The sequence below is a fragment of the Haliotis cracherodii genome, unplaced genomic scaffold (genome assembly GCF_022045235.1).
Source record: "Haliotis cracherodii isolate W230 unplaced genomic scaffold, xgHalCrac1.p SCAF_3, whole genome shotgun sequence".
Taxonomy (NCBI): domain Eukaryota; kingdom Metazoa; phylum Mollusca; class Gastropoda; order Lepetellida; family Haliotidae; genus Haliotis; species Haliotis cracherodii.
Window position 1 is genome coordinate 58,762,962 of NW_027266286.1, and position 72,089 is coordinate 58,835,050.

General features: G+C 42.4%; 4 protein-coding genes across 4 annotated transcripts; 1 reads left to right on the plus strand and 3 right to left on the minus strand.

Moving 5' to 3' along the window:
- The first annotated feature begins 7,108 nt into the window (after positions 1–7,108).
- On the plus strand, positions 7,109–16,758 carry LOC139474973 (uncharacterized). Its single transcript, XM_071258175.1, has 6 exons — positions 7,109–7,248; positions 9,792–9,937; positions 10,432–10,488; positions 12,069–12,208; positions 13,228–13,378; positions 14,654–16,758. Exons 1-6 carry the CDS (start codon positions 7,191–7,193, stop codon positions 14,708–14,710), a joined length of 609 nt encoding a protein of 202 aa, XP_071114276.1. The 5' UTR covers positions 7,109–7,190; the 3' UTR covers positions 14,711–16,758.
- Positions 16,759–18,517: 1,759 nt separating this feature from the next.
- On the minus strand, positions 18,518–26,248 carry LOC139474723 (uncharacterized). Its single transcript, XM_071257828.1, has 7 exons — positions 26,037–26,248; positions 25,283–25,428; positions 24,823–24,879; positions 23,771–23,913; positions 22,711–22,861; positions 22,244–22,288; positions 18,518–19,541 (listed from the first exon to the last, which is right to left on the minus strand). The coding sequence occupies exons 1-7, from the start codon at positions 26,098–26,100 to the stop codon at positions 19,413–19,415; spliced, it is 735 nt and encodes a 244-aa protein (XP_071113929.1). The 5' UTR covers positions 26,101–26,248; the 3' UTR covers positions 18,518–19,412.
- Positions 26,249–32,940: 6,692 nt separating this feature from the next.
- On the minus strand, positions 32,941–35,684 carry LOC139475575 (uncharacterized). Its single transcript, XM_071258766.1, has 4 exons — positions 35,267–35,684; positions 34,114–34,434; positions 33,356–33,906; positions 32,941–33,057 (listed from the first exon to the last, which is right to left on the minus strand). Exons 1-4 carry the CDS (start codon positions 35,682–35,684, stop codon positions 32,941–32,943), a joined length of 1,407 nt encoding a protein of 468 aa, XP_071114867.1.
- Positions 35,685–35,960: 276 nt separating this feature from the next.
- Positions 35,961–53,161, minus strand: LOC139476059 (uncharacterized). The gene is made up of 6 exons (XM_071259295.1): positions 52,973–53,161; positions 44,701–44,840; positions 44,311–44,367; positions 41,387–41,526; positions 39,563–39,713; positions 35,961–38,958 (listed from the first exon to the last, which is right to left on the minus strand). The coding sequence occupies exons 1-6, from the start codon at positions 53,031–53,033 to the stop codon at positions 38,818–38,820; spliced, it is 690 nt and encodes a 229-aa protein (XP_071115396.1). The 5' UTR covers positions 53,034–53,161; the 3' UTR covers positions 35,961–38,817.
- Between the last annotated feature and the right edge of the window lie 18,928 nt (positions 53,162–72,089).

Consider the following 72,089-nt stretch of genomic DNA (forward strand, 5'->3'; position numbering starts at 1 on the left):
CCATTGGTTTGTTTGTTTGTTGTTAAACGCCGCACTCGGCAATATTCCAGCTATATGACGGTGGTCTGTAAATAATAGAGTCTGGACCAGACAATCCAGTGATTGATAACATGAGCATCGATGACACTCAATCAACCAAGTCCCCGAGCCTAACCACGATCTATTCTGACCCGTGCCATCACAACGGCTATTTTAATCGAGACACTCTAATAAGTTAAAACCTATGACTGATAAATTGCACTTGGTAACTTGGCGAAGCAGCTGCTCTTGACGATAAATCCATCTTCCCGAGGCAAGCGAGTTAACTGACTGTTATAGTCAGTTATCTCCCTTTGATCGGGAAGCTGGTATAAATGACGACGATGACGCGGTGATCAAACTGTGCTCTGTGGTCAGCACCGAAAGGCAGTTTGAATTCTCACCTCTAAAAAAATCATTGTTACAAATATTGAGTTAATTAATCTGAATGAAGGACACAAAAAATAAAGCGACAAAACCATTTCCAAAGCCACAAGAACTCTCTGCTAAAATCAGAGTCGATGGCTCGATTTCGAATGTATCATGTGTGTTTATGAATCACAATCAAATAGTGATGATACCAGGTGTTCGCGAAAAGGTGCGCGTATCCTGCCCCACCGGCGGCACCCGTCACAAACACATGCAAAGGCGGGTCAATTGTTCACCTGAAAAAAACACGGGGTATATACACGGGGGTAAGCGGGGTGATTGACATTTGGTTAGTTGGTCGATTGTTGTGGTTAGTTGGTTGACAAAATGGAGTCCATCACACTTTACACATGAAAGGGTACGTATATGAAAACAAATTAACAATTGTAAAATAAAATATAATGGGTCAATAACGAACTGATCGAGCTTCCAACTAATTCATCTCTGTGTTGACGTTTTGTAACCGTGTAACAATGATATTCAAGGTCATACATTTTATATGATCCAATTTTTTAAAAAAAAGTTTTGTTTTTGCAAATAATAATCAATATAAACATCAAATTATTACACATTAGACCGTGTTAACGAAAGCCCAATAAATCTGCTTTTCAAAATGCAAAGCTGAATGTTTTGTTGTATCAAATATGACCACCCTTCTTTCCTGTGGGAGCGGTTAGTTGCTACCCGTTTCATATTGGTGTAAGCAATATCTATGTGTCGCTAACTGGTTATAATTTGTACAAACGACAACAAAATAACATCTCATAACAGTGGAGCAAACATATATCTAAGGCGGTTCTTATGAATTGGTTTACGGATCTGCCGACCGTCAAAAATGGAAAAGTAGAAAGAAAGTAAGAAATTCTCAATTCAGTTTTTTTATTACCGCCAAGTCTAAAAGACTCATTTAGGGAATACAGTATATCACAAATTGTTTTCATGCATGTCCCGGCACTAAAATATTAAACTCACCACGACAGTATGTTTGTATAATTGTTCAGGATCTTGGTAATCACGACATACCCACCGACCATATGTTTACACAAAAGACAAGCAAAACGTGAAAGTTTTTGGGTTGCATGTCTGGGTTGTTTTTTCAAATACAACTGATAAAAAAGACCAAAATGTTTTAAGTTTATAAGAAGTCTATATTTTGATATTTTTACCAATTAAGAACAATACAATGTTTATATTTCGTATCTTTTGAATGAAGACACAGGCAAACTTAGGTATACATAAAAATAATATCTATCCTCATATTGATTCTAAACAATGACACACAAACAGTGCGTATCTTGATCTCAACATGCAGTAATTCTGCATCCAAGGTACAAGTCATATCAGACACGAGGACAATAGGTTCGTTTGTTTGTTGTTTGTAACGAGCATCGATCTTCGCAATTGGGATACGATGACATGCATCAACCAAATCACTGAGCCTGTGTACGAAAAGCGTGGGTTGCTGAAGACCAATTCTACCCCCAACGGATCTCCATAGGGAACAAGCGTGAGTTGCTGAAGACTTATTCTGATATTCACGGGGGAAGCACTTATAAGAGTGTGTTGTTTGACGAAATTGAAGATGAAAAAGAAGACACTGGCGACAAGGCTTATTAAACAGAAGAATGTGTCATCCTTAATGTTGATGTTAGTAGTGAGTGAGTTGGGTTTAACGCCGCTTTTAACATTATTCCAGTTATTTCGCGGCGTGTCAGCTTAATGTGGGAGGAAAGACCGAAATGATGCAGGTCTCAGACGTTTACCACTTCGGTGAAACCCACGAACACGGATATGGTGCTGACAAACCTAGAAACATAATCGGGGCGAACCGGGATTCGAACCCACAAACATTGGTTTCTGGTGTGCCGTAGGGACGAGTGGGCCACCCGTGCCCCCCTGATGTTAGTAACAAGGAAGAGCCTTAAGGTATGTGTATTGTGGAGGTTGTCTTTCTCACTTCATGAAATGTCTCGCTGCAGTTAATGACTGTATACAATCATCGTGGTAAGATATTTTGCTTTCATGGTATGTATTCAAACTAATCATTCGTAGAAACTGTTTTCCACTAAACTACAATATATGGAACCAGAGCCCGTGCAGTTATACTGTTTACTTGGACTTCCCCTAGAACTATCAGATACATTGAATAAGGAAAACATGGCAGTTCTGGGTCTTAGTTGCGGCATACACATCTGATTTAAATCCATATTAATGCAAACAAAATTCACAATCTATCAGCTATGTCATCACAATGATGCCATATCCACATTTTGTCGACCAACTAACCGGATATCACGCCCTCCACGAGTCTACCATCATACAAGAGTAGCACGACGCTCTTTGAATTCTTCGTAGGAAGAAAATACTCAGTTGTATGGCAAGAGTTGTGAAATGAAGACATCAAAGCCTGGAGCTGCAGGAATATTGGTCGACATAAAGGAAATGTAGACTTTTGTATTGGGGATGCCTACGGCTTGTCTAAATGTCTTACCTCCAATTTTTACATGGATGTTTTCAGTGAGCATTCTAGCATTCCACACATTGTTTTCTCAATAAATCTCAGATTGCATTCGCTTTCATTTTGACAAATTGTCCAGAACAAATCTGTAACAGTGTCTGTGGTCACTATTGTTTGATAGGCATTACTTAGAAGTTGACAAAGTAGATACATTTTATGGAGAACAACTTCTTTAATATCTATTAAAGAAGCTGTTATCTATAAATTGTGTTTACTTTGACATCCGTCAACTTCTAAGTAATGCCTATCAAACGATAGATACTAAAAAAGTTGTTATGCATAAAATGTGTCTACTTTGACCTCCATCAACTTCTAAGTAATACCTATCAAACAATTCATCTGTCGTCTACAGGGAGACGTGGCAATCAACACCATTTACAGCCTTGCTCGACTAGAGAAGAAACACATTCTAGCCAGCAACCACCTCACCTCCCTATTAAAGAAGTGTTTATCCATAAAATGTGTCTACTTTGACCTCCATCAACTTCTCAGTAATGCCTATCAAACAATTCATCTGTCGTCTACAGGGAGACGTGGCAATCAACACCATTTACAGCCTTGCTCGACTAGAGAAGAAACACATTCTAGTCAGCAACCATCTCACCTCCCTATTAAAGAAGTGTTTATCCATAAAATGTGTCTACTTTGACCTCCATCAACTTCTCAGTAATGCCTATCAAACAATTCATCTGTCGTCTACATGGAGACGTGGCAATCAACACCATTTACATCCTTGCTCGACTAGAGAAGAAACACATTCTAGTCAGCAACCACCTCACCTCCCTATTAAAGAAGTGTTTATCCATAAAATGTGTCTACTTTGACCTCCATCAACTTCTCAGTAATGCCTATCAAACAATTCATCTGTCGTCTACATGGAGACGTGGCAATCAACACCATTTACAGCCTTGCTCGACTAGAGAAGAAACACATTCTAGTCAGCAACCACCTCACCTCCCTATTAAAGAAGTGTTTATCCATAAAATGTGTCTACTTTGACCTCCATCAACTTCTCAGTAATGCCTATCAAACAATTCATCTGTCGTCTACATGGAGACGTGGCAATCAACACCATTTACAGCCTTGCTCGACTAGAGAAGAAACACATTCTAGTCAGCAACCACCTCACCTCCCTATTAAAGAAGTGTTTATCCATAAAATGTGTCTACTTTGACCTCCATCAACTTCTCAGTAATGCCTATCAAACAATTCATCTGTCGTCTACATGGAGACGTGGCAATCAACACCATTTACAGCCTTGCTCGACTAGAGAAGAAACACATTCTAGTCAGCAACCACCTCACCTCCCTATTAAAGAAGTGTTTATCCATAAAATGTGTCTACTTTGACCTCCATCAACTTCTCAGTAATGCCTATCAAACAATTCATCTGTCGTCTACATGGAGACGTGGCAATCAACACCATTTACAGCCTTGCTCGACTAGAGAAGAAACACATTCTAGTCAGCAACCACCTCACCTCCCTATTAAAGAAGTGTTTATCCATAAAATGTGTCTACTTTGACCTCCATCAACTTCTAAGTAATGCCTATCAAACAATTCATCTGTCGTCTACAGGGAGACGTGGCAATCAACACCATTTACAGCCTTGCTCGACTAGAGAAGAAACACATTCTAGTCAGCAACCATCTCACCTCCCTATTAAAGAAGTGTTTATCCATAAAATGTGTCTACTTTGACCTCCATCAACTTCTCAGTAATGCCTATCAAACAATTCATCTGTCGTCTACATGGAGACGTGGCAATCAACACCATTTACAGCCTTGCTCGACTAGAGAAGAAACACATTCTAGTCAGCAACCACCTCACCTCCCTATTAAAGAAGTGTTTATCCATAAAATGTGTCTACTTTGACCTCCATCAACTTCTCAGTAATGCCTATCAAACAATTCATCTGTCGTCTACATGGAGACGTGGCAATCAACACCATTTACAGCCTTGCTCGACTAGAGAAGAAACACATTCTAGTCAGCAACCACCTCACCTCCCTATTAAAGAAGTGTTTATCCATAAAATGTGTCTACTTTGACCTCCATCAACTTCTCAGTAATGCCTATCAAACAATTCATCTGTCGTCTACATGGAGACGTGGCAATCAACACCATTTACAGCCTTGCTCGACTAGAGAAGAAACACATTCTAGTCAGCAACCACCTCACCTCCCTATTAAAGAAGTGTTTATCCATAAAATGTGTCTACTTTGACCTCCATCAACTTCTCAGTAATGCCTATCAAACAATTCATCTGTCGTCTACATGGAGACGTGGCAATCAACACCATTTACAGCCTTGCTCGACTAGAGAAGAAACACATTCTAGTCAGCAACCACCTCACCTCCCTATTAAAGAAGTGTTTATCCATAAAATGTGTCTACTTTGACCTCCATCAACTTCTCAGTAATGCCTATCAAACAATTCATCTGTCGTCTACATGGAGACGTGGCAATCAACACCATTTACAGCCTTGCTCGACTAGAGAAGAAACACATTCTAGTCAGCAACCACCTCACCTCCCTATTAAAGAAGTGTTTATCCATAAAATGTGTCTACTTTGACCTCCATCAACTTCTCAGTAATGCCTATCAAACAATTCATCTGTCGTCTACATGGAGACGTGGCAATCAACACCATTTACAGCCTTGCTCGACTAGAGAAGAAACACATTCTAGTCAGCAACCACCTCACCTCCCTATTAAAGAAGTTTTTATCCATAAAATGTGTCTACTTTGACCTCCATCAACTTCTCAGTAATGCCTATCAAACAATTCATCTGCCGTCTACATGGAGACGTGGCAATCAACACCACCAACAGCCTTACTCGACTAGAGAAGAAACACATTCAAGCCAGCAACCACCTCACCTCCCTATCAAATAAGTGTTTATCTATAAAATGTGTCTACTTTGCTATGGTCACTACTTTCTGATTGATGGCTTCCATTCATTTTCATACGTAAGTTCTGTTGACAGGTTCACAAATTAAATTTTCGACGCTTGCTTATAAATAACAGCGACACGCACATTACTCACTGCAGCTTGACACTTCTCCACTTTGGAATGAAGCGTCAAGGTTTTACGACCATGATATGTGATGAGGTTCGGATGAGCTCTCTATCTGAGAGTTGTGACAGTTTCACAAATTAAATTGTTCGACGCATGCTTATAAATAACAGCGACATTCACATTACTCACTGCAGCTTGACACTTCTCCACTTTGGAATGAAGCGTGAAGGTATTACGACCATGGTGTGTGATGAGGTTCGGATGAGTTCTCTGTGCGGTGAATGTAAATGAGTGACTGAGTGAGTTGATATTAATTCATATCCGCAATATTTCCGCCATATAGCAGAGAGGAATGTAAACGACAGAAGATGAGCTGTTTCGTTTTTAGGTTCATATCACGCTGTTATTATTTGACCTTCGTGTCATTCTCAAAATGCAAAAACCATCAATGCAACTTTGTATCCAAGAATCAGTTTCAAATTTAGATGTGATAAACTTTTATTTGACTTCACAGGTGATGCTAAAAAAGAGAGAGCTAGAAGACGTTTCATTGGTTTTAAGTGAAAGAGAGAGGGTTTTACGCTTAGCTGCGATTAAAATGTTTACAATGAGATAACCTATGCATATGTGACATATTTCCAACCCCGAGGGGGTACGAATATAAGACCCCATCAACCCGTGCTTGTTGTAAGAGGCGACTAGAGGGATCGAGTAGTCAGCTCGTGCCGCAAATGCTTGGATCAATGCTCATGAAGTCAAACACTGGATTGTCTGGTCCAGACTCGATTATTTACAGACTCCACCATAAAGCCTGAATATTGTTGTGTGCGGCGTTATACAACAAATACACTAACTACGGTATACTTGTAAGGGACTTTGTCTGCTATAGCCATGTGTTCACAAACGTATTATTTTGTACATTTGCAAAGAAACATCATGTTAAAGATGTACAAAGTTTGCGCTATGTTGTCAGCATCTTACAAAAACAGGCAGAACACAATTTCAAACAGTCACTGCATATCGTGTCAACACAACGCTTTGCCATGGTCTGATGCTTTTCATACGTGACCTCATTTCTGTGGAATGAAGAATTGATAGTCACGTGACATGCTGTGTGTGAAAGGCGCGGTGTACGACAGAGAAGGCCTGGCGTTCCTTGACGTTGTCACATTATTCAGGATAGCATAGACACGCAGTGTCACCATCATGTCGACTGGAGCGAGGATAGCACATTGGGTCGTCTCGGGACTTGCAATAGTATCGGGTGAGTCAATGTCAGCATCTTGTTTGAATGTATCAACGTTAAAATTGTGTCACTCTTTTGAAACACCTGCCTGTCCCTCGGTCCTTCATCCATATGCACGATCTATTGATTCACTGTACAGGCTCGCGTGACGCCAGGACCTACGCTTCACCTCCGGTGAACATGTCTGTCGAACACGTTCTTGTTGGCTGGTCAGGACAATGATATGTCTGTTCCTTAAGCGAGGCACAAAAGCTGTATTTCGGGTTTCTGTCGGTGTTATTTCCAATTCAGTGCTTTAGGGACTAGGTTATATGTAGTTTTCAAAAAGGGCGACAAACGTTATTGTACTTACTATATGGTCCCTGTATTTGTCATACTAACGCAAATAGGCTTACTTGTCTTCCCGTGCTCGGCCTTAATCCTGCCCGTATTCATTACATGAGGTAGTTGTCTGTTGAATTCAAAATGTATTGAGTTTCTATTACTTGTAAATATAGAAGATCTTTACATGGCAATTTGTCAGCAGAAGGTAAACTTTTGGGAGCATTTAACAGATACATGGGCCATGTTAACAAGCCTGTTATGTTATGTGTTACATTCGCCACGGTTTATAACCCTTGACGTACAGTCACATAAATATTGTTTGTATTTGCATGCGAGTTCATTCCTGTCATTTTGCAGTACATCACACAGGGTAGTATTTACCAAAGGTTTAGATTGGACGCCGCTTACACTCAAATTGCCTGGAGTGTTTTAAGTTTGCTTTTAGATATCGCAAAGACGACGTTGTCAACGTCTTTTTTGTGAAACTAACCCGCGAGGATTCCGAATAAGAATATAGGTCCCCAGCAACCTATGCTTGTCGTGAAAGACGACAAAATGAATGTGATCAAACTCAGTGACATGGTTGTCATCTATCCAAATTGCATGGACCGATGCTCATGATGTCAACCACTGGATTCTGGTCCAGGCTCGATTATTTATAGACCGCAGACATATGACTGGAATATTGCTAGATTGTGGCATTAAAAGAAAAAAATCCATATAAACCAATGGAAAATGTTGCTGTAGCGTAAGATTAAGTCTAGCGAGTGAGCATTCGAGTTGTATTCACACGCTCCCTTGGCCGGTATATGAGCGTGTCACCTTATGGGTGGGGTGTCATTCGTGTGCCAGTGTGGTCAAACACAAAGCAGGAGCATGGCTCTGTTAACCAAGGATGCTAATCAGGGGGATCTGGGATCCAAACCTAAGATTACCGGAATCTGGCACGATTAAGGGACGCAACTCTATGTAGCGGATATCAGTGTCTTAGACGACTATACTACCCGTGGCACCCAAAATACTCGAGTGGCGACGTCATGCAATTTATATTTAAAGGTTACACAAACAAACATGGCGCCCTTGTCAATCGGCAATCAAGTCACAATTAACCATCGCGAATGTGGAGAAACTACAGCGATAATTGTTATCATTATCCAAACAATACTCTTCATCTAGTGTAGTGTTCATCTGCGCTTCGTAACGTTATGACAGGGCAGGACTCTAAACAAACGTGGCGTCTCATAGGCTAGGGTTAGATTCCCTTTGATAAAGGGAGGTTACTCTAACAGGCGAACCGATGGATTGCCGCGAAAGGCAACCAGAAACACAATGTCTAACCAATTGTTAATTTGTCTCCTTTAGTTACGCCACTGAAACAGGTTCAGGTGGAGCTCCATTTGACTGTTGTCACTCTCCGACTGACAAATCACCTACCTTCTGACGTAGTGTTAAGGCAATGTTTGTGAGAGATGAGAACAGGCATTTTCGCTTGTGTGTTTTGGGATACAATGTTTATTCCTAATGCAGAATATTTGCCATCCCAAAACACACAAGCGTCATAACCTCTATGAAACACTCCATATATCCGGGTATTATCACAAGACGCATCTGAATTGAACGTGGCGATGGAGGCCAGGGTAATAAGATTTACTCTGTGTGTAGTAGGGGTGTGATACATGTATATACATGGGATGTAAAGATTAACAGAATTGCCCTGCAAATGGCCTATGGCATTACGTCAATAAAACATAGACCGGATATGGCGGATTTATTGGCAATATGTCGTAAAAGTCAAGCTTTTCTACATACTAACGCAGAACTATTTGTTTGCAATAGAGGTACAACCTGTGCAATAGCATGGTGATAGTGTTTTAGCTACGGGAGTACTGTTACAATACGACAATAGTTCAACAAAACAGACCCGTGAAGATCCGGGTTAGAATAGGTCTTCAGCAACCCGTGCTTGCTGTAAAAGGCGACTATGCTTGTCGTAAAAGGCGACTAGCGGGATCGGGTGGTCAGGCTCGCTGACTTGGTTGATACATGTCATCGTATCCCAATTGCGTAGATCGATGCTCATGATGTCAATCACTGGATTGTCTAGTCCAGACTCGATTATTTACAGACCGCCGTCATATAGCTGGAATATTGCTGAGTGCGGCGTTAAACAACAAACAAACAAACAAACTACAAAACAGCTTATTGTCCACGTTTCTATGTTGACACTGTTGCTGCAGGTATTGTCCTGGCTCTCATTATCTACTTCTTCAATGACATGATCGAACGGGCGAACTATCAGGCCCGTGAACACAAAGTCACACCGTACAGCTTCAATGGGTATGCTGGGTATGCTGACGACCCTGTCTACATCCTGGGCGTGGTGGTAGGTGCTGGGGCAGTGAATCCCCACTTTGCTTCCTCCACTGATATAAATTGTCAATGCAAGTGAATAACTAGATATTCTCCCGAAACAGATTCCACTTGGCGTAAAGGGCAAATAGCTTTGGAAATTATATGAATGGTCCCCTGAAAATCAGTATTGTCATATTATATTTAAAACTTTTGACATTAAATATGCCATTTTTCTTAGAAAACATAATTATTTACCCTCTTCCATGACAATCTGGTGTTGTCTCGTGGTTAATTCCCTCGCTCGTCACAAACTTTGATTCTCACATCAGTACACCGTTAAACTCATTCTTCTTGTTTCCCTTCGTGATCTGGCTGGGAAATTGTAAAAACAAGTTTAGGACACACCTACTATTAAACCATGATATATATAAGTATTTTTTTTCAAATTGCGATAGTCAGATTAAGTATGATAATATGAAATTTTTTAGGATGCAAAACATTTGCACCTTTTTCTTGTACTTTCAGTACCTCATTTCCGGTGTGATTGGTGTCATATCAGCATTTATAAATGCGAAGACGTTTGTAAGTAGCAATGTTGGCGTGATGTCACCGGGCATTTCATTAATATAGATATCGTTGCCGCTAGACCGTCCCTTGACGATCCGGGTTAGAATAGGTCTTCAGCAACCCATGCTTCCCGTAAGAGCCGACAAATCTTGCCGTAAGAGGCGACTAACGGGATTCGGGTTAGAATATGTCTTCAGAAACCCATGCTTGCCGTAAGAGCCGACAATTCTTGCCGTAAGAGGCGACTAACGGGATTCGGGTTAGAATAGGTCTTCAGAAACCCATGCTTGCCGTAAGAGCCGACAATGCTTGCCGTAAGAGGCGACTAACGGGATTCGGGTGTTCAGACTCGCTGACTTGGTTGATGCTTGTCATCGTGTCCTGATTGCGTAGATCGATGCTCATGATGTCAACCACTGGATTGTCTGGTCCAGACTCGATTGTTTTCAGAGTGCCGACATATAGATAGCTGGAATACTGCTGAGTGCGGCGTTAAACAGTAAACAACAAACAACAACGCTAGACAAAGATCTGAGGACATCCCATTAGGGGTCACGTCAGGACGACCTTGATGTCAGGACGAGGTCAATACCTGTTTTTAATTACCCGTAAAAGGCCATCGGACATCGGAGTTCGTCCTCGGTCAATATTTGTTTTAAAGTTTGTTATATGACAAAGAGGAAAAAGCAGATTCAACAATACAAGGTATGTTATGTTAGCACCGAGACATCTGATTGGCTTAGATGATGGAGCTACCACTTCCTGGTAATTCCCATTCTAAATTTAGTAACAAAAGTAACTCTCGTAAATTATCAGACCTGACTAGAGGTCAATATGCGTTCCTGTCGACTGACATGTGACACGTATTCTTGCCAAATGAATATGGCTGAAAGCTTCGCATAATATAATATTACAGACTGTACTATATTGAGTGAGTGAGTGAGTTGGGTTTAACGCCGCTTTTAACAGTATTCCAGATATATCACGGCGTGTCAGCTTAATGTGGGAGGAAAGCCCGAAGTGATGCAGGTCTAAGACGTTTAAAAACTCGATGAAACCCACGAGCACAGTGCTGACAAACCTAGAAACATAATTGGGGTGAACCGGTATTCGAACCCACAAATCATAGGTTTCTGGCGTGCCCAAGGGACGCAACTCTGCACAGCGAATCGCGGCGCCTTAGACGACGGGGCCACCTGTGCCCCCTGTACTATATTGACATACAGTATATGTGGTATATGTGGTTCTGTCTTTCAGTTCCTGGTTGAGTGAGTGAGTTTAGTTGAACGCCGCTTTTAACAGTATTCCAGTTATATCGCGGCGTGTCAGCTTAATGTGGGAGGAAAGCCCGAAGTGATGCAGGTCTCGGACGTTTACCACTTCGGTGAAACCCACGAGCACGGGTATGGTGCTGACAAACCTAGAAACATAATTGGGGTGAACCGGGATTCGAACCCACAATCATAGGTTTCTGGCGTGCCCAAGGGACGCAACTCTGCACAGCGAATCCCGGCGCCTTGGACGACGGGGCCACCTGTGCCCCCTGTACTACATTGACATACAGGATATGTGGTATATGTGGTTCTGTCTTTCAGTTCATGGTTGAAATGATGGTGGGCATCATCACGCTGCTTGTCATGGGGGGGATATTCATCGCCAGTATGATCGTCATCAAAGCATTCAGACCAATAAACATGAGTTTCTGTCAAAGCTTTGGGCGCTCATGTGTATGCAGGTTTGTGAACTACCACGTTTGTGATTGTCATGTTGTGAATATACTAACGAATATTGTCATATGGTGAATATACTAACGAATATTGTCATATGGCGAATATACCAACGAATATTGTCATATGGTGAATATACTAACGAATATTGTCATATGGTGAATATACCAACGAATATTGTCATATGGTGAATATACTAACGAATATTGTCATATGGTGAATATACCAACGAATATTGTTATATGGTGAATATACTTACGAATATTGTCATATGGTGAATATACTAACGAATATTGTCATATGGTGAATATACTAACGAATATTGTCATATGGTGAATATACCAACGAATATTGTCATATGGTGAATATACTAACGAATATTGTCATATGGTGAATATACCAACGAATATTGTCATATGGTGAATATACTAACGAATATTGTCATATGGTGAATATACCAACGAATATTGTCATGTGGTGAATATACTAACGAATATTAGCATGTGGTGAATATACCAACGAATATTGTCATATGGTGAATATACTAACGAATATTGTCACATGGTGAATTATACTGAATATACTAACGGATATTGTCACATGGTGAATATACTAACGAATATTGTCATATGGTGAATATACCAACGAATATTGTCAAATGGGGAATATACTAACGAATATTGTCAAATGGTGAATATACTAACGAATATTGTCATATGGTGAACATACTAACGAATATTGTCATATGGTGCATATACCAACGAATTTATATTTTAGAATGCTTATGGAAACATGTAAGCGATGCTTTTTTAGGTGTATTTGTCAGTGTAATATTTCTCTTGATGACAATGAGTGATGTAAATTGAAGTTTTCATACTGGTGCACCCACAGTGTCAAGTTCTGGCCATCTCACCCATTGCAGGAAAATATTGACGAGAGTGATCTGATGTAAATTACAAACAGTTGCTTATCATCTTTTGAAGGTAATCATAATATAATTTTTGAATGACCCATTGTTTTTTTACAGCCAAGTTATTCCTAACAACTGGCATTATCCTTGCGAGGACTTGAACGTGTTGTACGACATGGCTGTCAGCATTGTGGCTATGATTGTTCTTGGATGGGTCTGTACCTTAGTGGCCACCATCATCAGCGGGAGGGAGGCCTTTGGGAAAAAGGTGAGACGGTTCGGTCAAACATTCTGGGGAGAGCACATTTTATTTTTTGGTTTACAAATTATGTATTTTTTAAATCCCGGTCGGTATATGTGAATAAAAATTAGAGCGTGTATCTGATTGGATTGTTGGTATGCATTGTCCGCCAGTCAGGATGTTTAGGGTAATGTATGCTCATTATTCTTGCTGCAAGCAGGTAGCCTGAATATTAGAAAACGGCGCTTCGTTTCATTCACCTCTCTGAAGAAGAGTGAGTGAGTGAGAATGTGAGGTTTTACGCCGCTTTTAGCAATATTCCAGCAATATCACGGCGGGGGACACCAGAAATGGGCTTCACACATTGTACCCATGTCGGGAATAGAACCCGGGTCTTCGGCGTGACGAGCGAACGCTTTAACCACTAGGCTACCCGACCGCCCCTCTCTGAAGAAGAGCCATTGGCTGTTTGCAGACCAAATAGGCGTCCCTTAAACCTCCTGTTTTTATGTGTGTGTCAAATATACAGCAGTGTAGAAATACATATTAAAAGTTTTTAGAACCCTGTCATGCATTTGTCACCAGATAATACGCCCATTCGGACATTTGGCGCAATCGTGTTTTTGAATTTTGATGTTACTGCTTTCAAATTGTAGTGGTACAATGACATGATAGGATACAGATTGTCGTCATAAAGTTTAACGCCTCCTGTGGAAACATTCCAACTATTTCATTTCGCGGTGATACGTTTCACTGATGTTGGACGCGAAGTCGGGTTTCGACAAGCGAGAGCTTTCACCACTAAGCTACTCGACCATCCAAAACGGTCAAGCTTTTACAGTTGGTACGTAGATGCAAAGTGTGGTTATGGTTTTACACAGTGTATACAATAATGTTGCGGCGGCAGGGACACAGAACATGGCTTTGACAAATGTGCTGTCAATGTAAGATAAATCACTGAATATGTCACGTGTCAAGCAAACTCTTAATACATGATCAGCTGTGACGTGATTGTGACACTTTACGTCATATTTACCTGTTTTGTGAGCATAACAATACCACAGCAACCTGGGTCGTGCGAGGCGACTTATTGGACCAGTGGGTCATGACTCGGTGACCTGATTGATTGCGTGTCATCGTTCCCCCTCGGCGTTGATCGTTGCTAACAATATCAGTCATTGAATTGTCTGGCCGAGACTTGATTATTTACAGACCGCCGCCGGTACTTCAGCTAGAGTAGTGCTGAGTGCGGCGTTAAACAGCAAACATGCATGATAATCATCTCTTTTTGTTTGTATACAGGATGCCGGGGAATCTTCAGATATGCAGATGACAAGGAGTAGGTCGAACAAAATATGATGTGCGTCACCTTGAGAAATGTCATGTTGTTGGAGTGGCACCTTGAGAAATGTCTTACAGTCGGAGAGTCACCTTGAGAAATGTCATGTTGTTGGAGTGCCATCTTCAGAACAGTCCTATAGTTGGAGTATCACCTTGACAACACCCATGCAGTTGGATATCTACGAGTCTTGTGTGGTCAAAAGAAAATTTCCAGCGAATGTTCACGGTTTGAACACAAACTGACTGAGACAGTATGAAACATTGCCCATGATATGTTCTGACAACCTACTGTTGTTACACGAGACTTGAATGTCAAACACTTAGACGTACATAATATATATATTTCTAAGATGCTTTGCTAAAAGAAAGGCACCGATTGTACGTTATCCTGCGATAAAGTACACTTTTTTTAGTTATATATACGTTCATTTAACCTTCTTTTCTCTTCGACTTTTATAATATTGTCTATTTCATTTAAATTTATTTTCTTCTTTTCTACTTTTATAATATTTACTAGGGGGTCCCTACCACTACAGTAGAACCAAGTCATATTTTTGTAGGATGAGCAGTATACGGAACAAGTAAGGCTCGAACCTATGTATGCGATTGACTGGATGGAGTCAAACTGTGTTTATCTCCATTTAACCCCTACAACAAGTGGGGCAGTAGAGCAGCCTAGAGGCTGGTCACACCCCGCACACGGGTTTGATTCCCCAATGGGTAGACTCGGTACCAATAATGGAGTCCGTTATATGGCTGGACTATTTCTTAAAGCATCCAAGAACCCAGCTCACAAACACTCATACCACAATAGTTATTTAGTTGGGTTTTTTTCAAAATGAAGCACAGTCTGAACACTGCTCGTTTCATTACACGAGATAAGAGCAGTTGACATGTTTTTGTAGATAAAGACGTTTATTAACATATATATGGAAGTATGTATGCATGTGAAAAAGCAATCAATTTTATCCTATGTAGGAATGAGGCTTTGCTTATTTTGAAATGGGCAGACATTTGAGAAATAATAGTTTAGTTACTATTTAAAATAATAATTGAATCGGCAAAGACATAAACTGCATATTTATATGAAACGTATTCACGTATCTTGAAATCTAAAACAGCAGTAGGATCCCCAAAATCAACTGGTGAGTTCTTTGAACAGTAATATGTTATAGAGTTGTGACAATGTATGCATCATCATCCTTGTGAACACTCACTTAAGGGAGTATTGTATTCTGGGAGGGTGGGGGGAGCGGTATACGGCACTATCAATCCCTAACTGACCAATGGTCAGTCCCTAACAAGCCACGTCAGATCACGGAGGACATCACTGCAAACGCCTGCATCGTCGGGATATTGCTGCGTGATTGAGGAGTATCTGTCACCTTAGAGCGTTCAAGGGGAATGAGTGAGAACGTCAAATACAGGTGATGTGGTGACGCACTAACACCAGGTTTCACCCGGGGGAATTCCGGTTAGACTATTGGTCCCCCATGTTGGTCGTAAGAGACGACTTTGGGTCTTGCTCGGTGACTTTGCATGTCGGTGGCTCCGACATGTGTGCATCGATGCTCGTGTTGTCAACCACCGGGTTGTCTGGTCCAAGTTCGATTACTTCCTGACCGCCGTCATATGTAGAATGTTGCTGAGTACGGCGTCAAACAATAAACACAACCGATTTCACTGCCCTTACTTGACCACTCAACATACAGAGGTCTTCAACAAAATATTAATTTGAACTCGCTCACTTCTGGTCTACATATCTATTTACAAACACACCGGACCCCAAGTTGGAATGTGTCTATTTTGTGAAATAACTGAAGTATTATTAACCACAGCTGTTACTGTTTACTAAAAATTGCCTACAACTGTGTCTATCAAAGCTTAACGACGCATTCAGCAATATCCCAGTGACATGTGGAAGCCTGTATTTCGCGGAGAAGGTTGTCAGTCAGCATACAAATGTTAGTGCCAAGTATGGATTGTTGCTGACGTGTAGGTGCTACTTGTTGACATGTTTGTATATTTGTATACTTGATTCTTGTACTATAAACTTGTTGAAAAAATAAACTTGTTGCTACATGTACTCGCGATAGACTAACGCTTAGTCTTTGAAAATATATAATTTTGATAGAAACCAATCACTCCAATTAAATTGAAAAGGGGTCCCAGACGGGAGAACCTGAGTCTTGAGTGTCAGCCAAAGTGTGATCAGCAGGGCATGGAATCGATACCAGACATTTGTATCAGCAACCGAGCGACATGCATGTGGTCGACAGCGTTCCACCACACAGCGGTTAGAGACAGTTCTCCTGGTTGCTGCAAGACGTCACAAGTTCGTGACTGCCACCACACTCATAAATGACCTGCGGAACGCCAGAGGCGCTATGTTTCTTCTCAGACAGTGCGTAATAATCTCCGTGAGGTTGGTCTCCGGTCACGGAGGGCAAACATTCGCATTCCACTAACCCGACATTACAGGCCGGCAAGTTTGGATTGGGTTGAAGATCACGTCAATCGGACATACGAGGACAGGGCTCCAGTACTTTACACTGATGAATCGAGATACTGTCCAGACTTCACGGGTGAAGTGTGGCGTAGACAAGGTAACATTTTTCAGGATTGCAACTTAGACCGCTATGGTGTAGGGTCAGTCAGGATTTGGGGTGGGATCAGTAGAGCTGGAAGAACCGATCTCCATGTCTTGCAGTGGGGCACGATAACAGATGTGCGAAACAGGGATGACATTCTGGATGTGAACGTGAGACCGTATACTGGTCTATCGAATCGGACTTGATCCCGATGAATGATAACGCACCACCTCATCGTACCAGGGTCGTTGGTGCCTACTTAGAGCAGGAGACCACTGTCCGCACGGAGTGGCCAGCCCGGTCACCAGACCTCAACCTTATCGAACACATCTGGAACGAGCTGCAGATCACCCTCTCACGACGCCCTGTTCTTCCGGCAAGTCTACAGGAACACAGCAATGGTCTTACTGAAGAGTGGAACAACCTTCCCTTGGCAACCATCCAGACACTTATTGGGAGCATGAGATGACGGTGCTAGGCTGTGATCGCCTCACGTGATTCACATACGACAGTTGGTGTTTTTTTTCTACAATGAATTTGTTTTCGTGCAAAGCAATTTCAACAGATGCACACAATAGAACGTATTGCCCTTTCAAGTGGTGATCTTTAGCAAACTAAGAGTAGTATATTATACAATTTCATCTCGGGTCGCTGTACCGTATGTAACAAAGATACAGTCTAAACAAACAAGTCAGGTCGACACATGTGACTGCCAGTGACCGGTGCAAGCGAGGCCGACTCATATAGCACTGCCATTGACCGGGACAAGCCAGGCCGACTCATATAGCACTACCAGTGACAGGTTCAAGCCAGGCCGACTCATATAGAACTGCCAGTGACAGGTGCAAGCCAGGCCGACTCATATAGCACTGCCAGTGACAGGGGCAAGCCAGGCCGACTAATATAGCACCACCAGTGGGTAATTTATCACAGACAGTGTGGGAGTCATAAACCCTTTAAAACAAAAAACCTACTTTTGAAAAAATGATTTTAATGGAGGAGTAAATACAATGAAATAAAAAAAGATCACAGCATTTTGAGTGTTAGTATTCCAGGTTTGTAGTTTGTGGTGTGGACGATGTCATTTCGAAAGTATTTCTCAGGAACAAGAACACTCTTGTAAACTCCATTTCTACGCATTATTTACACATTCGGACTCTATTCAGGAAGTCATCATTATCAATATTGAGGTAAATACACATTTTATCAACATCCTTAAAGAGGCTGTACATGATGTTGATATCTCATTTTAGAAATAAACGACTCATGGTCGTTGGTTACCGTACGATAAAACACTGCAGGGAGAATGAACACGCGTTGTTTATCGTACAATAAAACACTGCAGGGAGAATGAACACGCGTTGTTTATCGTACAATAAAACAATGCAGTGATTGATTGTACGAAACCACCGACCACGAATCGTTTATTTCTTAATTCGACGGTTGTTTGTCCTCAGGCTGCCAAGCGATGGAGTTTGGTGTAAAGGTATTGCGGTTACCTTCAACTTTTAGCTTTGGGGTTAGTCAAGGTAAGGTCAATAAGGTATTAGGGGCATATTCGCGTGAGAACCGTTCATTTTGCTTCGATCCAAGTTAGCCGAATAACAAATGTGTGGATATGAAAATGTGGCAGCCAGATTTCGATTGACATGATAGGTGGGATGCTTATTATCTAAAACCATGACATTACAAACAAATGACATCATTAATCTCTCAGCCACTGAAACTTGTCAGCTATACTTTTACACTAAAGAAACTGGTTGTTACAGTTTACAAAATGAAAAAGTTGGAAGAATGATTTTAGATGATAAATAGAATTTTACCCTCACGTCAAACTGTCAATAAAAGGTTACAATTCCTTCGCAGGCCTCGCAGTTTCAAACTGTTAGTGACTCATGTTGATATATTGGTTATGAAAAGACACTCGGGTGACATTCTCTATGTCTGCACTATGAAGTGTTGCATCTATGCCCCACTCATAACCAGCTGTATCCAATTACGTCCGTTCCTTGTACAGGAGCTGGGGACCTATTCTACCATAGATGTTCCAGTGACAGACAAGTACAATGTATGGTGATACCGGGATCTTCAACAGTATTCCAACAATAACGCAAATCGTGCGTTTTGGGCTAAGCTTTTGAATGATATCGACGGGAATATGGCTCTTGTTGAGAATACCGATCTTCATCGTAGGCCAGGTTGGTCATGTATACCTCTGGGCTTCGAGATTTGGATATGCTGGAACTTGATTTGAAGTCCTGGAAACAGGGAGGAATGTTGTTTATATTGATTTTCATCAAAGCTGTACTGTCAAATTGGCATCATGATTCAATTGAATTTTTCACATTTACCCAAATACTAGGATATGTATACAGCTGTGTATCTGAACCCCAGTACAAGTAGGCATGCAGCTGTATATTCGAACGCAAGGCTCATACCAGGTGCACGCCCCGCCGACACATATAGCACCGTCAGTGGCCCATGCAAGCCAGGCCGACACATTTAGCACAGCCAGTGGCCCATGCAAGCCAGGCCGACACATATAGCACCGCCAGTGGCCAATGTAAGCCAGGCCGACACATATAGCACCGTCAAAGGCCCATGCAAGCTAGGCCGACACATGTAGCACCACAAGTGGCCCATGCAAGCCAGGCCGACACATATAGCACCGACAGTGGCCCATGTAAGCTAGGCCGACACATATCGCACCGCCATTGGCCCATGTAAGCCAGGCCTAGACATATAGCACCGTCAAAGGCCAAGACAGACAGACAAATGTATCACTGCCAGCGGCCCATGCAAGACATGCCGACACATATAGCACCGTCAGTAGCCAATGTAAGCCAGGCCGACACATGTAACACCGACAGTAGCCCATGTAAGTCAGGCCGACACATGTAACACCGACAGTAGCCCATGTAAGTCAGGCCGACACATGTAACACCGACAGTGGCCCATGTAAGTCAGGCCGACACATGTAACACCGACAGTGGCCCATGTAAGCCAGGCCCACACATGTAACACCGACAGTGGCCCATGTAAGTCAGGCCGACACATGTAACACCGACAGTAGCCCATGTAAGTCAGGCCGACACATGTAACACCGACAGTGGCCCATGTAAGCCAGGCCGACACATGTAACACCGACAGTGGCCCATGTAAGTCAGGCCGACACATGTAACACCGACAGTAGCCCATGTAAGTCAGGCCGACACATGTAACACCGACAGTGGCCCATGTAAGTCAGGCTGACACATGTAACACCGACAGTAGCCCATGTAAGTCAGGCCGACACATGTAACACCGACAGTGGCCCATGTAAGTCAGGCCGACACATGTAACACCGACAGTAGCCCATGTAAGTCAGGCCGACACATGTAACACCGACAGTGGCCCATGTAAGTCAGGCCGTCACATGTAACACCGACAGTGGCCCATGTAAGTCAGGCCGACACATGTAACACCGACAGTAGCCCATGTAAGTCAGGCCGACACATGTAACACCGACAGTGGCCCATGTAAGTCAGGCCGTCACATGTAACACTGCCCGTGGCTGATGCAACACAGGCAGTGTGGAGGTCATAAACTCTTGAAAACACATTTCTACTTTTGAAAAAATGATTTTAATGGATGAGTTAATACAATGAAACAAAGTCAGACCACGGCATTTTTGTGTGTTAGTGTTCCAGATTTGTAGTTTGTGGTGTGGACGATGTCATATTTGAAAACATATATTAATAATGTCAGAACATCTGGTAACCTCAATTGCAGACGTTTCAATGTAATATTTTCAAAGCAATTATTAAAATACAACATGAAAGGGTAAAGCCAATGGGTACAAAAGTACCATGATGTTACAAACAATAGGTATATGGGTCGTCTTCGATACCTATAAAAAAAACACCTTTAAACAAATCGTGAGATTAGAATAGGTCCCCGCAACCTATGCTTGTCGTTAGAGCCGACTAAATGGATCAGGTGGAAACGATCAGTGACTTGGTTCATTGTGTGTCAGTGTACCCCATCGGCGTGGATCGTTAATTCTCACAATATCAATTGCTGAAATGTCTAATCCAGACTCGATATATTTTCAGGCCGACGACATACAGCTGGAATATTGCGTCGTTAAACGACAGAGCCACCGTTCTCAAACTACCAAGCAATGGAGTTGTTTGTGAAGGTATTGTGGTTACCTCCATAATCAAGTATTCCGGATAGTCAAGTTGAGGACAATAACAAAACAGGGCACTAGTGGGGATATTCGCGTGAGAATCGTTCATTTTGCTTCGATCCAAATAACTTGTATAACAATGTGTATAAGAAACTTTGGCAACCAGAGTTTGACTGACATAATAGGTAGGCTGCTTATCATTAAAAACTAGCTTCCACGGTAGCAAAGTGATATCTCCCAGGATATACCATTGCAATGAACTTGCATCAAAATGCGTTGTTGACTGTGATGTCATCGGTCCCATGACGTCACAAGCTGGCTAGCTGTACTTTTACACTCAAGAAACTGGTTGTTACTGTTTACAAACTGAAAACGTCGGAAGAATGATTTAAGATGATAAATAGAATTTTACCCTCACGTCAAACTGTCAATAAAAGCTTATACTTCCTTGGCAAGCCTCGCAGTTTAAACTGTTATTGACTCATTGTTGAAATATTGGACATGTAACGACACTGGGGTGACATATGTCTGCACTATGAAGTGTTGTCTTCATGCCCTTACAAGCTGTGTCCAATTACGTCCGTTCCTACTACAAGCAGGGGATACTGGGGACCTATTCTGTCATGGATTCTCCAATGACAGACATGTGTGAGATACCACGATCTTCAATAGTATGGAACAATAACGCAAATCGTGCGTTTTGAGCTAAGCTCTTGAATCATATCGACGGGAATATGGCTCTTGTTGAGAGTGCTTGTCTTCGTCATAGACCGAGTTGCTCATTTTTACCTCTTTACTCCGGGATTTGGATATGCTGGAACTTGATTTGAAGTCCTGGAAACAGGGAGGAATGTTGTTATATTTCGATTTCAATCTCAACTGTATCGTGAAAATGACACCGTGATACAATTAAATTTTCACATTTACCCAAATTCAAGGAGATAAATATCTGTGTAAGTGAACCCCATACAAGGATGCATACAGCTGTATCTGAACCCCAATACAAGGATGTGTGTAGCTGTATTGGAACCCCAATACAAGGATGTGTGTAGCTGTATCGGAACCCGAATACAAGGATGTATGTAGCTATATCTGACCCCAATACAAGGATGTGTGTAGCTGTATCTGACCCCAATACAAGGATGTATGAAGCTGTGTCTGAACCCCAATACAAGGATGTGTGTAGCTGTATCTGACCCCAATACAAGAATGTTAACAGCTGTATCTAACCCCAATTCAGATGTCTGTTGACTCACCTCAAGGAAGAAGGAAAGCATCCCACCCAAGATAGTGGCCGCCAGCGTACACAGCCAGCCAAAGACTATCATCACCACGCTGCCGATTGCGGTAGAGCGTATGATGTCAATGTCCAGACACGTATAGTTCAGGCTGCTGTAGAGGACTGTACTGTAAAACAAGGAAGTGAATCAGTGTACTGTACTTCAATCTAACGCCACTTTGAAATGTGTATCAGTTATCAAAGTAGACACAATTAATGGATAACTTCTCCAATTACTACTCTAAAGGCGACGTTGTCAAGCAAGACTGTTCCGCAGTCAGTCATGCTTGACAATGGTATAAGGATCTATAGAAACGTCGCCTTTAGAGTAATTAAAGACGTTGTTATCCATAAATTGTGTCTACTGTGTCATCCGTCAACTTCTAAGCAAAAGCTATCAAACAATTGATATATAAAGTTATATTGCGCGTGTCGGCTTCATGTGAGGAAAACCTGAAGTGATGCAGAGCTGAGACTTTGGCCGTTTCGGCGAACTCACGAACTCACGGGTATGATACGCACAAATATCATCACCAGGTGGGATCTAGGATACGAAGTCAACACAATATGTCTAACCATGTAACATCATGGACATGTCGGTGTTCCCCCAGGTTCTGATAAAACGGCAAATAATTAACATTCCTCCTGCGCGATGAATCAGGGACAGAAAAGTCAGGAACTGAACTGAAATCGGAGCCCACGATCAACTACCGAATATAAAAGAAGGTACATGCAGAAACATATTTTATAACTGTTTCCTCGTTTCATAATTTCTTAACGACGTATCTGGGCTCCATCAACCCATAAAGTTGTCAAACAAAAGGAAGCATGCTTTCGTCATGGTAAATGCACGTGACGTATGCACATGATTATAGAGCAAGCATTTTACAACGTCCTTGTTTCATTACGTACAGTAACTGGTGCCATAATAGAGGACAAAACACAACCCTTAATATAAGACAAAAGTGTCTAAATAGCAGTTTTCGAAACAACAAACAAAATGCCACGTCACTTGAAGAGGCCACGTGATTACCCACCTGCACACACACGTGCCGTAAATGGTCTGGCATCCTGTCGTATCATACTCAGCTGTGTAGTAATGCACCAGAATGACACTGGCGATGAATACTCCAGTCATGGCGAGAAGAGTCAGGACACAGAGTACCAGCTGGATGATATACTGAAACAAACGCCAAGCATGTGTATACACGAATATAACATATGGGTGGGGTGTGAATGGTCGATTAAAAAAACCGTAACGTCCCATCGGCGATCCACAATCAAATCCATATATCGGATATCAATGTATTTATATTTTGACTGAAGTTTATATATATAACATTGATGAAAACATCTACGTAAAGTTTGGGGGTAACACATTTACGTAACATTTGGGGTTAACACATTTAGGCAAGAGGTAGGCACCCCCATGGGCACAAATTGTGCTCCCTTCTTGCGGATCTGTTTCTTTGTGAACATGAATTGAATTTCTGTTCGGACTGGCAAAGTCAAAACAAGGTAATTTGGCCAAGAAGTTTAATTTAAGCTTCAGGTATATCGATGATCTGACATCGTTCAATTACAATCAAATAGCCAAATTCCTTCCACTAATTTACCTACTCGAACTAGAAATAATGGAGACCAGTGAGATCGCCTCAACTATTTCATGTTTAGATCTATGCATTCAGGGTGACAAAACACTCTCCACAAGACTGTATGAAAATAGGGGTGACTTCAACTTTCCAATGGTCAACTTTCGCTTCATGTCGAGCAATATTCCAGCAGCTCCAGGCTTTCAACTTCTGAGATACAATCGAGCATGCTCTTTCTAACAAAATTTTCAAAGAGCGTCATACGATTCTTGCTCAGAAGATGTTTGATGAAGGTTACAACATTCAAGGTCCAATGATATGTATCTTAATGATAAAGTAAAAGAAAAACGATAAGGTCATTCAAAAAGACAAGATTGGTAGCTTGTTTAAACGTAAACATTATAACATATATGCGTTAATGTCATGAAAGGAATAGTCGTTAATCAAATATTATCTTAAAGCGTGAGTCGGACCTTACTTCCGGGTTTGATACTTACAAGCCATTTGAACCGGAGGACTGTGGATACGACGCCCACCACTCCCGGGATCATGTACTGCAATAGTACGTTGACAATAGTATATGTCATCATCAAGAAATCGATACAAAATGTCAGACAAATACAAATTATTTTTTGGATTAATTGACTATAGTATTATTATATATATGCATTTTTCAAACGTGTTATTTTTCAAATACTGTTATCTAAAGGCAAATGCGAAAATTGCATGCTGAAAGATTTTTGTCTTGGATTAAAACTGGTTTATCTTGTGAATATACACAATTTCAGGTAAATATCTGTTTTTATTCAATTAAAATAATATTTTGTACGCAATAATGTACTATTATTTAGTAACTTTTGACACCATCACAAATACCTCTATCTAAAGTTACACGCAAGCTCTCGATTTTAAATGTATTGTCTTCGATTAAGCTAGTTATCCACAAGCCATACTTACAATAAAACCAATGGCCCACAGGGATGAAGATGCAAGGTAGGCATGACCTCTAAAGTTGGCGGTTCGAACCTGGAGCCCCGTGTAGTCGAAAGTCGACAGCGATATGGTGTGAAAGAGGAAATAGACGAGCAGGGCGAACGCGATACCTACAACAAGGGGGCATGTCAACACTTTCCTGGCGAATAAAGGTAGATGGATGGATGGATGTACTTTCAAATGAGACGGTGACGTCAATGACAATACTGTCATATCGGAATATGATTAAATGAAGAGATTAAACCATCACGGCGTTTTCAGCTTGAAGAGAGACATGGTTTCCAAGCCGCCATTGCCAGTGCTATTATTAGCGACATCCTGACAGTCGACAACAATAAATGAGCTCAGGTGAGCTCGCACAGTTCCTGTTTGATGCGACACATTATATGTGAGTCGTACTTCACATTAACATCTGAGTAGAAAAATCAAAGTGAAATATGGTATCGACCTAACTCTATTTCAGGTACACAGTCGACCAATACTACATAGTGCGTGTGTACAGGTCAGTGGTCACCCTCTATAATTACCTCACTCTTCATTGTGTAAATACATGCTGAAATAGGTCACCCTGTCCTGGAATAGCATTACACATTATGTAAATAGGCCGACTATGCCGTGACTGGAATTTTCACGACAGGTAGGCTTTGTAAACAGGACTAGCCTGTGTGTTGGGAGTTGTTCATACAGCACACAAAGACAGATCGTTGACTGAACTCACCAAAAAATATCATCAGTCCGGAGAAGACGCCATTAGAGATGTTGGTCCGTGATCTGGACGCCATAGTGAAGCTACCTTGAAACAACCACCATGTATTCACTCTGTACGTAACGTTTCACTTCTCACAAACGCCAGCTTTTCACTGACGCACGCCCCGCCTTTGAATCATTGGAATGTCACGTGACCGTCAACTGTCGTCTGCTCATATGGACAGGAAGGCTGACGTGAATGACTTCACGGGGTCATGTATAGTGGAACTCATGGAGCGTGACGCGTCTTACCATGAGGGCATGTTTGCAGTGTGCAGGCACAGTGGCAATTGATTGGGTCGGTGTGCAGGCCGTTTGGGCAATCATTAAGAATCTTGTGTCTTAAATATGTCGTGTATGCAAACTGAAAAATAACATTAAAAAAGTTATATATATATTGCTTCTCCCTCGATTTTTTATAGAAAACAGTTTTATTTGAATCAAGTTGGGGACAAGTGATACTTGTACAAATATTTGTATATGACCCTTCTCACGTTTTATATAAAGATCATTCGGTTCTACAATGCGGCTTCATCAACATTGTTTTGTTGAGTGAGTGGGTGAGTTTGGGTTAACGCTGTTCTGAACAGTATTTCAGTAAAATTAAGGTGTTTCAGCTTGATGTGGGAGGAAAGCCCGAAATGACGCTTTATCACTGTGGTGAAACCCACGAGCAGGGTGTGGTGCTGACAAACCTAATTCCACAATCAGGGTATAGCGACGTGTGTGTGTCTGTGTTGTCTGTGTGTCTGTGTCTGTGTCTGTGTCTGCTTATACTAGTCAGGACTAATGCCGAGTTCATAGTGCCAGCCCACTGAGATACCATGCCGCAGTTTTACATGAATACCCCACTCAGACACAGTATACCCACTCCGAGCTGACCAGCCACTAATGCCGATGGCCAGACAGGGTAGCAAAGTACCATCTGACGCGGCTGGAGATCGAACCCCCGACCTTCCGCTCTCCGGGCAGACGCTCTACCACTAGACCACGGAGGCGGTCTTTAGAAAAGGAGGGAATTGAGTAAGCTCCTAACTGTTTCCCAATCCTTGATTGTTAATGAAAAATGTTTGAATCAGTGTAGCACCATCAAATAATCAAACAGCACGAGCACTACTGCTCAAACTAACACTGATGGCGGGTGACTGCGCCCGACTGATATCCTCTCCACCCCTGTAACGGAACATCCAGTCCCTCCAGTTATACAGTCACGACATATTCTAAGTAACGATGAATTGGAAAAAAATATCTAATATTTGTGAGAGACACTACTTTATTCACATTTAAATAGACGACAATACTCAATTTTGGTTTCTTATATAATCTCATTTTGTTAAGGCTTATCTAGGCAACACAATATTTACATATGTAGTCAAAACCTCTCCTCATTCGGAGTCACCCACAGAGAGACAAGCATGAGGTACTATGTGGGACTTATTCCGAACGGGGATCTTTCCACATGGAGAGACAAGCATGAGGTACTAGGGACCCTTTCTGACACGGAGTTACACACAGAGAGACAATCATGGGGTACTTGGGACCCTTTCTGACACGGAGTTACACACAGAGAGACAATCATGAGGTACTAGGGACCCTTTCTGACACGGAGTTACACACAGAGAGACAATCATGGGGTACTTGGGACCCTTTCTGACACGGAGTTACACACAGAGAGACAATCATTGGGTACTAGGGACCCTTTCTGACATAGAGTTACACACAGAGAGACAATCATTGGGTACTGGGGACCCTTTCTGACACGGAGTTACACACAGAGAGACAATCATGGGGTACTAGGGACCTAATCTGACACGGAGTTACACACAGAGAGACAATCATTGGGTACTAGGGACCCTTTCTGACACGGAGTTACACACAGAGAGACAATCATGGGGTACTAGGGACCTAATCTGACACGGAGTTACACACAGAGAGACAATCATGGGATACTAGGGACCCTTTCTGACACGGAGTTACACACAGAGAGACAATCATTGGGTACTAGGGACCTAATCTGACACGGAGTTACACACAGAGAGACAATCATTGGGTACTAGGGACCCTTTCTGACACGGAGTTACACACAGAGAGACAATCATTGGGTACTAGGGACCTAATCTGACACGGAATTACACACAGAGAAATTCATGGGGTACTGGGGACCTTTTCTGACACGGAATTACACACAGAGAGACAATCATGGGATACTAGGGACCCTTTCTGACACGGAGTTACACACAGAGAGACAATCATTGGGTACTAGGGACCTAATCTGACACGGAGTTACACACAGAGAGACAATCATTGGGTACTAGAGACCCTTTCTGACACGGAGTTACACACAGAGAGACAATCATTGGGTACTAGGGACCCTTTCTGACACGGAGTTACACACAGAGAGACAATCATTGGGTACTAGGGACCCTTTCTGACACGGAGTTACACACAGAGAGACAATCATTGGGTACTAGGGACCTAATCTGACACGGAATTACACACAGAGAAATTCATGGGGTACTGGGGACCTTTTCTGACACGGAGTTACACACAGAGAGACAATCATGGGATACTAGGGACCCTTTCTGACACGGAGTTACACACAGAGAGACAATCATGGGATACTAGGGACCCTTTCTGACACGGAGTTACACACAGAGAGACAATCATTGGGTACTAGGGACCCTTTCTGACACGGAGTTACACACAGAGAGACAATCATTGGGTACTGGGGACCCTTTCTGACACGGAGTTACACACAGAGAGACAATCATTGGGTACTGGGGACCCTTTCTGACACAGAGTTACACACAGAGAGACAATCATTGGGTACTAGGGACCCTTTCTGACACGGAGTTACACACAGAGAGACAATCATTGGGTACTAGGGACCCTTTCTGACACGGAGTTACACACAGAGAGACAATCATGGGATACTAGGGACCCTTTCTGACACGGAGTTACACACAGAGAGACAATCATTGGGTACTAGGGACCTTTTCTGACACGGAGTTACACACAGAGAGACAATCATGGGATACTAGGGACCCTTTCTGACACGGAGTTACACACAGAGAGACAATCATTGGGTACTAGGGACCCTTTCTGACACGGAGTTACACACAGAGAGACAATCATTGGGTACTGGGGACCCTTTCTGACACGGAGTTACACACAGAGAGACAAGCATGAGGTACTAGGGACCCTTTCTGACACGGAGTTACACACAGAGAGACAATCACTGGGTACTAGGGACCCTTTCTGACACGGAGTTACACACAGAGAGACAATCATTGGGTACTAGGGACCCTTTCTGACACGGTGTTACACACAGAGAGACAATCATTGGGTACTAGGGACCCTTTCTGACACGGAGTTACACACAGAGAGACAATCATGGGATACTAGGGACCCTTTCTGACACGGAGTTACACACAGAGAGACAATCATTGGGTACTAGGGACCCTTTCTGACACGGAGTTACACACAGAGAGACAATCATTGGGTACTAGGGACCCTTTCTGACACGGAGTTACACACAGAGAGACAATCATTGGGTACTAGGGACCCTTTCTGACACGGAGTTACACACAGAGAGACAATCATTGGGTACTGGGGACCCTTTCTGACACGGAGTTACACACAGAGAGACAATCATTGGGTACTGGGGACCCTTTCTGACACGGAGTTACACACAGAGAGACAATCATTGGGTACTAGGGACCCTTTCTGACACGGAGTTACACACAGAGAGACAATCATTGGGTACTAGGGACCCTTTCTGACACGGAGTTACACACAGAGAGACAATCATTGGGTACTGGGGACCCTTTCTGACACGGAGTTACACACAGAGAGACAAGCATGAGGTACTAGGGACCCTTTCTGACATGGAGTTACACACAGAGAGACAATCATGAGGTACTACGGACCCTTTCTGACACGGAGTTACACACAGAGAGACAATCATGGGGTACTGGGGACCCTTTCTGACACGGAGTTACACACAGAGAGACAATCATGGGATACTAGGGACCCTTTCTGACACGGAGTTACACACAGAGAGACAATCATTGGGTACTAGGGACCCTTTCTGACACGGAGTTACACACAGAGAGACAATCATTGGGTACTAGGGACCCTTTCTGACACGGAGTTACACACAGAGAGACAATCATTGGGTACTAGGGACCCTTTCTGACACGGAGTTACACACAGAGAGACAATCATTGGGTACTAGGGACCCTTTCTGACACGGAGTTACACACAGAGAGACAATCACTGGGTACTAGGGACCCTTTCTGACACGGAGTTACACACAGAGAGACAATCATTGGGTACTAGGGACCCTTTCTGACACGGAGTTACACACAGAGAGACAATCATTGGGTACTAGGGACCCTTTCTGACACGGAGTTACACACAGAGAGACAATCACCTAGTGTACTAGGGACATATTCTATTATTTTTTTTAGTGTACTCATAAACATTAATTCACTTCAATAACCTTCATACCATCTGAATGACCAGATAGTAATCTGAAGGGTGAGGAGTGATGTAAGGGAGATAACTCCCATTCCCAGACGTGCATACTCGTGAATCAGGTCGATGTTGTACGTACACAGTAGGCCTAGTGTTATTTGTGGTAGCTATGTATTGTTATGGTAAAGTGTGAAAGTGATTAGAATTATGTGTGTCAGTTATATTAATGAATGCTCGCGACTAACAACATTTACTTAAAGTAGCGAGTTCTATTGTTTATCATAAGGGACCAAATAAACTCACAGAGAGACAAGCATGAAGTACTGGGGACCTATTCTGACCAAGAAATCCAACAGAGAGACAATCACGAGATACCAGGGACATATTTTGACCTGAAGTCACCCACAGAGAGACAATCAGGAGGTACTGGGGACCTATTCTGACCCGGGGTCACCCACAGAGAGACAATCAGGAGGTACTGGGGACATATTCTGACCCGTAGGACCCAAGTACCTACAGAGAGACAAGCATGATGTACTGGGGACCTATTCTGACCCGGGGTCACCCACAGAGAGACAATCAGGAGGTACTGGGGACCTATTCTGACCCGTAGGACCCAAGTATCTACAGAGAGACAATCAGGGGGTACTGGGGACCTATTCTGACCCGGGGTCACCCACAGAGAGACAATCAGGAGGTACTGGGGACATATTCTGACCCGTAGGACCCAAGTACCTACAGATAGACAAGCATGATGTACTGGGGACCTATTCTGACCCAGGGTCACCCACAGAGAGACAATCAGGAGGTACTGGGGACCTATTCTGACCCGGGGTCACCCACAGAGAGACAATCAGGAGGTACTGGGGACCTATTCTGACCCGTAGGACCCAAGTATCTACAGAGAGACAATCAGGGGGTACTGGGGACCTATTCTGACCCGGGGTCACCCACAGAGAGACAATCAGGAGGCACTGGGGACCTATTCTGACCTGAAGTCACCCACAGAGAGACAATCAGGAGGTACTGGGGACCTATTCTGACCCGTAGGACCCAAGTATCTACAGAGAGACAAGCATGATGTACTGGGGACCTATTCTGACCCGGGGTCACCCACAGAGAGACAATCAGGAGGCACTGGGGACCTATTCTGACCTGAAGTCACCCACAGAGAGACAATCAGGAGGTACTGGGGACCTATTCTGACCCGTAGTACCCAAGTACCTACAGAGAGACAAGCATGAGGTACTGAGGACCTCTTCTGACCTGAAGTCACCCACAGAGAGACAAGCATGAGGTACTGGGGACCTCTTCTGATCCGGACCCATAATTCCCAAAGACATTATGCATTACTTGTGTCACTGGATACTTCTGCAGCACATACTTGATGACAGATACACACTGTCAATAATACCAGGGTATTATACGCGTATACATGTTTGCAGGATTAGAAGAAAAGTGTGACATCAGCGTGACTACTTTTTATGTTGAGATCCATAGTAAGATGTTAATGTATTGTGCTTCAGGAAAACGAACCTGCCACAATACCAAGCGACAGGAACATCGCATTACACGTACGTGTTTAATATATGAGGGACCGATCACATGATATTCTGAGTGATGCCTGGGATTTTATCCCCCAAAAATACATTGTCCCAGAAAATGCTTGAAAAAAACACTTATGCTTCAGAGTGTTTGCTTGAAGCACCCCATATAAAACTTCAGAATACTCAGAGACATTTTACATCATTGTACTACATATTAAATCTAATAGCGACCATATAAGTTAGAGATCAAGTCAAACTTATTGAAGCGCACTTAAAATATGGTACACAATCACACGCACAGACTGTATCTCTCTATTAAAAGTTGCATCAGGCATGCACATTTCAACAATGCAGTGACCAGTATATTATGAATTGTGTTTGCGTGAGTTGGATTTATCGCTGGTTTGTACAGCCTTGCACCGCGTGGTCGCTTGGTACGGGAGGCTAAGACGTTTGCTACCTTTGTGAATTCCACTAGCAAGGCCGAAAGGTTTTCACCCTGCGGATCCTGGGATGTAATATCCAACTGCGGATCTGGAATGTCATATCCAAGTGCGGATTCTTGGATGTAATATCCAACTGCGGATCCTGGAATGTAATATCCAACTGCGGATCCTGGAATATAATATCCAACTGCGGATCCTGGGATGTAATATCCAACTGCGGATCCTATAATGTAATATCCAACTGCGGATGAAGGAATATAATATCCAACTGCGGATCCTGGAATGTAATATCCAACTGCGGATCCTTGGATGTAATATACAACTGTTGATCCTGGAATATAATATCCAACTGCAGATCCTTGAATGTAATATCCAACGGCGGATCCTGGAACGTTATATCCAACTACGGATCCTGTAATGTGATATCCAACTGCGGATCCTGAAATGTAATATCCAACTGCAGATCCTGGGATGTAAAATCCAACTGCGGATCCTGGAATGTAATATCCAACTGCGGATCCTGGAATGTAATATCCAACTGCAGATCCTATAATGTAATATCCAACTGCGGATCCTGGAATGTAATATCCAACTGCGGATCCTGGAATGTAATATCCAACTGCGGATCTTAAAATTTAATATCCAATTGCGGATCCTTGGATGTAATATCCAATTGCGGATCCTTGAATGAAATATCCATCTGCGGATCCTCGAATGTAATATCCAACAGCGTGCGTGGGTAAGCGTGTGTGGCCAGGTGTCACAAATAACAAGTTGTACTTTTGTGAGTACTCATTATTACAGGTATGTGTGGGTACTGTGTCAGCTGACCCTGTGGGATTACAAGGGTAGAACTGGTCCCAGTACCCCATACTTGATGCATCAGCTCTCCCTGTGGGATTACAAGGGTAGAACTGGCCCCAGTACCCCATACTTGAAGCATCAGCTGGCCCTGTGGGATTACAAGGGTAGGACAGGTCCCCAGTACCCCATACTTGAAGCAACAGCTGGCCCTGTGGGATTACAAGAAGTGGCCCCCAGTACCCCATACTTGAAGCATCAGCTGGCCCTGTGGGATTACAAGGGGAGAACTGGCCCCAGTACCCCATACTTGATGCATCAGCTGGCCCTGTGGGATTACAAGGGTAGAACTGGTCCCAGTACCCTATACTTGATGCATCAGCTGGACCTGTGGGATTACAAGGGTAGAACTGGTCCCAGTACCCCATACTTGATGCATCAGCTGGCCCTGTGGGATTACAAGGGTAGAACTGGTCCCCGTACCCCATACTTGATGCATCAGCTCTCCCTGTGGGATTACAAGGGTAGAACTGGCCCCAGTACCCCATACTTGAAGCATCAGCTTGCCCTGTGGGATTACAAGAAGTGACCCCCAGTACCCCATACTTGAAGCATCAGCTGGTCCTGTGAGATTACAAGGGTAGAACTGGCTCCCGTATACAATACTTGATGCATCAGCTGTCCCTGTGGGATTACAAGAGTAGAACTGGTCCCAGCACCCCATACTTGAAGCATCAGCTGGCCATGTGGGATTACAAGAAGTGGCCCCCAGTACCCCATACTTGAAGCATCAGCTGGCCCTGTGGGCTTACAAGAAGTGGCCCCCAGTACCCCATACTTGAAGCATCAGCTGGCCCTGTGGGATTACAAGGGTAGAACTGGCCCCAGTACCCTATACTTGATGCATCCGCTGGCCCTGTGGGATTACAATGGTAGAACTGGCCCCAGTACCCTATACTTGATGCATCAGCTGGCCCTGTGGGATTACAATGGTAGAACTGGTCCCAGTACCCTATACTTGATGCATCAGCTGGCCCTGTGGGATTACAAGGGTAGAACTGGTCCCAGTACCCTATACTTGATGCATCAGCTGGCCCTGTGGGATTACAAGGGTAGAACTGTTCCCCAGTACCCCATACTTGATGCATCAGCTGGCCCTGTGGGATTACAAGGGTAGAACTGTTCCCCAGTACCCCATACTTGATGCATCAGCTGGCCCTGTGGGATTACAAGGGTAGAACTGGTCCCAGTACCCTATACTTGATGCATCCGCTGGCCCTGTGGGATTACAAGGGTAGAACTGGTCCCAGTACCCTATACTTGATGCATCAGCTGGCCCTGTGGGATTACAAGGGTAGAACTGTTCCCCAGTACCCCAAATTTGATGCATCAGCTAGCCCTGTGGGATTACAAGGATAGAACTGGTCCCAGTACCCCATACTTGATGCATCAGCTGGCCCTGTGGGATTACAAGGGTAAGACAGGTCCCCAGTACCCCATACTTGATGCATCAGCTGGCCCTGTGGGATTACAAGGGTAGAACTGGTCCCAGTACCCCATACTTAAAGCATCAGCTGGACCTGTGGGATTACAAGGGTAAGATAGGTCCCCAGTACCACATACTTGAAGCATCAGCTGGCCCTGTGGGATTACAAGGGTAAGACAGGTCCCTAGTACCCCATACTTGATGCATCAGCTGGCCCTGTGGGATTACAAGGGTAAGATAGGTCCCCAGTACCACATACTTGAAGCATCAGCTGGCCCTGTGGGATTACAAGGGTAAGACAGGTCCCCAGTACCCCATACTTGATGCATCAGCTGGCCCTGTGGGATTACAAGGGTAAGATAGGTCCCCAGTACCCCATACTTGAAGCATCAGCTGGCCCTGTGGGATTACAAGGGTAGAACTGGTCCCCAGTACCCCATACTTGATGCATCAGCTGGCCCTGTGGGATTACAAGGGTAGAACTGGCCCCAGTACCCCATACTTGATGCATCAGCTGGCCCTGTGGGATTACAAGGGGAGAACTGGCCCCCGTACCCCATACTTGAAGCATCAGCTGGCCCTTTGGGATTACAAGGGTAGGACTGGCCCCAATACCCCATACTTGATGCATCAGCTGGCCCTGTGGGATTACAAGGGTAGAACTGGCCCCAGTACCCCATACTTGATGCATCAGCTGGCCCTGTGGGATTACAAGGGGAGAACTGGCCCCCGTACCCCATACTTGAAGCATCAGCTGGCCCTTTGGGATTACAAGGGTAGGACTGGCCCCAATACCCCATACTTGAAGCATCAGCTGGCCCTGTGGGATTACAAGGGTAGAACTGGCCCCAGTACCCCATACTTGAAGCATCAGCTGGCCCTGTGGGATAACAAGGGTAGAACTGGTCCCCAGTAGCCCATACATGATGCACGACCCGTCCCCGTGCGGGTTCCAGGGTAGAACAGGTCTCCAGCTGACAACGCTTCAACCACTAGGTTAATCCTCCTATATTGCAGGAATAGTGCGGCCTAAAACAACACCTACTTAATCATTATTGATGTCGGTTATCACTGACGGCATTTGCTTAATGAAAGTACAGTCGCCTTTAATAAGAAAAAATAACCTCAAGAACGTGAAGAATACCAAAAAAAATGTTTTATTTTCAATAATAAACAAGACAGAATAAACCGCTGAGATGCATAGTCTTATATTATGCGTTCTGACCACGAGAACACTAAACTGATGGACGCTATAAGAATATAGACGTTTGGGGAACAGCGCTGTAACAGTTCAGTTGCAAATAATACTTGAACTTGCTCATGGTAAGACATGGAAAAGAATTATTGCATTAACTTCATCTGATGTGGGTGATGAGACATACATGGTGCCCTACGCCGTCCGACAGCAGTGGGGAAAAGGCACTGGATCAGGTTTCAATATATTCCAACAACAAAATTACACATGTTAGGCATTTGAAAACGCCGTTCCTTTTAAGCCTTTGAAAGGCATAAGGAAGAGAATTTATGGATGTCAACTTTTGTCGTAAGAGGCGACTAACGGGATCGGGTGGTCAGGCTCACTCACTTGGTTGATGCATGTCATTGATCCCAATTGCGGGGATCGATGCTCATGATGTCAATCACTGGATTGTCTGGTCCACACTCGATTATTTGCAGACCGCTGTCATTAAGCTGGAATATTGCTGAGTGCGGCGTTAAACAACAAACAAAACAAACAAATACTTATTATGAGGAACGCAATATTTCGGAGGTACCGTCACTTCTCGCTACTCACCTGATGAAGGAGTAGAAATATACTCTGAAACGTTCCGTTCCTCATAATAAAAAAAGTTGAAGTCAATAAATTCTCTTCCTTGTTGTTTCTATTATCTATAGGATTCTACATATGCAATAATCACAGTCCAAAGAGTAATAAACTTGGGCTTAAGTACTAAACAGACAGATGATACGAGAATGTGACACTATTCCGCTAGATATGTATAGAAAATAATATTTCAGTTAGTAACATGTTATCAAGTGCGTTTTGGTTTTACACCAATACAGTCTGATAAAAAAAATGTTTAGGAAAATATATAAGATCCATCAATGAAATAGCAAAGCACTGTAAATCAATTATGAACATACATTTTACGCTTTGTGTACAGAAAACACTAAACGAAACAAGACGTCGACACGTGTCAAAGGTTGAGTATGAAGTCCGTGCGGACCATTCCTACTCACACCAACAAACTGTCATAAACCCATAAAACTTCAAAAACAACATCTTTGTATAAAATAAATATCAGAAAATATATCTGAAACGTTTAGCAGCCTGTAGAGCTGATTGTAATCGGCGGAAGCCATTTTATTTTTTTATGTTATTTTTGTAACCAACTGTTTAAGGCATGAATGTACATCGAGTGTGGGTCACGTGAAGCATGGGTGTTGTAGGACTACGTGTATTTCATCAGGTTAAGCACGACAGGAAGACACATAAAGACAGTCTTCATCTGTTGGTACTTGGCGACAATACACTGATGAGAGTGAGTGAGTGAGTTGGGTTTTAACGCCGCTTTTAACAGTATTCCAGTTCTATCACGGTGTGTCAGTTTAATGTGGGAGGAAAGCCCGAAATGATGCAGGTCTCAGAGGTTTTCCACTTCGGTGAAACCCATGAGCACGGGTATGGTGCTGACAAACCTAGAAACATAATTGGGGCGAACCCGGATACGAACCCACAATCATAGGTTCTGGCGTGTCCAAGGGACGCAACTCTACACAGCGAATCGCGGCGCCTTAGACGACTGGGCCACCCGTGCCCACTACACTGATGAGAGGCGGACGGGGATGAAAAGATACAGTTACATGTAGTGCATTATGGGGGATCAGAGTAGGGTGCAGGGATTGCGCACCCCGCTATTTCAGACAACTTTGTGACTTCCTTTTCACGACCCTGGATCTGCCTGTTTCCTGAAAGTATGTAGAGTTTCCACGTCATCAGTTATTGGTTACGGACACCCTTCCTTGTGTATTAATATATAAACCTCCTAACCGTTCCTAATCTGGAAATATAACGCTTAAAATATAATAAAAGTCACGTGGTATGTTAAAGTTTGGGAGTTTCAGCAGGGACAAAACCTCATCGGTATGAAAATGTATACGTCAATAACAAATATACATTGCCACCATCGTAAACAGTGGTCACTTCGTGTTCCCTGTACAAACAGATGGGGTTTATATAACATAAACCATGCCAAAAAACGTCAAAGACTATAACATGAACATTCAATGTATAAACTAAAATAATATGAAAATGATAACAGTGATAGAGCGATCTTAACGATACTGTCAGTAGATCTGTATCAAATGAAAGAATGTCTCGCTTGTCTTGATATTTACAACAATGATCATCGGTGCCATTGAGTCATGTCAAAGCTTACAACCCTCCTGCATCTTCTCGAGGCAAGGGCGTTAACTGACTGTCTAGTTTCCACTCTTACCGAACTAGGCTGGAATTTCAGGCTCGATCGTAGCGCCACCAGTGTCTAGTACGAGTTTTGTCCCTTCTATGTCCCTCTTATAGACCAATCAGATTCCATTTCTCATATCACTTGCTTCTGCTTCAAACAAAATGGCGGTGCCAAGTGAAGACGATAATCAAGATCTATATTGTAATAAAACGGGACTTACCCTGCGAGGTGCATCAAATCACTTAAGCACCTGGATTAAAAACATGAAATGATATGCAAAATATCTGTCTATACCTAGTCTGCACGTTAAAATGTCTACTTCGTCACTCGATTTTGATTGGACTGTGCAAAGACTCGTTCGTCCAGCCAAAATGTAACTCCGGAATTCCAGCCTAATTCGGCAAGGGTTGAACCTGGACTTGTATAGTCAGTTAACGCCCTTGCCTCGGGAAGATTTTGAAACAGGACTTGTAAAGTCAGGTAACGCCCTTGCCTCGGGAAGATGTCATCCTATGGTGGAAGGTTACATTTTTTGCCCATACTGTTGGCCGTAGTAAGGCTGTTGCGGGCTGTACGCCTGTTGCCCGTATTGCTGTGGCGGCATGTTCCCCATCTGGACCGTGACGCCTGGATTGGGTTGAATTACAAAACCTGGCTGGGTCTCCTGAAACGAAACATGCTATATTAATTTACAGTTTTACATTTAACTTTAAAATATACAGAAAACATAATGATTATAATAGGTGAGGTGAGGTGAGGTGAGGTGAGGTGAAATTGGGTTTAACGTTGCGTCCAAGATTTTGGCGATTATATAGCGACGTGCATGCACGTGTGTGTGTGTCTGATTGTACTAGTCCGGACTGATGCCGATTTATAGTGCTAGCCCACTGAGATACCATGCCGCAGTTTAACATGAATACCCCACTCAGACACAGTATACTGACTCCGAGCCGACCAGTCCTTGTTTTAGCCCCTTAGTGCCGAGCACCAGACAGGGTCAAAACAAGTACCATATTCTAACGTCTTTTGATATGACGCGGCCGGGGATCGTACCCCGGACCTTCGGCTCTCCGGGCGGACGCTCTACCACAAGTGCACGGAGGCGGTCTCGATTATAATAAATAATTATAAAAAAATATTATAATAAAATAACAAGAAACAACTACACCTCATTTCCGATTATGCTGTTACTGGTTTAGTGAGCTCGCCGTGGTTTGATGCCTGCATCTTCAAACAACATTCACTCACTGAATCACACTTTTTAGTACCTCTCGTGCGCATGCAAGCATCCCGCCTAGGATGGTGGCGACGAGCGTCATTATCCAGCCAACCACAACCATCACAACGATGCCGATTGCCATGCCGTTGATAGAGTTGAGGTCTTCACAGGAGAAGTTGAGGTTCGTGGTGGCGAAAGCCCTGTTAAAGAAAGAACAAAACCCGACATAAGGATATGATCAGACAAATTGTTTCGGCAATTACGGATATTGTACAATTATTAGAGAGTGAGTTTGATATTACGCCGCTTTTAGCGATATTCCAGCAATATCACGGCGGGGGACACCAGAAATGGGCTTCACACATTGTACCCAGTACAATTATTAAGTCAATAGTAATATTTAGTTCAGGGGTTGTGGGAAGAGAGAAAGTGCCATGCTCATGTCCAATATTATCTATGGTACAGGGGTGGGGGGTGGGGGGGGTGGGGGGTGGGGGGGGGGGGGGGTAGCCTAGTGGTTGAAGCGTTCGCTCGTCACGCCGAAGACCCGCGTTCGATTCCCGACATGGGTACAATGTGTGAAGCCCATTTCTGGTGTCCCCCGCCGTGATATTGCTGGAATATTGCTAAAAGCGGCGTAAAACCATACTCACTCAATCAGAATCTTAGCCAAAACTTTAAAACTTATTACAAATCTGAACAAATGTATATAAAATTATATTGAGTCTAAATTCGGTCTCGCAGCAAATATGTTTTATGTAACTGACGAGCAAAAGAAACTATACCACTCAGTATGATTTGTTCATAATGTTTGATTTTCAATTGAAAATAACTTGAGTTAGCGATGGTATACCCAAAACCGAACTTTTCTGAAGCTTAGCAAGCATTTAAAGAATACGTCTACGTGGTTTTATTTTTAAAAACATAATTTGATTTAAAACTTTTAAATATTAAACATTAAGCATAACTGCTGTTGGGAATGTTAGAAAATATATTAATTTGCTTTTTTTCGGCACAAATATACAACATTTCAAACACGATAGGGGTCATGTGGTTGCACATTGATTTCTGAACTCAATCTTCATTGAACCAATTTATTTTTACACACAATTACGCAGCCACAGATTACCTTTTTTCAACTGTTGCAGGAACGAGTGATGGTTACAAAGACCGAATCAAATGTAACAACAGTACTTTCAATTTTCAATAACATAAATACAAACTAGGTATACTTTCTTTTGCCCCTCAGTATATGCAGAAGTTGGCAAATGGGCAGTGGGGTTGAGAAAAAATTTCCAAGTGAAAAATTGTTTTTAAAAAAAAATCTGTGGTAAAAAGTGGGTTCAAACACACACACGGTAACGCACGCACGCACACACACACACACACATAGTAAGGTGTTAATGTATTGTGCTTCAGGAAACCGAACCTGCCACAATACCAAGCAACAGGAACATCGCATTACACGTACGTGTTATCTCTTTGGGGGACCGACCATATGGCGCCTGTGATTTTATCGAAAAAAATACATTGTCCCAGAAAAGGCTTGAAATAATTATGCTTCAGAGTTTTTGGTTGCTACACCTCATATAAAACTTCACAATTCTCAGAGACATTTAACATTATTGTACTCTATATTAATTCTCATAGCGACCGTATTAGTTAGGATATGCGTTTATTGAAACGCACATAAAATATAGCACGCACGGTCTCTCACACATACAGAGTGAGAAAGAGAGTCAGAGAGAGAGAGAGGCAGACAGACACACAGACACACACACACACACACACACGCACGCACGCACGCGCGCGCGCATGTAAGGTTCCGTTGTAAACTGAATTAACCTATTGGTTAATGACGAGGGATTCTTACCCGCACACACAGGTGCTTCCGACGGACCGGCAGTTTCCGGCGTCCGCCGCAGCGAATGCACCCAGGGCCAGCACACAGATGATGAAGATGATCCCCGTGATGACGAGCGTCAGAATACAGAATACCATCTGAGTGATGTACTGAAATACACACGGTACAAATTACAGGTACTATAGTAGTCTATTATACTGATTACTCAAACAGTGCTCACGGTGGTCGCTATATAATAACATGATACAATAAAGGACTTGGTTAGATACATTTGTTTGTTTGTTGTTTAACGCCACACTCAGCAATAGTCCTGCTATATGACGGTGGTCTGTAAATAATCGCCGTAGTGGGTCATCTTACATACTAAACTGTTACACGTGCCGTAATGGGTCATCTTACATACTGAACTGTTACATGTGCTGTAGTGGGTCATCTTACTTACTGAACTTACACACGTGCCGTAGTGGGTCATCTTACACATCGAACTGTTACACATGCCGTAATGGGTCATCTTACATTCTGAACTGTTACACGTGCCGTAGTGGGTCATCTTACATACTGAACTGTTACACATGCCGTAGTGGGTCATCTTACATTCTGAACTGTTACACATGCCGTAGTGGGTCATCTTACATACTGCACTGTTACACGTGTCGTAGTGGGTCATCTTACATACTGAACTGTTACACGTGCCCTAGTGGGTCATCTTACACATTGAACTTTTACACGTGCCGTAATGGGTCATCTTACATTCTGAACTTTTACACGGGCCGTAGTGGGTCATCTTACATTCTGAACTGTTACACATGCCGTAGTGGGTCATCTTACATACTGAACTGTTACACGTGTCGTAGTGGGTCATCTTACATACTGAACTGTTACACGTGCCCTAGTGGGTCATCTTACACATTGAACTTTTACACGTGCCGTAGTGGGTCATCTTACATTCTGAACTTTTACACGGGCCGTAGTGGGTCATCTTACATACTGAACTGTTACACGTGCCGTAGTGGGTCATCTTACACACTGAACTGTTACACGTGCCGTAGTGGGTCATCTTACATACTGAACTGTTACACGTGCCGTAGTGGGTCATCTTACATACTGAGCTGTTACACATGCCGTAGTGGATCATCTTACACATTGAACTTTTACACGTGCCGCAGTTGGTTACTTACATACTGATTTGTTGCACATATACACATGCCATAGTGGTATCACCTTACATACTGAACTGTTGCACATATACACATGCCATAGTGGATCATCTTACATACTGAACTGTTGCACATATACACATGCCATAGTGGATCATCTTACATACTGAACTGTTGCACATATACACATGCCATAGTGGATCATCTTACATACCGAACTGTTGCACATATACACATGCCATAGTGGATCATCTTACATACCGAACTGTTGCACATATACACATGCCATAGTGGTATCACCTTACCTACACTGGAGGAGGAGACAATAGGTAGTGATGCTTACTACTAGGTAATGATCCTAAAAGCTAAACTGAAAATGTAACCTCCGACAAAACAACACACGGTGACAACACAGCCTGTTACAGTAAGGCTGTAACCTACTGAAGTACGGATTTATCCTGTTACAGTAAGGTTGTAACTTGTTACATTTATGGTGTAACTGCTACAATAGGCCTGTAACCTGTTATGTTAAGGTATAACTGCTACATCAAGGGTGTAACTGCTACAATAGGGCTGTAACCTGTTATGTTAAGGGTATAACTGCTACATCAAGGGTGTAACTGCTACAATAGGCCTGTAACCTGTTATGTTAAGGGTATAACTGCTACATCAAGGGTGTAACTGCTACAATAGGGCTGTAACCTGTTATGTTAAGGGTATAACTGCTACATCAAGGGTGTAACTGCTACAATAGGCCTGTAACCTGTTATGTTAAGGGTATAACTGCTACATCAAGGGTGTAACTGCTACAATTGGGCTGTAACCTGTTATGTTAAGGGTATAACTGCTACATCAAGGGTGTAACTGCTACAATAGGGCTGTAACCTGTTATGTTAAGGGTATAACTGCTACATCAAGGGTGTAACTGCTACAATAGGGCTGTAACCTGTTATGTTAAGGGTATAACTGCTACAATAAGGGTGTAAGGTGCTACAATAAGGCTGTAACCACCTGTTACATTAAGGATTTAAGCTGTAAAAGTAAGGATGATGTATAAGCTACCACAGGAAGGATGTAACCTGCTTGAGTAAGGCTGTGTTCTGCTCCAGTAAGACTGTATCCTACTTCAATAAAGTCCTACATTGTAGTGCTATATAAGGATGTAACCTGTTACATTAAGGATGTAACCTGTTACATTAAGGATGTAACCTGTTACATTAAGGTTGTAACCTGTTACATTAAGGATGTAACCTGTTACATTAAGGATGTAACCTGTTACATTAAGGATGTAACCTGTTACATTAAGGTTGTAACCTGTTACATTAAGGATGTAACCTGTTACATTAAGGATGTAACCTGTTACATTAAGGTTGTAACCTGTTACATTAAGGTTGTAACCTGTTACATTAAGGATGTAACCTGTTACATTAAGGTTGTAACCTGTTACATTAAGGTTGTAACCTGTTACATTAAGGTTGTAACCTGTTACATTAAGGATGTAACCTGTTACATTAAGGATGTAACCTGTTACATTAAGGTTGTAACCTGTTACATTAAGGATGTAACCTGTTACATTAAGGATGTAACCTGTTACATTAAGGTTGTAACCTGTTACATTAAGGATGTAACCTGTTACATTAAGGATGTAACCTGTTACATTAAGGATGTAACCTGTTACATTAAGGTTGTAACCTGTTACATTAAGGTTGTAACCTGTTACATTAAGGTTGTAACCTGTTACATTAAGGTTGTAAACGGAACGCCATAACTACTCACCCCTCCCTTGCATCGTGCACATGTTGCTATAGCACCAATAAGACCAGGGATGATGAACTACGGAGGAAACAAGTCAACGGGTCAAGGCAAGAAAACTATAGGAAATAACGCTACAACAAATTGCCTTAATGACGTGCAATTTCCTTTATTGATTTCCAACAAAGCTTGGACAAAAAATGATTAAAATAATGCATTCGTAATTGAGATATAACAAAATAGTCAAAACAATTCTTTAAGAATATATGGTTATATTTGAAATTAAATACAAAGTATCATTTTGTAAGTCAAAAACGGTTACTGTTTAAAAACATTAAACTCAAATTAATGGTATTTGTATTTGGATCAATAGAGACAAAGTGCCGTGTAACAATGTATACGAATGGTACCTACAGCGAAGCCTATCGACCATATCGGAGATGATGCATATGCTGAATAGCCGTTGAAGCCGCCGCTACTTAAGCCGAAACTGGATAGAGTTGTCTGGACAATCTTGTCAAAGAGCATATACACCAAGACGCTGAACGCGATTCCTGGAAACATAATGATAACGTCAAAGAAACCTAAGACTTACATACGCTGAGGGCGTTTTTAAAGGAAACACGTGGTTATAACAGTACTATTATGTATGTTGTAACAGTGCGATTATGTGTGGTTATAACGTTGTGATTATGTATGTTACAACAGTGCGATTATGGTTATAAAACCGCGATTATGTTTGTTATAACAGTGTTATAATGTATGTTATAACATTGCGATTATGTATGTTATAACATTGTGATTATCTATGGTTATAACAGTACAATAATGTATGGAGGCAACAGGCATTTGCATGGCAGATGTAAATATCAACAATAATTTCATTGATAAACGCATTATGTCCGCCCTCTAATTGCCGACCCCGTGGGGGCCGTGGCTGAATCGACCCCAGGACACCACGAGTGTGGCATGAACCAGCTATGAAGGGCGTTCACGATGTGGGGCCTCCAGTGAGTACCGTGGAACACTTACGGGTATCGGTGCTCGTTCTGTCAGCCACTGGTTTAGATTGCCAAGAGTTTATTACGTACTGAGCCCACTTGCACAAAGCGATCTTAGCGCTAAGATGATCTTAACTCTCATACTTTAACATAGGCTTACGATAGTCTTAGCGCTAAGATCGTTTTGTGCAAGTGGGCCCTGGCCATCATCACCTATCTCGAATATTCCAAGGGGCGGCCGGGTAGCCTAGTGGTTAAAGCCTTCGCTCGTCACGCCAAAAACCTGGGTTCGATTCCTGACATGGGTACAATATGTTGGTGTTCCCCGCCGTGATATTGCTGGAATATTGCTAAGAGCGGCGTAAAATCATACTCACTCACTCGAATATTCCTGACAGCGGCGTAAAACAAATGTCGCAGATGATTTAGAAAATCTGATGACGTCATGCCTTGACCACACACACATGAACATACCAAAATCACCGGGGTGCCGTTGTACAAAGCGATCTTAACGGTAAGGTGATCGTAACTCCCATACCCTAACATAGACTTACGACAGTCGTAGTGCTAACCTGTAAGGCAGCCTGGTGTTCACATCAGCGCGTAAAGCACGTGCTGCAGGTATTGTGCTTGGCACGTGACAAAACACATGTCAATGGTTAAGATCAGAGTGTCCCAGACAACAACAATACTTTGGGCCACTTAGGGTTAATGTGGTCTGGGAAAAAAGGCTTCAACAGACCCTGGTTATTCATCCACAGAGTCCGTCTAGGTCAGTTGTGCGCATGAAGCCTCTAGGGACTTATTCGGGCTGTGTCTGTGAATGTGTGCTTCCCCTGCCTGCATATCATTTGCAACACCCTGTTGGCATCACTGCTTCAAATATGCACATGCTGTATATATTCCATATTTCACCTGCATACATGGGTCATTTTCACAAATATTTATACTATAAATATTATTGAACCCATATATTACTGCGCAAGTCGCTTTTCAAATGATATAAGTGAGTGAGTGAGTTGGGTTTAACGCCGCTTTTAACAGTATTCCAGTTATATCACGGCGTGTCAGCTTAATGTGGGAGGAAAGCCCGAAGTGATGCAGGTCTCGGACGTTTACCACTTCGGTGAAACCCACGAGCACTGGTATGGTGCTGACAAACCTAGAAACATAATCGGGGCGAACCGGGATTCGAACCCACGATCATAGATTTCTGGCGTGTCCAAGGGACGCAACTCTGCACGGCGAATTGCGGCGCCTTAGACGGCTGGGCCACCCGTGCCCCCTCAAATGATATAAAATCCAAAGATATCTAAATAAATGTTTATTGCTAATAAAGATATTTACCAAACCCAAACACAAACAAATTGTTGGTCATGTTTTGGAGACCCATGTGGTTATCAAGTTTCAGGCAAACCTATAACCGGTTGCTCCATCTCGCCCACATAGAACCCAAAGACGGGTCAACGTGGCCTTCTGTAATTTCATTTCCAAGAATCAAATCATGCGTTAAGGCCGTGCACGAACACACAGAGCTCATTGTGTCGTTCAACAAAGGTGAAGAGGCAGGTGGCGAGACGCTAACCCTGTACGTCACACCTGTGCCTTGCAAGGCTGCACTCGTATTATAATTCGTGACCAGCTGACCGTGACCTTGCTAACCATGTAACGTCATGCATGAAAGATCACCTGAAACAGTTCTTTTCCATTAATTAAATATTTTTTAAAAATATCGAGACTTCTTCAAGATCAACACGTTATTTAACCAAACATGCACGTCGCACGCTCCAAATTCGCTTTATTGTCTGTATTAGCTGTATATAGATCTGAGGATATCAAGCTATAATCATTTGCCATGTAGATATAGATTACAGACACGTCGGAGTATCTTGCCCAGTGCATATAAACGTGATGCACCCGACAACATTCGTTTTCCTTTCAATTTAACGCCAGAGATTCAGCTTGGTGACAAAGGTAATAGTTTTCGCTCGGTCAGCCACCATTGAAAGTCTACTCCTTCCGTAAAAATAGCATCTAACGATTGGGTGCAGTATTCTGTATATGCATGTATGCCCCAATGATTGAATGCATGACATTATATTTTTAAAAAAGGTGTGCCATTAAAGAAATTAAATGCAATGGTGTTACCATCCTTCTAAACGCCTCATAGCATGGGCACGTTGGTGGGATTGGGGTTTAACAGGGAGTTTATATACTGAATCGCAAAAGAAACGTAACCATGGATAGATATATGAGAACCTTACTTGTCCAAACTCTGTAAACATACTTTGAGACATATTAATTAGATGAAACTTGGCAAAACTAATCATCAAGGATGAAATTAAAGTGTCAAATGTTCTTAAAGTGAAACACAACACTAGTCTCTGAGAAAATGGCATCACAAGTCAGTATCTCGTGTGTCCGCCATGTGCATTGATAACTGCCGTGCAACGTCGATACATGGAATGAGGCGGTTGATGAAGGCCATAGGCACTTGAGCCCAGCTCTGAGGAACGCCTGACGGAGTTCAGCTGCAGTTGTCGGCCTTGGTGGGACGTCATTCAGCTGTCTTTGAATCTCGTTCCGCAAGTGCTCAAAGGGATTTAAATTGGGACTGAGGGCAGGCCACTGCATGGTTCTGATGCCATTTTGCTAGAGGAAGTCTCTTGTTGCTCTCGCAGTGTGGGCACGGGCGTTTTCATGCTGAAACTCGTGGTTGCGGCGACGTGCCACATGAGGTATGGCGCGTGGTCTCAAGACTTGATCAATGTACCGAGCTGCTGTGACACCATTGCCTCTCCTAGGACCGATGTTCTGGAAGACCACAGGGCCGACCCACTGTGCAAGACAAATTCCACCTCACACGATGACGTGGTGTCAGAATTTGTCCTCGGTGTGGCTTGTGACAATGGAGGTGTCTGCTTGTCAATCGTCGACGCACGGTGTCCGCTCTAATGTGTCGCTGGTGTGTCCCCATGATCTGTCGAGCAGTTTCCGCAGCAGTAACAAAGCGATTTTGAAGATGCTGTCGCACAATCTGACGATCCTGACGTCGGGTGGTGACCCTTGGTCTTCCACCCTTGGTCATCTGTAGTCTTGGTGGTCTGGTACCTATGCTTGAGCCTGTATATGGTCCTTATGTGGACTTGAAATGCATTGGCTACTTGCCGGGCGGTTTGTCCAGCTTGCAATCGTCCAAGGGCTTGGTGTTGCTGATTTCATGTCAATCTTGGCATGTTGTATTAATTCAATAACGAATGAATGTTATCCGATCTTGATGAATTTTTATAGGGCAAGAAATGGTAAACGGAACTCACATGCATCGGGTTACCATGGTCGTTGCCGTCATGCGTTTGGGCGATCGGTTTTATTGTCATCTGCTTTGTTTTTTTATAATCAAATTTCATTTTTCCGGACCTTTCATGCAATGTTACCTGAGGTGACGTTTCTTTTGCGGTTCAGTATATGTTTTATATATTCCCTGAGGTAAGTAAGCTGAATATATCATTCTGATCAACACAAACTAGATAACAGCTGCTGGGTAAATTACCAAGGCAGAAGCAGTGAGCCACTACGGGCACATTAGCAGGATGTGGGGTTTAACAGGGAGTTTATATGTGGTACATTTACCATGGCCTGCAGGAGAGAGTCACGTACGGGTCAACCGCATGATATATATCAAAGGGACGTTGGTGGGACGTGGAGAAACGGGGAGTTTAAGTATGTTATATTTGCCATGGCCAGCAGGAGTGTGTCACGTACGGGGCAGCGGCTGTCATAAAGGTTAGAGCGGCCGGTTGACCACTGAAGCTGGACATTGGGGATGAGGTGCGGGATATTTACCCGTAGTGCTTGTTCTTGATACATTCTTGGTAAAACCTTTGTTCATAAACTACATGCTACACTACTGCACAGGCCACCACACCCTTTTCTAAACGTCATAACCATATTTTACAGCTTCCATTCAAAAGCTTTATATGGAAACTTGTTGATTTCTAAGCCTTGGGACTTTCGTAACTGACACCACTGCGTCATATAATTATTTCGCAATCCATTATGTCTAGGTCACGCTTTTTTCCGGATTTCATCCGCGTACATTTTATATACAACGCGTCTACCACACTCGAACATATACCTGGGTCTTCCGTAACTGACACTATTGCGTCACATAATTATTTCGCAATCCATTATGTCTAGGTCACGCTTCAGTTAACAACGCGTCTACCACACACGAACATATACCTTGGTCTTCCGTAACTGACACCATTGCGTCACATAATTTTTTTCAAATCTATCATGTCTAGGTCACGCTTCAGTTAACAACGTGTCTTACATGCTCGAACATATACCTGAAAGACCACTTGAGCTGACAATCCACTTGTAATGTCGGGGATGGTCTTCACGCAATGTCCCCTCGCATCCATAGACCTACATTTGTTTGTTGTCTAACGCCGCGCTTTGCACGATTCCAGCTATACGACGGGAGTCTCTAAATAATCATGTCTGGACTTGACAATTCAGTGACTGACATCATAAGCATCGATCTACACAATTGATATACGATGACATGCATCAATTAAGTCGACGGCGATCCCGTACGTGGCGTGGCACGACAAGTAAGGTCGCCTTTAACGGCAAGCATGTGTTGCTGAAGACGAGTTCTTTAAGGGGTTATGCAAATGACAACCCATCCTTGTTGACTCATCGCCTTTCCTTATTTAGAATATCTCTGTAACCTAGATCCTGGTTGGTGTATTTTAAGAATATCTCTACTGCATAGATCCTTGTTAAATGCGATGTCAGATTTCTCCTAGTTTGTATTTATGATAGATATGTCGACTCCCTTTCCTCTTTCCTCTCACATGGCTATATATGGCATGCGGTGAGAGGTGTGTTGACCCGGCCGTAGCACCCGTCGCTGACTGTATAATTACATTTCGTCAAACAGTGGTGTACGTCACTATGTGAGGCAACACCAGATGTCTTCATTCAATGCAAATAATGGATCGTGACATCATACAAGTTATGAGTAGTCAACAAGAAAACTACATGCCATTCCTTTTATCGGTGTTGAATATGTTTTTCATTATCTGTGTGTGTGTTGTGAATTGTTAATTATAACATCTACATAGTATCGGAGACCAATCCGATTTTCAGTATTTATTGAAAACGAAATGTGATATCAAAATAAAACACACCCACACCCGCACCTAGCTTGTGTGGTTGGTATACATTTCCGGGTAGAATTCAATGAAATCATGCATATTCAAATGAGACTTATTTCGTAATGTTCCAAGTGTCGTCACACCTGTTAGTTCAATCATATAATGCCGCAGTATTACGTTTTTACCAGGACTGCTGTTGTTGCACTGACTCGCGTCACCACGTGAACGGGCTATTTTTGCTCGCTTTATTAAAGCGAAGAATGGCCATACATCCACGATTTACAGATTGTAACTCTTCCCTGCAGCTTTAGTCTTCCCTGCACATTCATTATCACAATGTGGGTGGAGTTCGGTTCATCCGCGTACATTTTATATATATAATTTCGGGGGGAAAGAGGTGTGTGTGTGTGTGTGGGGGGGGGGGGGGGGGGGGGGGGGGGGGCATTTTGGCTGTTGCGTTAACAACAAGGTTAACGATTAAAGCTTTTTCGGAGATTTAAGGAGTAAATACAATTGGACGCAGTCATTTGTGCGTTTGGAATGAGATAAAAACACAACTTCAAGCGTCAGATCAAGCTGTCCCAACCTTGTTATATTTGATGCCTGATCTACATAACTGAGGTTTATGAAATAATAATGCCACAGCAATAACCATTAGTGAATGTCATGTGGGGCCGTCTCGATGTTCTGGAGTCCCAAGCAAGGAGCATGCTATAGAAACAATGCGGCACCCGTCGTGGGACATGCAATACCACACACCGGCTAAATGTCAGTGATAGATGGTCACACTATTGTAAATTGGAATTGAAGATACTAGCTTGCCCACTGATGGGGACATAGGTTTTAAACAAAGTATAAATGTACGAACGGGTAACGGATATCATATTCAGTTGATGGTGCAGGACTACCATTATGGCAGCAATCACAGATGCTGGATTTTTCTAGCAGACGACATTTTCATTTGACAGCTTTGAAATATGTTCAGGGTATCCAATGATAAAGATTTTGAATTCTTTATGTTCACAAAAATTCAGTGAAATCATTCATGGATAGTAGTGGTATAGCTATGAAGTGTAAATTACCTGAAGGAAAAATAATGTGCTTTACATATAATGTAGATAAACATTGAAACATTGTGATATATTTATAACAATAATAAGCCAGAAAACGTATTTAGTCTTCATCAGTGTTGGGGTGGTCGGGTAGCCTAGTGGTTAAAGCGTTCGCTCGTCACGCCGAAGACCCGCGTTCGATTCCCGACATGGGTACAATGTGTGAAGCCCATTTCTGGTGTCCCCCGCCGTGATATTGCTGGAATATTGCTAAAAGCGGCGTAAAACCATACTCACACACTCACTTCATTAGTGTTATTTTATGAAAAATACCTAGCTATCCTACACAGTTATGTTTTATATGTGTGTCACTAATCACGTCTTCATTCTCAGCTTCAGGCAGAAAACATGTGAGGTGACCCCAAACAAGTCCAAGACCCCAGCACATAACAACCCCCCCTCCCAGGTTGTACAGTATGCCGTGTACAGAGGGCATATAGCGTCCAAGAAGGTCTGATGAACACTGAGCAATCAAAAGGCCCCATTCACACAGCAGTAACGTACCACAGAACATATACAACAATTAAGCAATTCCTGCCCTATGGGAAAACCACGCCCTGACTCAAGGTTAAGATAACGAACAAGCAGTTTGTACAAAGGCTTGCATGTCTCCCCCAGGCCGAGTAACCTGTTTATAATTACGCCTTATCTTAAATAACACAGCAGACTGTGAAGTGCTGTATCACACGACTCTTGAAAACACTGGAAATATTTATAATTTCCTCAACAAGAATGTAAGTAAGTTACCATCACAGTTGCTAGGCGATAAAAGCTCTTTTAGCCTCGTCTGCGAGTTTGTCCGTTATTATTAGTTACACGATCATGTGGGGCACGGTATAGAATACGAGACCATCAAAACCAAATGATGTATTCAGATTATGGGGCAATATGCAGGTTTACAAATCGATATCATTTCATACTTTGGATAATGCATATCCTAGTACAAAGTTGTCCTGTTGTAAGTTAACGACATGCGGGCCTCTATGGCGTAGTTCTAAAACTAGGGCGGTCTTCCTTCAACACGGCCACGCCTAAACTTCACTTTAAAGTATATCTGACCATTCCTTCGCGTTATTCTTAAATTCCTTGAATTTCTTGTCACGTGTTGTGTACATCATCCAAACTAACACATACTGACCATTTAATCAATCACAGTCACATTTAGATATGTAGAGTAACATGTGATTTATGTATACGATACAATATTTATTTATATAATACAATTAGTTTTAGTCCTGCACCAAGATTGGGGAATATATGTTTATCACGAAAACAAAACCATCCAGCATCAGGAATATTAAAGGCGAGATAAGAGTCACGTATTGAGCAATATCAGGTTTCATAGAGCGGTAAAATTGTTTTAGTTTTATGCAATGGTTCTATTCTGATAGTCGAGAAGATGACATACCTGCTCCAATCACAAAGGCGCAGATTACTCCATTGGCGATGTTTATATTTGTTTTGGTCATGTTGAATAAGAAATCCCGACTGACAGTTGCGAAGTAGCTGTGTGGAATGGCCGATGTGACGGGATCGCCGAGAATCTGCTTAAGTAGGTCACTCTAGAACAACATGTGGTCACGTGATTAAAGCGGGCCAGCATTGCAACACAACTTCGTGCACATGTGTTGACGCGGGATTGCTCAATGGTACTTAATCACACGTACACCTGGAAAATAACTCTTTACGAAGAGGATAACTTTTATATATGTTGACAATGCTTGTGGGGTACAATTTCTAGTCAGGAGGGCATCTGTCACAGCAGTCACTTTGACCAGTAGCGCCGGGACTTGTATGTTTCAACGCATAGTTATCAGAGAGGTTTTATTTGACACAAGGCATTTTGACCTCTGGTCATGCATCCTATTAAACTGTTATGACAGGACACCCAGTGTAAGTCTTGAGGTAATTACGAAGGCTTGTTTTTGTGTCCGAATTCTGTATTGGTGTAAACATATTTTAGTGGATGTTTTTGTGATTTTATCCTCGTTAGACGCCACCATGACGCAGCAAATTGTACACAAAATCATGATTATACCCGTGCAGTGGTCGCGATAATTGTAATACTATACAATCTGCGTCACATATGATCAGCTTACAGTCGGGGGAACATGCATAGCTATTTATTTCTGTTTTTTTGTCTAACCTCTCTGCTTACAACATACAATACAACAGTTGTATGATCGACTCTCCATATTACCCCAATTTGGAGGACTTTTGTTCTGTCCGATTGTTGTTTAATAAATAATTGACGGAGAAAGCCAGAGCCATAGTCCGTAATCAATGAAGTTTTCCTTTGTGGCTCTGTCTCCCCGACTGCGATTCTAGTCTCTGGTCGACTGTTCTACCTGGACTCGTGCAAGGGAGAAAAACCTGTTAACCTGGTCACGTATTGTCTGGGATGGTGTCGTTTTTCAGTCGCGGAATGCAGGGTCTGTTACCCATTGTGACAGTAGCTAGCGTCGGATGCTTGGGTATAGAATGGGCAGTATACGTAGTCTGATGGGAATAACCCATCTTACATTGCAGAGACATTCTGGCTCAGAACAGGTTCCCCGTTTTGACACAGAGTCGTCTAGGCGGACAGATTAGTTGGTCTCATACATCAGTGAAGCATTCAGTCATGGACTCAAGAATGAGCGAGGCAATCCTGGGCTTCTGTTTGTTTGTTTGTTTGTTTGTTGTTTAACGCCGCATCAGCAATACTCCGGCTATATGAGGGTGGTCTGTAAATTATCGAGTCTGGACCAGACAATCCAGTGATTGATGTCATGAGCATCGATACACGCAACTGGCATACGATGACATGCATCAACCAAGTCAGTGAGCCTGACCACCCGATCCCGTTAGTCGCGTCTTACGACAAGCCTGGGTTCCTGCAGACCTAGTCTACCCTAGACAAAACACATTGCGCGCATGATGTCCTGAAAGTAGCAGACAAAACGCATCGCGCGCAGAATATATCCTGCGTTTATTGCTGAGTGCGGCGTAAAACAACCAACCAACCAACAAACTTCTCATTCTTCCTGTTGGTTATGTGTTCCATGGCATCACGTGACGTGTATGACTTTTTATTTAAAAGCCAGGTCACATGACCAGGCAACATGTAGTTAATATGCATGACTCATTATACCACTGGATCCCGCAACATGTAAGTTTTCAATCATCTGTCACATTCCAACTCGTGCACGCTCTCGCTGTCACCTGTCTCACCTGAGAAGAGGTGGTTTTGTTGCCCAAAGCATATAACAAAGCGTAGTTGATAATTGTGTTATTAAAAAAGTGGACACAAAACAAGAAATTTGGACGGATGATGTTTATTTGCATATGTTCGAGTTTTTTAGTGGTATTCAAAACGTCTCTCCTTCTCGGCGTGTTTGCTGTGACAGGAATGACCTCGAGTTCATATTTGAGTGAGTGAGTGAGTGAGTTTGGTTTTACACCGCTTTTAGCAATATTCCAGCAATATCACGGCGGGGGAAGTTCATATTTGAGGAAGTGACGTAATTAAACGATGGTTGCATTCGTCCCTGTCGATAGACGAATAAACTTGATGGTCGTGAATAAACTTCTATTCACATTTGAATATGGAAGATAACATTCATATGGTTTTGTGGAGTGCATCAATTCGAGACAATGCTACAATACCAACATTTAAGTTAAAGTGATTGTACATGCCCTGCAGCCAGTTGTTGCATGTAAGGCATTCTTCTTTCTATCAGTTGTCACTAGTTACAGGCTGATGTTCAGTGAGTGAGTGAGTGAGTTGGGTTTAACGCCGCTTTAAACAGTATCCCAGTCATATCACGACGTGTCAGCTTAATGTGGGAGGAAAGCCCGAAATGATGCAGGTCTCAGACGTTTACCACTTCGGTGAAACCCACGAGCATGGTGCTGACAAACTAAGAAACATAATCGGGGCGAACCGGGATTCGAACCCACAATCATAGGTTTCTGGCGTATCCAAGGGACACAACTCTGCACAGCGAATCGCGGCGCCCTAGATGACTGGGCCCCCTGTGCCCCCTGATGTTAAACCCCGGATTAGACTGCTAATCATTATCTGTTCTGTATCCTACATTAACGCTATTGTGTTAAAAATCACGTGTCCAGAGCGCTCTGCTTCTCGTAAGAGGCGACTAACGGGATCGGGTGGTCAGACTCACTGACTTGGTTTGATGCATGTCATCGATCCAAACTGCATGGATCGATGTTCATGATATCAATCACTGGATTGTCTGGTCCAGACTCGATAACTTACCGTATACTTACTTATCGTATAGCTGGAATATTGCTCATTGCGCGTTAAAAAACCAACAAACCAACATCTATACACTCAATCATTGGATAATTTTCGACACTGAACACAAGTACACTGGTCAAAAAAAGAAACGCATAACAAAATAATCAGTGTTTCATTACATGTTTAATGAAATAGGATTACACAATAAATAATGAAGATACAACAACCAAATTTTACACAGGATGAGTCACATGTTTCTTACCCTACAAACAGTATTTTAATGTTCTAAAGGACGTCTGTGTCTGTGATGGCACTGTGCCAAAGTCAGTACCGGATGTTACCACCACGAGCATCGATCACAGCTCTGCACCGCCTGGGCATGGACTGTATGAGTCGTCGAATCTGTCGTTGTGGAATCCTTCTCCACTCATCCTGCAATGCATGGTTCAGCTGTTCATGGCAGCACAGTAACATTGTTGTGGGCAAGATAATCCATGGTAACACGTGCAGTGTGCGGTCTTGCGTTGTCTTGCTGGAAAATCTATTCTGACGTCAATGGCGGGAATAAGGTGACATTGAAGGATTTCAATTGAAGGATTTCATGAGAGTCACGTATACAGAACATCGAAGAGCGATTCGCAGCAGGACTGCCAAATTTTTATACCCATCGGTATGAAGGTTAAGTAGCCGTATTTGCACGTGCAGCATGCTTACAGCTTTTTCTCCAAGCAGTTTCTCCCTGTTTGGTTTCAAGATGCTGTATTCAGGCGACAAGTCACCAAATGTTGTGTTCGGGTGCAATAAATTAGTGTACGGTCAATATTCACAGTTAGCAATGACATTTATATTGAGTTCAAGCCTTCATCTTTCAAACAGTCAGGTTTGAAAAACAGATTTCAGCTATGCGGGTTTTTTTGGCCAGTATATCTAAAACCACCCCAAGCAGTTCAACAATACTTTGGTAAGTCAAGATTTCTTCAGTCGATTATGGAATAAAAAAAATAAAAAAGAAGATTTCTTCAGTCTGGAAAGGAAGGGAGGCATCAGCTTGTTTTCTTGAAGTAATGTTTTGCCTGTTATTTGTCTTGGTATGAGCGTCTTCATCCACTCATCCGCCTATCACCCATCCATCCATCATTCATTTACCCATCCGCCCATCGCCCATCCACCCATAGATTCAGTACAATCATTCATGTCTCCAAAGCTGCTGTGACACGTGAAGATCCGGGGTGGAATAGGTCTTCAGCAACCCATACTTGCCGTAAAAGACGACTTTCCTTGTCGTAAGAGGCGACTAACGGGATCGGGCGGTCAGGCTGGCTGACTTGGTTGAAGCATGTCATCGATCCCAATCGCGTGGATCGATGCTCATGATCTCAATCACTGAATTGTCTGGACCAGCATTGATTATTTACAAACCGCCGTCATATAGCTGGAATATTGCTGAGTGCGGTGTAAAACAACAAACCAACCAACCAACCAACCAATAACTGCTGTAACCTTTACTGTGTGCTAGCGCTGCTAAAAAAAACGATTTTCGCTATGCACATCTGGGCTAGCTGTCCCTGTGTATTTATCTGACAGATTCCCGATCTAAATCAGCATACCCCTCTGTATGCTTCAACAAGGTGCGGACGTCGGGATGTAACAACTCGCGCCGCATGATTCACTTCCTAAGACACTTGCCTTCAAATACGATACTTATATTTTAGATCGTGCTGTATTTATATACTGAGTTGGAAACAGGACCGGTATTGATTGTCTATCCGCCACTGCGCTCAGCGACGGCGGCGACAAGTCATAGAAAATTGCATAATCGAACAGGCAAGCGGTATGGGAAGCGAATGGTGTTGCAGTATTATGATTCATTGTTCATGGCAAGGTTGTTGTCAGTGCGAATCGGTTATCTATTAGGAAAACACAACGGGACAGCTATGGAATACTGTAAGGGACATTCTCGCTATCTCGCATTCTCGCGATCTCGACCTTTGGAAACGAGGTAAATATGCCCAAAACACGAGAATGCTAAATGCTAGTTGGAGAATGAAGAGCATGAAAGAAGCATGACCAAAGACTACTAACGAGCGAGCGCATGCGCTTGACCTTATGATATTACGCTCGCGATTTCGTGTTTTTGTGGCCTAATTTGACAAGTCGAGATTGCGAGATTTTGCATCATGTCCAAATGGCGCATTCTCGTGTTGTCGACTTTTGACAAAAAGTACTATGTACCCAAAACACGAGAATGCGAGAACGCGAGATTTTGGCCAAATCCCACGTTCTCGCGATCTCGCATTCTCGTGTTCTGGGCATATTTACCTCTTTTCCAAAGGTCGAGATCGCGAGAATGCGAGATCGCGAGAATGTCCCTTACTGTATTCCATAGTGTAACGACAAGCCAGAATCAAAATCGCGTATAAGGAGCAACGAAGGGGTGTGTGTGTGTGTGTGTGTGTGGTGGGGGGGGGGGGGGGGGGGGGGGGGGGGGGGGTTGTACTTTTCTCGCTCTTTACTTAAAATATCATTTAACTGTACAGTCGTAGGTGATTTTAAAACAATCCACAGATTCCTGCGTCAAATGTACTTGATTGATTTATGGCCCTATTTAGTTTTATGTGAACATCACGCGTGGCGGATCATGGCAATACGCTCCAAATAAATCAGGTTAAAATCTAAATATATATTTTTAAAAAGAAGTTAAGAAGACTATGGTTAATTAGTCATGGCTTATTCTATTGCAAAATACAATCTTATTATTGTGGGTGTTCTATAACAAGTTTTCTGTAGTATATGATGTTGCAGTGTGTCATACCGTTGTCCGTAAATATTCTTTTCTTTTAAATTTATTTATGATCAACTTGTATTTTGGAACGCTTCAACCACAAGGTTACCCAATTGCCCCCATCGCTGTGGCGAAAAATCAATGTTATTAGGGACTGATATAAATACAAAGTTATGAAATAAATACCAATATAATAATATAAAATATACCAAAATATGAATATTTTGAAAAGAATGACATGGCAGAAAAAGAACTGGTTGATAAAAATAAAATATATATTGGGGCTTCCTCGAAATCGTGTGCACATAGCTTCGAAACAGGTTCGGCAGCTAAGCAAGTTTGATTGTAAGGATTAATTGCATCTGTGACGAAATCCATGTGATGTGATTGGCTATACAAATGTTATCCTTTCTGAGTATTTTATCCATAATCACGTCAGCCGAATGGCGTTTGGTAAAAGGGGATCTTCATACAACATGTAATTTTCACACATAAACGCATCAAGAACCATGATCATGTCAGACCTATGGAGAGGCAGGTGCCCCGGGGCACCAGCACCAGCACCAGCATCAGCAACATCACCAGCACCATCATCAGCACCATCACCATCACCAGAACCCGCCTGAACCTTAAGCTTGTTACAACATATAGAGGCAGGTGGCCTAGGGCAACATCACCAGAACCCGCCTGATCCTTAAGCTTGTTACAACATGTAGAGGCAGGTGGCCTAGAGCACCATCACCAGAACCCGCCTGATCCTTAAGCTTGTTACAACATGTAGAGGCAGGTGGCCTAGGGCAACATCACCAGAACCCACCTGAACCTTAAGCTTGTTACAACATGTAGAGGCAGGTGGCCAAGGGCACCAGCACCAGAACCTTCACACTTGAGTAAAATCGCGGCTAAAGCGCGACCACGTTAGTTCAGCGCCGGCAGGAAAACCAAGGTGATGAAGTGCCGTAGTTTTATAGAAAACAGTTTTATTTGAATCATGAAAATACAAGTTGGGGACAAATATTTGCATCCCCCCTCCCCCTCTTGTCCAAAAAAAAATTAACAACGGCCTTGTGATGGATGTACACCCGGCCTTGTGATGGATGTACACCCGTAAGACAAGTCTTTACATTCACACAGAGCACAAAGAAATCATTGTTTACCCGCAACCCTTGACAAACATTACTCCTATATATATGAACCTGCCAGTCACAGTGCATGTGCACAGTGCACCCACGCCGTTTGTAGAGAATCCGTGTGAATACATCGCGTTTCTAACTCAGGAAACAGACACAACGTTGGGTTGGTTGGTTTATTGTTTAACGCCGCACTCAGCAATATTCCACCTACATGACGGCGATCTGTAAATAATCCAGTCTGGACCAGACAAACCAGTGATTTATATCATGACCATCGATCCACGCAATTGGGATACGATGACATGCATCAACCATGTCAGCGACCCCGTTAGTCGCCTCTTACGACAAGCATAAAGGCCTTTCATGGCAAACATGGGTTCCTGAAGACCTGTTCTAACCCGGATCTTCACAAGTCACAACGATGGGACGTTTTTGATAATTTTATAATAACATCATTATCAATTACACTATGAACTCATTTGTGCATGCATTGTCGGTATCTAAATTGGTAAAAATACACAGTGTGTAACATGAACGGTTCTGGCAATGAACGCAAGGAAAATGGTTTTGCCACTCTGCCTACATTGTACAATCCAGCTGGTTGTACTTGTAATCAATATTTGATAACTGTGTCTCTTATCCTGTTTTTGCTAGATTAAATGATATTTTTGCAATTCGGAACTACTGTCTTAAAAGGCATTCCAAGGTGCCCTGCGTCAGGGCTGTTACTTGCCACATTAGAAACAATGTCTACAAATAGCATCGACAATTCCCATGTATCGGGCAGCCAGAAGATTACGAGGGCATCTGTTATGAACTATCAATAATCAATTACATATAGTGTTCAAAGGAGACTATTTTATTGCGGCGTAAGGCCATGTAGTATATGGTTGCTTTGCAGTCATTCCATGTCATCCTCAGAAAGGCCTTCTGTTTCGTCGCTCGGTCTATATACCCCGATCGTGGGTTCGTACAAACCTGGAGAAAAACGTAAATCGCGATCTAAAAAAATATACGTTTTACAGGAAAAGAAATGATTCTTTGAAATGATGACCACATGGAGTGTTCTGACATAGACATTTTCGTTTTGTCTTCATGCTGAACACTCTAGCTATGATGTGCGCCACTGATGCTTGATTTGGTTTCCATTTATCGTTGACTCACTTCGTGGTCAAGATACGTCAGCTGAGGGAAAAGTCCACATTTTAAATCTTTCTTTTAATGCTTAATTATTTCTAAACTTGTTTTGAAGCTTACATTCATACGATTAATTGATTATCAACACGACCTTGATTTAATTAAGGTCCTGAAATCTCAGTAAACCGTATCTTTACATATGCAATATTTTGTGGATTTACAAAAGCATTCGATTTTGTTGACAGATCAAAACTATGCTTTATTTATTAATGTGAGGGTGTTTCTCCAAAGATGTTAACTTCACTTGAATCCAAGTATGATTGAGTGAAAGGCTGTATTCGTGATAGCAATAATTTAACAGGATGCGTTGAATGTGCATAGGCCTTAGGCAGGGTTGTGTCATGAGCCCTTTTTATTTTTAGAATGTTTATGAATGAATCATCCTGTTCACCAGGTAAGCAATTACATACTGATATCATACAATTGTCGTTATATAATGTCATGAGCCCTTTTTATTTTTAGAATGTTTATGAATGAATCATCCTGTTCACCAGGTAAACAATTACATACTAATATCATACAATTGTCGTTATATAATTTGCTGATGATGGTGTCCTCATCTCTGACGCAGTATTTGGGTTACACGTGTTTTGGTTTTGGTTGGTTTGTTGTTTTACGCCGCACTCAGCAATATTCCAGCTATATGACGGTGGTCTGTAAATAATCGAGTCTGGACCAGACAATCCAGTGATTTACGTCATGAACACCGATGCACGCAATTGGGATCGATGACATGCGTCAACCAAGTCAGCCAGTCTGACCACCCGATCCCGTTAGTCGCCTTTTACTGCAAGCATCGGTTGCTGAAGACCTATTCTACCCAGGATCTTCACGGGTCACATGTTTTGGAAACGTTTGGTTAAATGATATTGATTTAGATATAACCACAGTTGTAGTTTTCTGAGAAGAATTGCAGAGCTCCAGGTAACTATTTGAGCAATTGAGTTTTTACTCTAGGGTTTCTATTTTAATTGGGTTATTACATTTTTCATTGGGTAACCAATATTACGCAAATACGCTGCTTATCTGTAGCTCTGGAATTGTATTTTATCCCAGATATTGGAATGGTACTATCTGGGTTATTATCATTGTCTGTTCATGTTAAAAATGCAGCGGATTAAGCTCAGAAATATATATGTGGTATGTTTTATCTTTATATTTGATCAAACCTCTTTACCATGAAATTTTGTATAAAATATTTGATTCCAAAATAGGTCATTTTATTATACGGTACCGAAGTGTGGGTTAGGGAGAGTTGGACGAAATAGAAACTATGCAAATGTTTGCTTTTGAGATAGTCTTGTTTGTAGAGCACTCCACATCCAATCTTGCCGTCAGAGGTGGAATATGGAATGTTGAAGGTTCCCTGTGTGTATGTTCAATAATCATTGTGTGTGTGTGTGTGTGTGTGTGTGTGTGTGTGTGTGTGTGTGTGTGTGTGTGTGTGTGTGTGTGTGTGTGTCTTTTCAACGTCAGATGCCAGAATCTAGATTGGAAAAGAAGACGTTTAATTTAACGCTATTAGGTTTTCATAATAAAATGATTAATTAGGCATCAGAGTTAAACACACATTTCCTTTCGGCTTTAGCAACGGATAGGAAATAGCATTAACTATATCTGAATATTTCTGCGATTAAAATCCTCATATGCGCAAAATTGAGAGGCGGCTGTATCATTAAGTTCAAAATCAATTATATAGTCATCATTCAAATACATTTTGATTTTCTAACTCTATTTTGCAAAAAGTATTTATTCGTACTCGTAAAAATACGTGTAGGACTGCACTGGCTTGGTTAGGATGCTTGACGATAAAAAATAAATGTATTTAATAGATGGTGTTTAGTTTGTCAACAAAATAGACCGCCGCCGTGGTCTAGTGGTAGAGCGTCTGCCCGGAGAGGGGGAAGGTCCGGAGTTCGATCCCCGGGTTCGATTCCTGCCCGCGTCATACCGAAAGACGTTAAAAGATGGTACCCTGTCTGGCGCTCGGCATGAAGGGGCTGAAATTCACAAGGGGCTTCTCAGTACACTGTGTCTGAGTTGGGTATTCATGTTGAACTGCAGCATGGTATCTCAGTGGGCTTGCACTATATACATCGGCATTAGTCCGGATCAGTGCAAGCAGCCACACACACACACCCACACATAATCTTGGACGCGACGTTAAACCCCCTTTCACCTCACCTCACCTCATAAACAAAATATTGATCAACATAAATATCATTTTGTTATTGTTTGTAATGTATACCAGCAACTGAGATGTAAATATAATCCACATAAACACCATCTTTTCCAGACACAACATAGGTTTGATATGCGAATAACATCAAATAATGTGCCCATTATTCAAATAATGTGCTCGCGCCTTTTGTATGTTAAATGATGTATTCTCTCTCTGTGTTACTCTGTAATGTTGAATGGGCCTGTGGCCTGCACTACGAAATGAATAAAGATTGATTAAAGAACATCTGTTCGTCAGCGTGTGGAAGGTTGCCGTCGTTGGTTAGAGTTTCTGTGTACTCTTGGGGTCGATGTCGATGTCGATGTCGATGTCGATGTCGGACCGCTGGCTCGCAAATGGGGAGGTCTTTGGATCTGGTGAGGTGGCGGCTTGCCTTGGCACTGTAGAAGGTAGGTATTGCTTGGGCAACGTCTCCATGTTTTGACTGTCGTCGACCTATACTCATAAAAAAATGTAGGGGAACGTTTTTTTCGAAAAGTGTAAGAGTTATTAGTTTCTAGTAATAGACACATTACAACCGGGGTATATCTCCCTCTAGTATCCTTGGTAAAACATGTGCTTCTATCGTCAATACTAGATTAACACAGTGGTCAAACATGAGAGATTTGATTTCTGAAACACAAGCGGGATTTAGAAAGGACTACTCTAATTTTGACCCCATATTCACCTTGAAGTTGTTTTAAAAATACGGGTTTTGGTGAAAAATATTTGCCATTGTTGTTTAATCAATGCATGCAAATCATGTGTTCGCTGTCGTGATACTTCAGGTGACTTTTTTGACTGCCCGAATGGCTTAAGCCAAGGATGTGTTATAAATCCTGTAGTTTTAATAGTTTTATTATAAATGTGTTATATAGAGATTATTATACGTGCATGTGTGTTAGAATTTTTGTATTTCCCAAGCGAGAGCGAGAGTAATACATGAATTCTTACACAATTTTCATAAAATCGATATGCCAGTCATGCGAGTGTAATGATATCTTTACTTACCATTTATTCTTAATCCTTTTGATCCCCCATTTAGAAAAAAAAACCTTTGGTTTTTACAATGTTGTTTGTTAACACCTACTCACGTGCACCAGGGAAAAAAGTCCCACTTCCGGTTATCTAATTTGTATACTTATGTCATTGGGGTATGAAATATCAAAACGACTCACAAATCACCCTCCGCGCAAACACCTTGTGCAAAAGTAAATGACAATAATGTTCCGCCAAATCAAATTATACAGATAACTGGCCACAAAAACATCCATTCTGTTAACAATTACTGCCATATTAATCACGACCAGCACAAGCAAATATCCAACATCATTTCACGAAACACTCCATCCCACACTGTGACATCCCAACTTGCTGATGAAACTCCCGTCATGCAGAGCGGCCCTCGGGTAATGTCCAAATCGACAGTAGACAACAACACAGTAAGCGGTCTCAAATCATAAATGTTTCTGGTGGTGTCAACACTATGTTTGCTGGCAACATTACTGGTGGAAACATAACGATTAATCTCGTTAAACCTCCAAGCTCGGTCCCAGTCAAAAGACGTCGGATTGTCATCAAAAGTAATAGTGACACCGACTCATGCATCTACTCTGACCTCTCCTCCGCGAGACATTCTTCTAGTGAGAGAGCGGTTTGATTTGGAACTATATATTATAAGTGAAGTTACACCAGAGATATCATCAGATTACACAGAATCGGTGTTGTTACCGTTATTAAAGTTTCAATTTATTTGCAAAAGTCTGTTCAAGTATATTGTTTAAAATAATACGAGGAACTCTTTTTCTCAGCGAAGGAATATGCCGAAAAGTAGTTAAGAGGTTGTTTATTTTGGTTCACAGTAACTTCACACGGCCATGGAAAACATGTATCACTACGCACGATCCATAGGTAAAATTTCGACAAGTTGCTGATGTTAATGTTAATTCCTTAAAAGGGAAACAAAAATGTGAAATGATAAATAGAATTTATCACTCGTGTTTTTTAATATGGGAAATATCAACCTCGTTCCTTTAATCGGTATTTCCCTCGCCAATGGCTCGGCAAATACCGATTAACTAAGACTCGGTTGATATTTCCCATATTAAAAAAAATCACTCGTGATGAATCCTCTACTTTGACAGCAAAACTTGGATTCTGACTCAAAGTAAACTTTCGCTGCAAGATCAGTTCTGCCATCACGGACGAGTCATGTGAACATGCATCTAAAGGTAAAACATATAGTTGCCCTCAACTAGTTACTTTTTCAACTGTTTAAAAAAAATAATAAACATTAACTCCCAACGGAAACTGGAAAAGAGGATGTGCATTTTATGCGAGTTTCACTACCGACGATATTTATTGTGAAATGAGTGAGTTAGCGAGTATGGTTTTACGCTGCTTTTAGCAATATTCCAGCAATATCACGGCGGGGGACACCACAAATGGGCTTCACAAAGTAAACATGTCGGGAATCGAACCCTGGTCTTCGGCGTGACAAGCGAACGCCTTAACCACTGGGCTACCAGACCACCCCTTTCCTGAAATGAAATAATGCATGTTTCATAACATATTCATGAAGACATCTCCTCGATTTTCAGGGTTTCACAATTTTCACGTGCATCTTCTTCATACACGGCGCACAATTTGGATGTTTGTTGTTTCATGGTAGCATGATACTCATACATGTGTTTTTTAGTGTCACCAGCACACAATGATTTTTTAGCTATCAGGTGCTTATGAAAACACATTTGTTTAAACGTAAATAACGCTTACACAATGCCAAGGCCTGCTGAGAATCAACGTCTACCCCCCCCCCCCCACCCCCCCCCCCCCCCTCCCCCTGGGTATGCTGCACACGGGAATGGCGCAAAGGGAAATGGCCAGATATTTTAATGTCAAAACACAATATCGTCTCTTTTTTGGACGTTATCTACAGCAGAGCAACATTCATGACTTGCCACGGGCCGGTCGTCCACATATGACGCCACGGCAAATGTTCGGTTGATGTATCTACGGAATCGATACCAAACTGCCACATTAACAGTTCGGACAATTCCTGGATTGAGACCAAATAGTGACAGAACCGTACGCAACCGGCTGAGGGACACAACATCCTGCTCTGACGTCAAGCGATACGCCAAATTTTGCTTCCACGTTACCGTCAGGCACGCTTGGTGTAGACAGCATCTGAGGTTCAGAGTGAGTGAGTGAGTTGGGTTTAACGCCACTTTTAACAGTATTCCAGTTATATCACGGCGTGTCAGCTTAATGTGGGAGGAATGCCCAATATGATGTAGGTCTCGGACGTTTACCACTTCGGTGAAACCCACGAGCATGGGTATGGTGCTGACAAAGCTAGAAACATAATCGGGGCGAACCGGGATTCGAACCCACAACCGTAGGTTTCTGCACAGCAAATCGCGGCGCCTTAGGCGACTGGCCCCTTCGCGCCCCTCTTAGATAGAGAGAATCTGTACCAGTACTTCATCGGGATATACACGTACTGTCACGAGAAGGAAGGGCCAGGCGAAGCACTCATCCTCTGTCTATTACTTCCGGAGTATCTTAACAACCAATTCAAAGTATACATAGTCATTTTCCTGCACATGACCATATATGGCATTTTCTAAAGTGTACTCATGTACAAACGATGGTGGTTTATTACGGGTAATAGACATTGAGATACATGTAGGTCATAACCTGCACCTTGGACTGCAATAATATCACCATGTACTTATTCTGCCACAACACACAAACCCTGAAGACCGCCTCCGTGGTCTAGTGGTAGAGCGTCCGCCCGGAGAGCGGAAGGACCGGGGTTCGATCCGCGGCCGCGTCATACAAAAAGAGGTTAAAAGATTGTACTTGTTGTTACCTTGTCTGGGGCTCGGCATTAAGGGGCTTAAACAAGGACTGGTCGGCTCGGAGTCAGTATACTGTGTCTGAGTGGGGTATTCATGTTAAACTGCGGCATGGTATCTCAGTGAGCTAGCACTATAAATCGATATCAGTCCGGACTATTACAAGCAGCCACACAAACACACACACGTGCATGCACGTCGCTATATAAGTGCAATTATCTTGGACGCGACGTTAAACCCATTTCACCTCACCTCACAGACCCTGAAACAAATATATCCTAAAATTTCCAAGTAAGTGCCATAAATCTGGGAGGCTTTCTAGTATTTTCTAAGACATAATTTAACAGAAAAAAAATCTTTAAACTGTTTCATTTAAGCAAAGACAATTTGACTAAGTAAATCTTTAAATATTTTCCTTTAGTAGACATAATGTTAGTCTGTGTTAACCAGCATGGGACGAGACACGACCGTGTCAACTGGTGGCTGTGCAGTGCTGGTGTTAGATCTCGGGGATCTCTGCTCTTTTCTCCGAGTTCTGTGGTCTCTTCTGATGTCTCGTCACCTGGAGTTCTAACTTTAAGGGATCTTGTCCTTTAATCTGGGGTCGGCAGAATATGACTGTATCTAGCATGCGTGACAATATGTTTGTCTTTGAGATTTGTTATCCGACACCAATTCCACAATCATACCCATAATGTCACTATGTGCTCTCTCTACAGAGCTTGGTGTGACGCCTATCTACTTTCTTCTCCTCCGTGCTGGATTACCAAAGATGCGTAAACCATCCTACCCGAATCGGATTACACAAGAAAAATATCTATCTTATAAGTCATGCGATAAGCACCGAAAACGCGCTTAACTTACCCTTCAATTGTTTACATTCACCTCTGCTCAATATAGTTCTGTAAATAAACAACTTTCAAACATTAACCAGTAAATACGTGTACTTGGCGCAGATATGGTTTGCCAAATATAACTGTATTCAACCTTAATCTTTTTTTTACAAATCTTTAGTCATTTTTTATAACATAGTATTATATCATATATCTTATCAATGTATGTTTCTTAGGTTACCGCAATATGATTGAGTGGGTAAGTATGGTTTTACGCCGCTTTTAGCAATATTCCTGCAATATCTGGGACACAAGAAATGGGCTTCACACATTGTACCCATGTCGGGAATCGAACCCGGGTCTTCGGCGTGACGAACGAACGCATTAACCACTAGGCTACCCGACCGCCCCTACCGCAATATGAGGGCATTATCAAGTTACAGTGGCCCGCCCATTTCTGATAACATTAGGGCGGCTTAATGATAATTCTATCCATTATAGCTATAATAAATGAACGTGAACAATGTCACATAACACATCTTTTCCAAACCTCTAGTGTGATTTTGAATTGCATTTTGCTTCGAGACCCCATATGAACCAACATGGTGACTTGAAAGGTAAACCTTTCCGGAAGTCGTATTACTGAAATAATAATAATAATAATAAACTCCTTTATCCTTTATTGATTATAAGATCACGCATCATAAACTGAGCAGCAAAAGAAAGTATACCGAGTTTGTGATTTATGTAATTAAAAATTGACAAAAGACCTGATAATAAATTTGTCTATTTAACCATCAATCATTTTAGTGTAAATACAAATGGTTCAATGAAGACTGGAAAGTAAATTAACCCTACTGTCGTTGAAATGGTGTAAATTTGTGCCGAGAAAAGCAAATTTATTGATTGCCCAAACTAATAGTTTTGTTAATTTTTAAAAGTTTTAAATTAAATTATATTTGAAGAATTAAAACCATGTATAAGTTGTCTTCCAGTGCTGATTTTTCGCCAGTACAATTCATTCTTTGGATATAATATCGGTAACTTAAAATATTTTCAATTGAAAATCAAACAAATGATAAAATCAACAGAGAGGTATAGATTCTTCTGCTCCCCATTACTAAGCACGAAAAACAAGTGTTTCACATTGGAAATAGTTACAAAGATATAACATATCTTATTTCGGTCGTTTGTTACATGATGCGAGTCAAAATTGCGGTTGATGAAATGGTTCGATATTGTTGTGTTGTTGCATGCTGCTTGTTGTTGTTGTTGTTGTTGTTGTTGTTGTTGCATTAGTTGTGTATATGGATCACAGTGACTCCAACTGTTATACACTTACGATGGGGGTTGTCCAGAACATCGAGTGAGTGAGTGAGTGAGTTGGTTTTAACGCCGCTTTTAACAGTATTCCAGTTATATCACGGCCTGTCAGCTTAATGTGGGAGGAAAGCCCGAAGTGATGCAGGTCTCATATGTTTACCACATTGGTGAAACCCACGAGCACGGGTATGGTGCTGACAAACCTAGAAACATAATCGGGGCGAACCGGGATTCGAAACCACAACCATAGGTTTCTGGGACGCAACTCTGCACAGCGAATCGCGACGACTGGGCCACCCGTGCCCCCTCTAAGATAGAGAGAGAATCTGTAATAGAGCTTCATCGAGATAGAAACGTACTGTCACGAGAAGGTGAGGTGAGGTGAAATGGGGTTTAACGTCGCGTCCAAAATTATTGCACTTATATAGCGACGTGCATGCACCCGTGTGTGTGTGGCTGCTTGTACTAGTCACATTTTATACATTTAATAAAATGACTGAGTGAATCAGTCATTCTACAAAATGGCTAAAAACATTCAGTCATTTTACAAACTGACTGATTTGACACCTTGACTAATATCAAGCATACATTAGGTTGATTATTTTCTTACTCACGTGATATAAACATAAACAGACAATATCATGTGTATTACTCTGCGTGAGAGATAGAGGTTATTACGCCAGTGTGGTCTGGGATGGTAAATATCCTATATTCGAAATTAACATCGCAGTTAACGAACCTTGGCGAGATAACTACAGATCTAGTGTGTCGAGTCTTAATACAGGATATAAACCGCCCTTAAGCAATCAAGCGTGATAACCTGTTTATCAGGGTAATGTCATTCTTAAATTCCATCGCGGAAAGATATTTCCACAAGAGGTACCTAAACATTCAGGTTTTCCCATCTTCCCGAGGCAAGAGAGTTAACTGACTTTATAAGTCAAGTTTCCACCCAGGCCGAACTAGGCTGGAATTCCTGGGCTCGATCGTAGTTAGTGGCTGTTACGAGTTATGTCCTTTCTATGCCTCTCCTATTGACCAATCAGATTCAACCTCTCGTATCACTTGCATTTGCTTCAAACAAAACGGCGGCGCCCAGTCAAGACGATATGATCGATAATCAAGTTCTACATTGCGATAAAACGAGTCTTACATCGCGAAGCGCATCAAATCACGTGAGCACCTTGATTAAAAACAGGAAAAGATTTAGAAAATATCTGTTGACAACGAGTTAGCGGTGGCTTTGCAAATCCTGCAGTCGACCGAATTCTGTATGCCACTTTACGAACCGGATTTCGATTTCGGTGCGCAATTTTGATTGGACTATGCATAGACTCGTTAGTCCAGCCAAAATGTAACGCCATAATACCAGCCTAGTTCGGCAAGGGTGGAAACTGGACTTTTATAGTCAGTTAACTCACTTGCCTCGGGAAGATGGGTTTTCCTGAAATGTGTGCATTATTATATTACGTCACAAGTTCAATGATTAGTCAATCGGGCAGTTACAACAGGTTAAATAGTGCAAACTGAAACTTTAGTTTGAGTGGCTTGACTACCATATATATAGGCAAAGAGACAATTGCCGATACATATCTTATAAAGTAATGTTTTAAAAGCATCTTAGATTAATATTGTGATAATGATCACAATTATCCTAGCAATATTCTTGACCGCGACGTTAAAACTCACCTCACCTCGTTTCACCCATTTCACCTCACCTCAGAGCACGTCAGCGGACAGCCTATCAATACTCAACACAGACATCTGTCCAGCCACATCTTACAACACAGTTTTTCCTCAAAGATCTGGTGGTTAACACAGCTTAAAATGTGAGTAATCATTGCCTAACACCGCATCGATAAATGCAAATTACTGGTACGAGACGCCTCCACGTCAAACTACACTACGCAACATTTGTTTTGTATGGAATACTGTTATGGACATTCTCGCGATCTCTACCTTTGAAAGCCCAATATGCCAAAATTTCTAGAATGCGGGATCGTGAGAACGCAGGATTCGGCTAAAGTGTCACTGACAGTATTCCATATTTTTGTGTGTTTATTGTTTCACACATCAGTATCCCACCTGTATGATTACGGTCTGTAAATAATCGGGTCTGGACCAGACAATCCAGTGAATGGCAGTGGTTGATATGATGAGCAACAATCACGCCGTCAGGGTACGAGGTCACGCAATCAACTAGGTCCGCGAGATCACCCGCTCCATATAGTGGCCCCTTACGACAAGCAGAGATTGCTTGGGGTCTATTCTAAGTGATATCCCCACGGGACTGAGATATGTAATAGGTCAGACATCGCCCTTGTGTGTGCACCTGGTTCTCGTAATTGGCTTTTTAATGTTTAGGTATTAAATGTAAGAAGATTGCAATATTTAAGTGCACAGTCATATAGAAGTAGTGTGCAATATGGCCAATTGTTTGAGAAAGAAATATATAAAATGTACCTCTTGTTTCGTCTACCGTCATAACCTGCATTGTTCTCGAATTACAGTAAAGGCAAAGACGGGCGCTTGCCATGACACTGATCTCGTAGACAAACATACCTAAAGTCCCACCCTGACTATAAATAGCCCGCAAGGTGGCAGTGTTTCAGTTTCGAACAATGACTGACAATGTAAACACAACCGAGTGTCGGGAGAAGCTTTTTGAAAAGCATACGGGAATAAGATCACCATTGACCGTCAAACTTCGTATCAACTTGAATGACAAACCATGGATACATAGAGGATATTTAGTGTGTTTTCTCAAATACCACTTTTATCTCATCTCGTGAAGTGGGGAGAGTTTAATATTTTCACTCGTGACTGCGTCACTCGTGAAAATATTAGACTCTCTCCACTTCTAGTTTCTATTTATTATATACATGTTTTATTTTTATTACTTGCAATCTATATATTGTTTTCGAAAACTG

Coding starts and splice junctions, on each gene's coding strand:
- LOC139474973 (XM_071258175.1), top strand. CDS start 7,191: ATGTCGACTGGAGCGAGGATAGCACATTGGGTCGTCTCGGGACTTGCA. Junction 10,489..12,068: donor TTATAAATGCGAAGACGTTT/GTAAGTAGCAAT, acceptor TCTGTCTTTCAG/TTCATGGTTGAAATGATGGT. Junction 12,209..13,227: donor GGGCGCTCATGTGTATGCAG/GTTTGTGAACTA, acceptor GTTTTTTTACAG/CCAAGTTATTCCTAACAACT.
- LOC139474723 (XM_071257828.1), bottom strand. CDS start 26,100: ATGGCGTCCAGATCACGGACCAACATCTCTAATGGCGTCTTCTCCGGA. Junction 24,880..25,282: donor TGTGGGCCATTGGTTTTATT/GTAAGTATGGCT, acceptor GTACTATTGCAG/TACATGATCCCGGGAGTGGT. Junction 22,289..22,710: donor TGCTTTCCTTCTTCCTTGAG/GTGAGTCAACAG, acceptor CCCTGTTTCCAG/GACTTCAAATCAAGTTCCAG.
- LOC139475575 (XM_071258766.1), bottom strand. CDS start 35,684: ATGGGGTACTGGGGCCAGTTCTACCCTTGTAATCCCACAGGGCCAGCT. Junction 33,907..34,113: donor GCTGATGCTTCAAGTATGGG/GTACTGGGGGCC, acceptor GTAATCCCACAG/GGCAAGCTGATGCTTCAAGT. Junction 33,058..33,355: donor CCACAGGGTCAGCTGACACA/GTACCCACACAT, acceptor ATTACATTCCAG/GATCCGCAGTTGGATATTAC.
- LOC139476059 (XM_071259295.1), bottom strand. CDS start 53,033: ATGACCAAAACAAATATAAACATCGCCAATGGAGTAATCTGCGCCTTT. Junction 44,841..52,972: donor CGCCTTTGTGATTGGAGCAG/GTATGTCATCTT, acceptor TTATGTTTCCAG/GAATCGCGTTCAGCGTCTTG. Junction 41,527..44,310: donor GTGCACGATGCAAGGGAGGG/GTGAGTAGTTAT, acceptor TGTGTATTTCAG/TACATCACTCAGATGGTATT.